Source organism: Malus domestica, chromosome 07 (assembly GCF_042453785.1).
Source record: "Malus domestica chromosome 07, GDT2T_hap1".
Taxonomy (NCBI): domain Eukaryota; kingdom Viridiplantae; phylum Streptophyta; class Magnoliopsida; order Rosales; family Rosaceae; genus Malus; species Malus domestica.
In genome coordinates this window covers 4286765-4358853 of record NC_091667.1, presented here as the reverse complement: position 1 = coordinate 4358853, position 72089 = coordinate 4286765, and the positions used below count along the sequence as shown (strand labels likewise).

Below are 72089 nucleotides of genomic sequence, written 5' to 3'. Positions count from 1 at the left end.
ATGACGATGTTACTCTTGAGGCAATGAAAAGTACTGGAGAGGAAAAAAAAATGGATGATTTGTATTTGGATGAGTTTAGGTTGAGGTCAATGAATGATGCCTCCATAAAATTTGTAGAGAATTGGGTGAGGAGTTGGGAACAAATTCTCTTGCTAATACAATCCATGGAGGGTGAATATGATATGTTCATAGTAGGAAGAAGACATGGAGAAATACAAGAGGTCACCACAACGGTACTGGATGATGATGACTCTAATGACATTGGAGTTCTTGGAGAGGCATTGGTATCTTCAACCTTCACAGCTAGTACATCGATTTTAATTGTGCAAAAAAGTGAATTTGCTCATGATTCATAATTGAGGGAGCGAATGGGACTATATCGTGGGAGCAGAGCCCTGTTGGAGTACAAAAACCCACGATACATAGCACAACTCCCCCTCTCTCTCTCCCCTTTGAATTGCTTTTTCTTTCTTTCGTTCCTCAGAAAACTAAAAATTATATATCTGTTTGTTACTTGGGTTGCGATATACGCCCAGTGAGCTTACATGATAAATTTGATTCAACAATTAAACTGTGAATAACGAATGCAAAATAAACAGACCCTACAACATACTATGAATGTAACTTCTCCATTTCTTGTTTTACGAAGTCGAAAATATAGAGAATTAGAAAGTGGCAGAAAGGAAATAGAGCATAGAAATAAGAGTCTCTGTTATGGCAAAATATTCGATGATTTGTTCTGATACAAAATATATTCACTCAGATAGTTGACTTTGTACAACATATAACAGGCAATTAATAACTATTAATTATTTACATAAAACATTATGGAGAGATTGGTGGGATCTAATAACTAATAATTATTTATATAAAACAATATGGAGGAAAGGGATCCTCTCTGGATCCCTTCCACCAAATTCACTAATCCAGACCCTTGAAATTTGATTCAAGGGCTAAAGTTATTATAACTTTTAAAGGGGCTCATGTTTTTAGTTATTGGATCAAATTTCAAGGGCCCGAATGAGTGGACTTGGTGTATTTGGTGGAAGGGATCCGGAGAGGATCCCTTCCCCAATATGGAGAGATTGTTGCGACCACGATCTGATAGTAGATCTAGTGGAGATATAAGAGAAAATTGGATAATCTTGTCATCAATGTTTTAAAAAAACTAGCATCGGGGCGCGCCTAGGCGCCCTTGGAGGCGGGGCTGCTAGGTTTTTGCCTTTGTTTTGTGGGGGTAGGCGTAAGGTGGCGTCGGGGTGTGCCTAGGTGACTGAGGCGCACCTAAGCGTTTAGTTGGGCATTTTCCCCTTCCAAATCTCTAGGTCTATTTCTGCTGTTCCTCTGTTTCTGTCATTCCTCTGTGTGCCGTTCTAGTTTCAGGGAAGAAGAAAGAGAAAGTTTCTCTCTCCAAATCATAGTGGCAAAGTCTAACTCTTTTTTATTTTTTTGTTTTTTGTTAATTATTGCCCATTCAGCTTCTGCCACCTAGCATTTTGATTAGCCAAGATTTATTTCTCTTGAAATTTCCTATAACTACTTCACTCAGGCATTATTTCCTTTAAATTCCCTATAATAATTGCCCCATTCAATCTTTATTTCAGTTTAAATTCCCTATAATAGCTCCACTTATCCTTTATTTCTTTTTTAATTGCCTATAATTGCCACATTCTGTCTTTATTTCTTTTCAAACTCCCTATAATTGTGGCCACTCAGCCTTATTTCACTTGAAGTTCACTATAATTGCTTACAATAAAATAAATAATTACAACATTTTAAGACTACATGACATAATTTTCAAGTACAACTAAACTTAGTAATGAAGAAAAAGATATTATCTTTGGCTTAGTTATAATTATATTTGTTTTACAAAGTATTTTACTACATAGATAATTATATATGTGATATACATTAAGTTATTTAGGTCCCGTTAGACTTCATCTCACACCTCACGCCTAAGCCGAGCTATCCATGAAACGCCTCGCCTACACCTCTGCCTTTTAATACATTGCTTGTCATCCCCCTCAAGTGAAATGGAACAAAATGTAGATTAAGCTTGGAAACAAAGAAAGAGAACTATAAGCGGGAAAGTCCTTTTGTGAAGACATTAGCGATTTGATTATGAGAAGAGATTTGTCGAGTTTGATGAGTACACACATGAAAAACAGGATTGGCTGTCATGTGAAGAGTAGAGACATTGCCTACGAAAATTCAAGGTGGTGTACGAAGTAGAATGCCCAGTTCACGAAAGAGATAACAAAACTACATAATTTAACAGTTGTGGTGGCAAGAGCATGATATTTAACTTTGGAATTAGAGCGGGACACAATGGATTGCTTTTTAGTGATTGGGACCAAGGAAAATGTAGGCACCACTTGAGTAATGATGATCATCAACGAAATCGGTCAAGCCAGCAACAGAGACCGTGTCCAACAATGCCTTTGATGTAGTGATAGATTCGCTTGATCGCCTGAAGATGAGTTGAGGTTATGCATGTACTAACAAACTTGATCAACAACAAAGGAAATGTCAGGGCGTGTTAGAGTCAGGTACTTAGGCCACCAACCAACCATACTTCAATAGGCTTCAAGATCCGAGATGGGATCACTATCATGAGAAGACAAGCATTGAGGATAGGAATGGTGTAGGGCTGGGCTTGTAGAGATCTATCTTAAATTTCTTCAAGGCATAATGGGTTTGAGAGAGAGGGAACTAACTGGCTCGTTGAGTAACTCCCATTCCAAGAAAAAAATTAAGGTTTCCTAACTTTGAGTCTGTGACTGGCAAAGGTGGTACATAATTGATCAATGAACCTGTGAATGTTTGAACATGTGAAATAAAGTCATTAAAATATACCAAAACATAGAGTATGTAGAGTGGTAAACAAACACATGCATTCGATTTGTTGTTTAAAAAGCCTTGACTACAGAGGAAGGAGGTTAAAGGTTGAAACCAGGTGCCGGGTGCTTGTTTGAGGCCATAAAGAGTCTTGACAAACATATTTAGAGCATTTGGGATCAACAAAACTAGGTGGTTGCTTCTAACTTCCTTGTTGCAATGGCCAATTTTGGGAAACCGCAAAGGCAAGAATGGTGCGAATAGTGATAGAAAACTTATGATTGTATTTCTTTTTTAATCAATAAGATTACAATAGATGGTTATATATACAACCAATAAACCTATGAAAAATGACAGCTCACCTAACTAATTTACAGCTCATGAAAACTAGCCATATCAGAAAAGTATCTTCTAAGTTTTATCTGTTACAATATTAGCCTTAATATCCCCCCTCAAACTAAACCGAGGGTGTCGAAGAGCAAGTTTGTGTCGGAGAAGATGAAACCGAGCCTTGGACAGAGGCTTTATGCAAATATCAGCAAGTTGATCCTGTGTGCAGATGAAATGGACTGAAAGCTCTTTAGATAAAACTTTCTCTCAGATATAGTGGTAATCAAGTTCAACATGCTTGGTCCGAGCATGAAAGACAGGATTCTTAGCAAGATGCATAACAGAAATATTATCACACCAGAGCTTAGGAGGAGAGGGAAGTTTTAGACCAACATCAATCAAAAGCTTGCAGATCCAGGTTAGTTTAGCAGCATAATTAGCTAGAGAACGAGACTCAACTTCAGTTGAAGATCGGGCCACAATAGGCTGTTTCTTAACACTCCAGCTAAGTAAAGAGTTACCTAGAAAGATACAGAAACCACCAGTTGATCGTCGATCCAAGCGATAGCTGGCCCAATCAGCATAAGAAAAGGCATTGATGCTAAGTGGTGTGGCAGTTTTAGAAAACCACAGACCAAGCTCAAGAGTACCCTTTAGGTACTTAAGAATTCTCTTGATAGTTTGAAGATGTGATTCCCTTTGTTGATGCATGAACTGACACACCAAGTTGACTGCAAAGGAAAGGTCAGGCTGAGACCAAGTGAGGTATTGCAACCCACCAACAAGAGATCGATATTCTGTGGGATCAGATAATAAGGGAGACTCATGATCTAGAGAAGAAGTGCTGAGGGGAGTTGCACAAGGTTTGGCACCATACATTTTGGATTTCTGAAGCAGATCTAAAATGTATTTTGTCTGAGAAATAAAAATACTAGAGGATGATCGTTTTACTTCAATGCCAAGAAAATAGTGAAGAGGGCCCAAATCCTTAATAGGAAACAAAGCACTGAGCTGAGAAATTGTAACTTGACAAGCTTGAGCATCAGGACCGGTAACAAGGATATCATCAACATATAGAAGAATGAATACCAAGGTAGGATCATTTTTAACAAAAAGAGAATGATCATTCTGCGAACCATGGAAACCAAGAGAGGAAAGAGCAGAATAAAGTTTCTCATACCATGCCCGAAGGGCTTGTTTGAGCCCATACAAGGATTTTTGCAGTCGACAAACATGAGTTGGCTTTGTATGATCTTCAAAACCTGATGGCTGAACCATAAACACAGATTCAGAGAGGTTCCCATGCAAAAAAGCATTGCTGACATCCAATTAATTGAGAAACCAATCGAATTGAGCTTCCATAGTAAGAAGTAACCGAATAGTGACAGGTTTTGCAAAACTAGTGAAGGTCTCTGTATAGTCCAGACTTTGTTGTTGATGAAACCCTTTTGCAACAAGCCGACCTTTGTACCGTGCAATAGTACCATCTGGGTTCCTCTTGATGCGGAAAACCCATTTGCAACCTACTAAGTTTTGAGAGGGCTGGGATGGAATAAGAGACCAAGTCCAGTGTTGAGCAAGGCACTGTACTCTTCCTGCATATCCTGTCGCCAATGAGAGTGTTTGGAGGCTTGTAAGTAGGTATGTGGAATATAGTCTAGGGATAAAGAAGAGGGAATGGGATGTTTGGTGGCTATGTAGGCTTTAGGCTTGTGAATCCCAGATTTAGAGCGGGTTTGCATAAGGTGATTATTAACCGGAGGTGAAGAATGGTGAGGAACTTGAGGTGGCAAAGAAGGGGAAGAGGGTGGGGAAGGATGGGGTGCATGATTAGGATTAGAAGAAGAGGAAGAAAGGGACTAAGACAGAGATGGGGGAATAGGATTGGTAAAGGTTAAAGATGTGGGAATGGGATTGGGACAGGTACTTAGACGGAGAGACAGAGAAGGAGAGTTGGGAATGTGATGAAAAGGAAAGTGGAGTTCATAAAAAAGCACATGACGGGAGACATAAATCCTTATAGTAACAACATCGAGACACTTGTAACCTTTATGTTGCAAACTGTACCCAAAAATTACACAAGGCTAACTTTTTGGATCAAGTTTCGAGTGAACATAAGGTTTTAACCAGGGAAAGCACTTGCAACCAAATATTTTGAGTGTATGATAATCTGGAGATTTAGGAAATAGAGATTCCTAGGGAGAACACTTTAAGGCAGTGGGAAGCTGATTAATCAAATATATAGCTGTAGCAAAGGTATCAATCCAAAATTCATGGGGAACTTTAGAGGCAGCAAGAAGGGTTCTTGCGGTCTCAACGATGTGCCTGTGCTTCCTTTTAGCACAACCATTCTGTTCTGGGGTGTGGGGACAGGTAAATTGATGTATGATACCATGTGTTTTCAAGAAACTGGAGAATTGAGTACTAGTAAATTCCCCACCAGAATCGGATCGCAGAGTCACAATCTTAATGCACAGAAGATTCTCAACCATAAATTTGAATTGAGTAAACACAATGAAAGCTTCATACTTGTATTTAAGTGGAAAGAACCAACAATATTTGGAGAAATCATCAACAAAAATGATATAGTATCGGAAACCTTGAACATAACTAACTGGTGATGGTCCCCATATATCAGTATGTAAAAGCTCCAAAGGCTTGCTTGATGAATAAGAAACAGAAGGAAATGGTAATTTTGAACATTTTCCTATCACACAACTGGAACACAAAGACTGATAGGAACTATCAGTGAAAGAAATACAAGAAGTTGAAGCAATCTTATTCATTATTCTAGATGAAGGATGGCCTAATCTTTGATGCCATATATCCTGAGATGCCTTGGATGTTGCTGCAAAAGCATGTTGAGTACCAGCAGAAGAAATTGTAGTAAGAAAGGGATAGAATCCATCGTGTACAGGTCCGTTAAAAAGCACATTCTCCGAAGAAAGGTCCTTCACAAGAAAGTGGAAAGGATACAGATGAACTGAGCATTGATTATCAAGAATGAATTTGTTGGCAGAAAGTAAATCCTGCTTTAATGCAAGAACATGTAAAACATTCTTAAGATCAAAGCAGTGAGTATTAGTAGAGACACGAGAAGAGCCAAGATGAAGATTAGGCAAACCTTTGCCATCGCCAATGTAGACCTGTTCAAGACCAGAGTAGGATTCAGGATTTTGCAGTTTTGCATAGGAGTTTGTCATGTGAGAAGAAGCTCCAGAGTCAAGCAACCAGGTGTGTTGAGATTGAGAGGTAGTAGCACAGAAAGCAGATTGGGATGGAGCACCAAAATTAGGGTTGAGGTGCTGAGAACACTCCATAGCTTCATGGTCAAATTGCTTGCAAATTTGACAAGTCAGTCTTCTGCCATAAGTAAAGGAATTTGAGTTGTTGTTGAATATGAAGCCACGATTCTGAGAATACTGCTGATTATTAGGCCTGGTGTAGTGATTACGTGGATTGTAACCCCTGAAATTTCCTCGATTCTGCGAATTTTGGAGATGCGAGCCACGACCTTGATTGGAAGAAAAATTGGAGGAACTCTGAGCAATGTAAGCCTGAGAATTAGGAGGATCAGTAGGTGTAGGCAAAATACCAGTATAAGTATTGAAGGCTTAGATTGGTGCAGAGGAAAATTTCTTCCGATTTTTTATCTGAATTTCTTTGCTCAACAAAAGACCGTGTAATTCATCAAGAGTTGTAGAACCGACTCGGAATTGAACAACATCAACAAATGAGTCAAATTCATGAGGTAAACCATGAAGTGTGATAGAGATTAACTCAGAATCATCAACCGAAGCACCAGCGCTGGCCAAAGCGTCAGCAATATCTTCAATCCGTTGAAGAAACAAGGTGGCGGAGGACTCGCCTTTGGTAATGGTGCGAAGTCGAGATCGGAGCTCATGAATGTGAGAGTGCGACACCGTCGCAAGTCTTGATTCAAGTGTTGGAAATGTGCCCTAAAGCCAATCATATGATGATACTTTACGGACATTTCACATGTTAAACTAATCTAGTTTTACATATAAAGGGCAAAGATTATTGTTTGAGCCGTCTCATATAAATGTTATATGCTTAAACGATAAAGTCCAAGGAATATGTGATTGGGAGAATGTAATCTAATGAAGTTAGATTCATGAGACCATTCTTTCGTAGACACATCCTAAATGTTCCTGATCATAGGATTGTCAATTGGGCATTGACAGTCCGTAAAGATCGGTACGTACTATGTCTTCTCTCAGGGAGAGTGATTAGTCTCGAGTCATTGGTATGTGTGACATCAAGACAAGTATGTAGGTGCTCAATAGAGAATGAGTACACTGAACGTGATCAACGAAGAGTTCTCATATTCCATGTCACATAAGAACTCATGGTTGGGATAATGCAAAGCAGTCCTTTGACCTGAGGCATCACAGTTGTCTTGTGGTTAAGTCATTGATCTTTGATTATGTCAAAGTCACCCCCTCGGGGTGTCCACGGCATCGTTGGGGTTAAGCCACTTAGCTATGGAGACAAGTGAATGCGCAACAAGGGATCTCTAACCTTCAAACAGTTGAGGGAGAATACTCTATGATATGATTTGGAATCTCTGGCCAGAGTATGAATGAGATTAGGGAATGCGTTCCAAATCACATTCAAGGAAATCATATAAGCAAACGATTCACATTGGATAGTAGACATGAGTAAATAAACTATCATACCAAACAATGTGGTCAAGAGTATTAGATTAGAGAAAGACCGTATTGCATTTGTAATCCCGAACTGAATAGGTTCTCTATCCTCTTCTGATTAGCTTGGGTAACCATGATATGCTGCTAGGTGTCACTCATGGTTTGTGGAAGCCCTAAACGTGTGTAATCACTAAAGGGAGAATTGAAAATAGTTTCAATTCACAATCGATGTAAAATGGTTTTAATCGCCCACTACCTCGCTAAAAGGAACCTAATGGATCGCACACCATAAAAGGTGGAGATTGAAGATTAAACGGAGATGAGTAAGAATGATTAAATGGTTTAATCATTTATTTATGGCAAGGATTAATTAATATGTTAATTAATCAAACGAATAAGTTCGTTAAAGACCTCGGGATAGTTTTGGACCTTAAGGCCCAATGGGCTTCGAACGTCAAGCCCATTGACTTAAGTTGTATGACAACTTAATGAATAAAGATTCACAAAGGCCCAAAAGCCCAAAAATCCCAAGGTAGGCCGGCCATGTATGATGAATTAGGGTTTTGGTTTTTTAGGTCACTTATTTGAAGGGACTATATAAAGGACTTTATAGCCAAATATTCATTATGTGATTAAGGGTTTATTTTGGGGGAAAATTGGTGAGAATTGTCTCTCCATTTTCTCTCTAAAGAGGCCAACACCTTGGAGGGTACATCTAGCAATCCTACTACTCCAAGGTCACTCATTTCTTCTACAATCAAACCTTGGTGAAGAGACTTAGAGGTTCCCTATTTTGGGAACTTGGAGAAACCTAATTTTCCATCCAAATCCATGGATCTAAGAAGCAAGGAATGAAGGCCCTATCTCTTTGGGTGATTAGCCTTTGCTTATGCAAAGAGGAATCTACAAAGGTAATAATTTCAACTTACTTTGTTTTGAGTTGATTATTGGTTCACCAATCTACTAGGCTTTGAATTTCATGGTAATGTTTTGTTTTTGAGTGCATACAAGCATGATTCCGCCTTTAATTGTTAATTGCATGCTATATGATGTTGCTCAAATGAACATGTTTTTCAAAATAAATCCTTCACATCAAGTTTAGACCAGAGCTCGCGAGAAGAATTGACATCAATAGTATAAGGAATCAATGAATCAGAAAGAGTCGAATTTATCTAGATTAGGATATTCTGATCATTTTCATACCAAGAAACAAAATCAGGATTCAAGGTAAAAGTACGATTTCCAGAGGAATTGCAGAGATACTTCGGCGGAGCCACCTGAGATCCATTGACAATGCCGGTGAGATTATAGCACCGGAAGATCGAAGCAAATAGCGCATTCCAGGTGAGATAGTTGGTGGTAGTGAGCTTAATCGGCACCATTGAACCAATATTCTGGATGGTAATGGAAGAAGGTGATGAAGAAACGGCTGGAGAAGGAGGAGAAAGAGAGACATTATCAGAGGAAGGAGATGCAAACGCTGCCATTGATGACGATTAGGGTTACAATTTGGGAAAGAAAGAGGCGGTGCGAAAGTAGTTTAGGGAAAAGATCGAGAGAGAGTCGTGAGACAGATGGTGAGAGATACCATGATAGAAAACTTATGATTGTATTTCTTTTTTAATCAATAAGATTACAATAGATGGTTATATATACAACCAATAAACTTATGAAAAATGACATCTCCCCTAACTAATCTACAGCTCATGAAAACTAGCCATATAAGAAAAGTATCTTCTAAGTTTTATCTTTTACAATATTAGCCTTAATAAATAGAACCCGGTTTAACAATGAGACTAAAGGTATCGTCATATTCAAGCTCAGCTTGTTGATTGAACTCCTTGGCGACAAGACAAGCCTTGTTGAGCTTACTGGAGCTGTCGGCCTAGCGTTTAACGAGAGTCCATAGTTGATTATGAAGAAGTGCATCATATTCCTCTTCCATCGCTTGCTGCCATTTGCATACTTGAGTGTACCTGGTGGGTTTTCAATGGACAGAGGATATTCAAGTGTAACTATTAATTCATGAGTAATTTCATAATAATCACGCGTTTTAATCAAGAGCATTATGCTAAGCTACTTTAATTTAGCTGATTTTTTTTTTTTAACATGGAGAATATTTGAAGGAGATTCATATCATGAAATCACATAGTGAAGTGTGTATAAAAGAGAGGTTGATTTGTGCCTTATAAATTACATAGTGGTATTCTGTGTTTGAAATTATTTTAAGGAGCTGTTATTAAATTTACAAAAAAAAAAAAAAAAAAATCATTTTGTACGTCTTGAAGTGATATATCTCGATCGCTTACTAATATGAATTTTCTGGCTGGAATGACAACAAGTACGAGTAATTGGGGTAAATATAAACCAGCTATAAATGCATTACATGTGATATAGTGTTGAGGAGTTGGTGTGCCATAAGACATGGCAGTGGTGATAATGAAAGTGCATTTTGTATTTGGAAATGCTTTTCGGACAGTAACTATGATGTTGTTAAGCTTGAATTTCAGTTCCTTATTGATTTCAATAGATTATCTTTCCACTTGTCTTACGTTCTATTAGGAGTGTTATTCGAGTTTTGACATTATTACATCATGTTGCTAATAGAGCTTGGTATTGTTCCATGAGCGGTTTTGAGGCACTACACACTCCCGCATTAGGCTTTGACCATGTCGCGCAAACGCTTATGACATTCTTGTTGCATGCTTGGCATGTCGCTCAAGGCACACTTCTCTGTCATGTGCTGCCTCCATTAACTATGACACTTCACATTGCATGTTAGGCCTCGCTGTCTTTGCCATGCCTTGCTTCGCACTCGTTAGCCCTCACTGGTTGTTGTTGACATAAACAATGTTGATGCACAAAATTAGTTGGGACTTTGGTACAACAGAAAATGTTAAGTTTGTGACCTTCGCTATATTGCTCCGGTCACTAGCGTGGATAAGTATGTAAATGGATAGAGACAGGGAAGCAAACACAAGATGTACGTGGTTCACCCAGATTGGCTACGTCCACGGAGTAGAGGAGTTCTCATTAATTGTGAAGGGTTTACACAAGTACATAGGTTCAAGCTCTCTTTTAGTGAGTACAAGTGAATGATTTAGTACAAATGATATTCGAAAATATTATGGGAGAATGATTTCCTTTTATAGAAGAGAGTTTCTAGCTTTGTTTTGACATTGACACGTGTCGTGTTGTGATTGGCTTCTGATGTTGACATGTGTCGCGCTATGATTGGCTTCTGATGTCGACACGTGTCGCGCTGTGATTGGCCTCCTGGTTAGAGGGAAACTCTTCTAGGTCCTTGACGGTATAACGTTGACCAGTGCTAAGTAGTTTCAGGATTGGTCAAGTATGGTACAAACAGTGCTTCCCTAGGTTCCTGAGTGAGGGAAGCTCATCAGTTGGAGACTTGCAAGATCCAAGCCACTGAGTAATTACGAAACTTCTTAGTACTAAAATGTGGTATCGTTTTCACTTGCCTTATCTGTCTTATAGGTAGATGTGGCATCTTCTATGGAAGTATTTTTCCTCTACCCAGTGGTGGTATCTTTAACCGGTAGAGATGCACAAGGTAATGTATCAATTTCACTTGAAGCTTACTTGTAGTTTCAGGCTTGGTCAAGCGCAATACAAACCATGTAGTAGGAGTCCCCCAAGTTGCCGAGCTAGGAGATCTGCCAAAAGAGGTGACATATAAGGTAAGCAATCAGAGCTCCCAGCAATTAGTCCCAGATCAGAAGTTTGATTTCGAGTTCTGGCTGATTGTTCTCATTCTCCCTATCTTGCAGGCAGCAGGAATGACAAAAAAAGAAAAAGGAGAAGAGATAATATGAGATACTTTTGTTTTTGAAGAAGTAACTTTCCACATGCTTATTCTTGAACTGGACTAGAGGGTTTTCTGATTTCCTCCAGAGTATAAAGCCGACTCAAGAATTTAAGGGTCAAAACAAATCCATCAAATCAAGAGTGCGCTCGACCTTGATGATATGGGATACTTTTGCTGTTGACAAAGTAATAGTTGAATCGACACGTGTTCTGTTGCGCTTGTCTCCACATGCTTCCTTGTATCCTTCTCACTTGCCCTATTTGTTCCTCAGGCAGATGTGGTATCTTTTCTGGAAGCATAAGATGTTGAAGATGAGTACTCGAGAGTAATGCCAGATAAGTAATCAGGCAAGAAGTTCCAGGTAGTCAGTTCCTGACTGGAAGCTTGATTCCAAGTGTTGACTAATTGCTTTTTTTCTCATTGTTTTGTAGGTAAGAACAAGGCCAAAGGAAAAGATAGGGGAAAAACATGATATGAGATACTCTTACTTTTAACCCTGATGATATAAGATACTCTTACTCTGGTATGGCTTGTTTGCAAAGGTATTATCGGGGGGGGGGGGGGGGAAAGAAGCTGAGTATTTCGAGAGAATCTGCTGAGAGTGCCCTCTCAGACGTGAAGAAAAGTTGAGCATTTTTTTTATTTGCAGGTTTGCCTGGTTGTTGAGGATGAAGGTCGATATATATAAGAATTGTCCCAACAGCGAGTGGTAACACTGTTCCTTTACCCTTCTCAATCATAGCAATGTAGTGGGAGCTGCAAGATTCACTTGTTTTAGCTTTGTCAGAGCACTTTGAAAAAGTGGTCTGTGGTATCTGGAAAACTGATGTTGCGTGTGAAGATTGCAGACAAGCTTTATCCAAGGAAATCTGGCTCTCAAAGTTCGGAGAGCGGTGCCTCTTCGGTTTTCGAACAAACAATACTGTTGGGGATCTAGCTCTCAAGATTCGGAGAGCATTGCCTCTTCGATTTTTGAAGAAGCAATCCTATTGGGGATCTGGCTCTTGAGGTTTAGAGAGTGGTGCCTCTTTGATTTTTGAGAAAGTGATCCTGGTAGGAGTCTGGCACTCGAGATTCGGATAACGGTGCCTCTTCGATTTTTGAGAAAGTAACCTTGGTGGGAGTCTGGCTCTCGAGATTTGGATAGCAATATGATGCGAATTTTTACTTAACACACAAATTAAACACTCTTGTATCAATTGTAGTAAATAATGTAAGTAGGAATCGTTCTGGACCGGTGATTAAGAGGGTTTGCTAATAACCTCTAAACTGACTTAAAAACATATAAACAAAGTTAAAAACACTAAACTAGACTCAAAGAATTCAAAACAAACTCAAAGAACTCAAAACAAGCTAAAAACACTCAAATCTGCTTAAAAACACAAACTGGGCAGATTTGGACTCTAAACACACTTTTGGACGAAATTTGGTTTCAACTTGGTTTGAAATACTTAAAAGCACAAACTAAATCAGTTTCTAACTAATATGACTCAACAAGGTAAATGGGGTTTTGGTTTTGATGAATTTGAAAACAAAACAAGTAAATTAAAGAACTAATAAAATCTGCACGAATTTGAGTAAATTGAATGGATGGAAGGCTAGCTAGGAGGTTCTTCTCCACACATGACACACTTGCAAACAAAACAATTTCCAGTTGCTTTTTAATAAACTACGAATTTTCAACGCCCCAGATTAATTGTGAATTGCACTAATTAACCCTCAGATTTTCCTAATTTCATTGAATTGGATGATTGCATACAACAACCCAAAGCATTCCCCACAGGTTCCCTACATGAATTGCATAATAGAGATATAAGCAAGAATCATTAAGTTCTATGAAAATCATAAGCATTGACGAAACACTTGTAACTATGAATTTCATGAAACTTATGCCAAGAATTTATTTAACACGGTTGTGACGAGCAACCTTCACTACTTGTGAATATAAGTTCATAACGATTAGGTGAAACTCCCTTATATTGTAGCATCAGATTTATGCATGAAAATTAAGTGTGCACTCTCAACCAACACACATAAATTAGTTTTAATTCAAATGGATAAGTAGATTGAATTCACAACTTATGAATCACAACTGAAAGTAATCAAATCATATTGCAAGCATGAATATGGTTTCGAATTCCCCCCTAGCTAAGGGGGGTTTAGTTCCTCATACTCACAAAGTAAAGATAAACAAATTTAGACATCGAAAAAAAAGAATGAAAACACCTAAAAACGCTCCAACAATCCAACTTGAATGGCAAACACGTCCAAGGGTTGTCCTTCTTCTCTTTGTTGTGGCACAAGGTATGGTTTGATGGATGCATATGGATATATGGAAGGGAATGGTTGAATGTGTTTAGGTTGGATGGAGGTCACGACAAGGAAAGGGAAATGAAGGTGCATGGAATTGTGTTTTTGTTGTGGGAATGTGTAGAATGGTTAAGAAGAAAAGACTCTGCCTTGCGGCAGAATGTGTCTTCCTCCCTTCTCCCTAAACTGTCCCCCCAAATATGTCTTTGGATGGATATATTTATAGGCTAGGGAGATGATGTAGTGGGTGGTGGTAATGAGTGGATGTAGTGGTAGGTGAATGTGTTGGGTGGTTGAAATGAGTGGATGTGTTGGGTGAAATGAGTGGATGTAGTGTTAGGTGAAATGAGTGGATGTGTTGAGTGAAATGAGTGGATGTAGTGGTAGGTGAATGTGTTGGGTGGTTGTAATGAGTAGTTGTGTTGGGTGAAATGAGTGGATGTAGTGGTAGGGAATGGATGTGTTGGGTGAAATGAGTGGATGTAGTGGTAGGTGAATGTGTTGGATGGTTGTAATGAGTGGATGTGTTGGGTGAAATGAGTGTGCTAAAATGGTTATTTATAGGGAGAGAATGATGCACAAACTTCAAATTTCGTCCATTCCTTTTGCTCCAAGCATATGTTATCCATTCCATGCCCAAAAATGCTCCAAAATGCACTTCTTTCCCACATTAACCCTTTGGACCTACAAACACACGAAAATAGCTTAAAATACTAAAATAACTACGAATTAACAACATAAATGCCAAGAAACAAGCTAACTAAGTCACATAAATATGCTCCTATCACGGTGCCTCTTCAATTTTTGAGAAAGCAATCTTGGTGAGAGTCTGGCTCTCGAGATTCAGGGTGTGGTGCCTTTTCGATTTTTGAGAAAGTAATCCTATTGGGAGTGTTTTCTCGATGTGAGTATAGGTTGGGCATTTTTTCCAATCTGCCTTGCCACGGAGCACGGAGGTTGACACACATAGGGACTTTCCAGTTATCAAGCAGTAGTGCTATTCATTTACCCTTGTGGGTAATAGTAGGGTAACTGGACCTTCAAAATTTATGTGTCTAAACTTTGTCAGAGATCTTTGGCAAAGTTATCCGTGGTACCCGATGAGCTGATGTTGCGTGTTGGGATTGTCGACATATTTTACTCAGGAAAATCTGCTTCTCGAAATCCGGAGAGTGGTGTCTCTTCGATTTTTGAACCAACAGCCTTGTTACCCTTTCTTTTATAGGGGCACCAATTATGCGTAAGAAGTACGTTTAGAGAGTTATTGTTTACAAGAATTTTCCCCTTATTTTTGTACTTCAGAGATTTATTGCACCTCATTTCTCCTTCATCATTTCTGAGAATGTCTGGCCCATCCGACCGTCGTTTTGACTTGAACTTTGGTGAAGAGGTAGACATGCTTTCTCAAGACAAGATATAACGCCCATCCTTCTTATCCCATATTGGTCTTCTTACCGTTGGAAACTCTATGACGAAGAATGATATGACCGCTACGATGGTGGCCAAGAACCTTTTCACTCCCAAAGATAATGGACTATTTTCCAAACGGTCTGATGAGTTGGCTGTTAAGGATTATCTGGCTCTCAGTGTTCAGTGTGTAGGTTCTGTGTCTAATATGGCGTAACGCCTATTTTCTCGAACCCGCCAAGTTGAATCATTGGCGGTTGAAGTGATAAGTCTCAAACAGGAGATCAGAGGGCTCAAGCATGAGAATAAACAGTTACACATGCTCGCATATGACTATGCTACAAACATGAAGAGGAAGCTCGACCAGCTGCAGGAATCTGATGGTCAGATTTTACTTGATCATCAGAGGTTTGTGGGTTTGTTCCAAAGGCATTTATTGCCTTCGTCTTCTAGGGCTGTACCGCGTAATGAAGCTCCAAATGATCAACTTTCGGTGCCTCTTCCTTCTGGGGTTCTGCCTAGTACTGAGGCTCCGAATAATCACCTTTCGGTGCCTCCTCTTTTTGGGGCTCTGCCGACTGCTGAGACTTCTCCTGAGCAACCTTTGTGAAAGCTCCCTTTTGTTTGTTTATTTTGACTCATGTATATGTACATATTTGTAACTTATCGAAGATATCAATAAATAAGCTTTGCTTCATTTCAACGTATTGTGTTAAATACACCAAGGCATTTTTCACTAAGTTCTTTGAATATTTTCTTTTGTTGAAGCTTGTATGTTGAAGCTTTATGAGTGAAGCATGTATGTTGAGGTAGTGCTCCCTTAATTTTCCGAGTGAGAAAAACTTCTCGGTTGGAGACTTGAAAAATCCAAGTCACTGAGTGGTCGTGAGACTTCCAAGTATCAAGGTGCAGTAGCATATGGTAGGAGTCCCCAAAGTCTCCGGTCGAGGGAGTTGACGAATGAGGCATTTCCTTTCTAAGTGGTAGCCTAAAACTCCTCATTAATATATATATGTTATGAAAGTTGTTATGCCCAAAGAAAAGGAGGCCTAGGCAATTTTTTTTTCTTTTTTCTTTTTTCTTTTTCGAATTTCCAAATATATATATATATATATATATATATTTAAGCTCTGTAGGTGAAACTTTGGTGTTGAAGCTTTATAGGTTAAGCTTTGTGGTTGAAGCTTTGTTGGGTACCATGAATTGAATTTGCTTCACACTATATTGATCAAGATAGTGTGAAGCTTTTGTAGGTGAAACTTTTGTGTTGAAGCTTTGTAGGTAAAGCTTTTGTAGGTAAAGCTTTTGTGGGTGAAGCTTTTGTGGTGGGTGAAGCTTTTGTTGGTTAAGCTTTTATGGGTGAAGCTTTTGTGGGTGAAGCTTTTGTTAGTGAAGCTTTTATGGGTAAAGCTTTTGTAGGTGAAGCTTTTGTGGTGGGTGAAGCTTTTGTGGGTGAAGCTTTTGTTGGTGAAGCTTTTATGGGTGAAGCTATTGTGGGTGAAGGTATTATGGGTGAAGCTTTTGTGTTGAAGCTTTGTAGGTGAAGCTTTGGAGTTGAAGCTTTGTAAGTGAAGCTTTTGTGTTGAAGCTTTGTATGTGAAGCTTTGGAGTTGAAGCTTTGTAGGTGAAGCGTTGGAGTTGAAGCTTTTGTTGGGTACCATGAATTGATCACACTATCTTGATCAAGATAGTGTGAAGCTTTTGAGAATTTGTAGTTGTCCTCCATTGATGATGCTTTTGTGGTGAAACTTTGTTGGATACCATGAATTGATTTTGCTTCACACTACTTGATCAAGATAGTCTGAAACTTTTGAGAATTTGTAGTTGTCCTCCATTGATGAAGCTTTGTTGAATTTCCTTTTTTTTTCTTTTTTTTGGAAAACTAGAAATTTGAAAATGTGGGAGAAACAATATATACAAATTTTACTTCCACATTGTTGAGCAAGAGATTGTGATGCAAGCCACACCTTGTAGTAGTTCAAGGTTTGGATGAACCATATAAATTGAATTTCCTTCGAACAGTCTTGATCAAGAGTGTGTGTAGCTTTCTATGAGTTGTAGTTGCCCTTTATTGATGAAGCTTTTGTTGACACCATAAATTAGTTTTGCTTCACACTGTCTTGATCAAGAGTGCGTGAAGCTTTTGAGAATTGTGGTTGCCATCCATTGATGAAGCTCTTGTTGGCACCATAAATTGGTTTTGCTTCACATTGTCTTGATCAAGAGTGTGTGAAGCTTTTGAGAATTTTGGTTGAACTTCTTTGATGAAGCTCTTGTTGGCACCATAAATTAGTTTTGCTTCACACTGTCTTGATCAAGAGTGTGTGAAGATTTCTACGAGTTCCAGTGTTTGCATTGTTACAGAGGAGAAATGTCTGAAGCAGATGCAAGATGGCTGAATAGCTTGATCTTTGTATGCCATGCACTGAAGTTGTTGTTGGCTTGCAATAAGACTTGATGGTGACTATAACTTTTGTTGGGCATAAGTGCTCCCCTAGTTGAGTTGTGAAGCTTGAAGGTTTTTTATTATTTATGAATGTTAGGAGTTCACGCTTTTGAGTTTTTCAACTTCTGCCTTCATTGCTTCGTATCCTTCAGGGTCATAAGATCTTCGCTTTTGTCTCACCGGCTTGGTCTTGGGGTCAATACTCAAGCGATGACATATGATATCGGGAGAGATGCCTGGCATGTCCTCGTATGACCAGGCGAAGACCTCAATGTTCTCTTGCAAAAAAGAGATTAATGCCAACCGAATGGGTGGTGACAAGATAGTGCCAATCTTCACCATGCGATATGGATAATCTTTTGATATAGAAACCTTCTCCAGCTCTTCAGTGGGTTGTACTTGATGGGTGAAAGAGTCATCTCGAGGATCGTCGGGTTGACTGTTGCCACTGTGAAGATCCAAGTTGGCTTCGTCCGGGCTGGTCTTTATGACTTGGTCATGTATAGAAAAGGTTTCCTTGGGCACAGACAGGTGTTGTTGCTTGACCAAAGTGTTGTAACATGATCATGCACTAAGTTGATCTCCTCTGATGTAACCATTGTCATAGGGGGTTGGAAATTTCATCAACAACATATGTGTAGATACCATGGCCTTGAGATCATTGATGCCTGTGCGTCCAAAGATGACATTATATGCCGTTGGGCAATCAACTACTAGGAAGTTAGTGGTAATGGTAGCTATGTAAGGGCCTGTACCAATGGTGAAAGGTAAGTGTATGCTTCTTATAGGTTGCACGATATCACCGAAGAAGCTTATTAGAGGAGAAATCGAGCGATCGAGCAAGTGTTCAGCTACATTAAGTGCCCTGAAAGCTTCAACAAACATGATATTGACTGAATCCTCTGTGTCTACCAGGATTCGTCTTACTTCAAAGTTGGCTATGTGAGCCTGTACGATCAGTGGGTCGTTGTGAGGGTAGATGATACATCTTTCTTCCTCATGGTAGAAACATATTGGATCCCAGTTAGGCTTTTGATACTTGCCCCTCTGATGTCTTCCACGTGAAACACTTAGTGGCCAGGCCTTAAAGCTCGTTCGCTGTTTTTCATGGCCATAATGGAAGATTCAGATATAGGTGTGCCGCCGCTTATGGAATATATCACATTCACTTGGTGTTGGTTACGGTTATCTCTTGAAGGGTGAATGAGGAATCGATCAATTTTTCGTTCAAGCGCCAAAGCTTCAATATGATCATGAAAGGTGATACACTTCTTGCCGTCATGGCCGTTATGTTCGTGGTAGCAGCAAAACGTGCCTGTGTTCTTCGTGGGCTTGTAACCCGACTGCCTTGGCATTGGCTTCGGTATCAGGTGTGCTATGCTGGGGTAAATGGCCATGCATGTGGCGTTCAAAGGCGTGTATGTCTCATACCTCGGGGTAGGGCCTGTCCTGACACGTTCTTGGCCCACTGTGTTGATTGTTTGGGGGCGGGCATTATCGTGGCGATACCCTTGGTTATCATGATAGTGTCCCTTACTCCTTTTACTAAAATGAGACTGGTGAGGATGGAAGTCTTTCCTTTTGCCCTGAGATTGATATGTCTGTTGACTTGGCGAAGTATTAAGTAAGGCGGGAGGAGGCATCGCTATCGTTTGGAAGGTCGATGTCTTCTCATTTGGTTGGATTTGTCTTTCATTCCCTACTTGCTGATAAGGGGTGGCTGTGGGGGTTTCCCTTGATATGTCCTTGCCTCAGTGGAGGCATGGTTGTAAGCTTGTGCCATCACCTCAGAGTAAGTCTTCCAAGTGTTGGCATTGATCATGTACTTGAAGAAATAGTCACGTAGGCCTGCCGTGATGGCTTTGAGGGCAGTTTTGTCGTCTGCCTTGGCACAACGGGAATACTCATGGCTGAAGCGGCCAACATACATACATAATGACTTGTCTGGCTTCTGTCGAATAATGTACAAGTCATCCGCAGAGTGCAAGCGATCGGTCTGGAAAATGTGTTGAGAAACAAACAGTTTCCTCAATTCCTCAAATGAGTCTACCGTCTCAGGTGGAAGACAACAATACCAGTTTAGAGCTCCGCCAGAGAGGGTGGAGGGGAAGAGAAGATATCGCTCTTTGTCGGTGTGCATTCGGTATGCCATGGTGGACTTAAAGAAGTTAAGGTGTTTAATCGGGTCTTCCTTTCCAGTATAGAGTTGCAAGCCAAGCTTGTGTTTTGTCTTTGCTTGGAGATGGGTGTCGAGGATCTTCCTTGTAAGAGGGCCAGGCCTAGGTTGGTTCCAATCAGGTATCTCAGCTTGTCGTTCGACCTTTAACTTGTTTACTTCCTTAAAGAGCTGTAGGACAAGAAGGTCCTGAGTGGAGTCATGTACCACTGGAGCTTTCTTTCGTAAATCTTCATCTCCTCTTGGAAGTAGGAAGGCTTGATCAAGAGCATGTGATTTTTCCCTGGACTCATCGCACTGACTTCCAAGGTATGTCTGTTGGAAGATTTCTGAGTCCCCTATACCTTCGTGTTTCTCTAGAACTTGTTGTCCCTTCCCCAAATTGGTAGCCGGTCTGGGACATGGGAGGGGACCGAGTCTTTCAGAGACCCTTGGGTCATTGATCTTCGATCTTACATGGATGAGATTGTCTCGACGTTGCTTTAGGAAGTCTCGACAGTCATGAAAGACGGCTTTCGATCCTTCCACTTCTTCTGTAAGGAGGTGCCTTCCTCCACTCCTCCTGTTTCGGGTTGAAGTAGTTGGGTTGAGAGAAGTCTTATATTGGTCGCCATTTCGATGACGAGCTCGCTCCTCAACAGGAATACCTAGGTCGAGGGCAAATGACCCTCCGTGTTGAGGGCACCCAATTAATGGTTGACTTCCACAGGGGTGATGAGCTCGTGTGTTTTAGTATATCTAGCCTCATGGAGCATCTCGAAGACCTTCTCATACTGCTCTTGGAGGATCTCATTCTTCATCGCTATCTTGTTGTTCTGAGCCTTCAGCTCATCGACTTTAACCTGAAGAGCAAACTTCTTTTGTTCCTTTTTTCGTTGCTTCGCACTAGGTGCAAAAAGGGTGTCATTCTGTGTGCTGTGGCTTCCTTCGCTCCTCATGTTGGAAAGGGACGTCTGGTCAAAAGAGAGTGTACGAATGGTGGAAACCAGCTTAACAAAGCTGAAAAGAGTGGGAATAAGTGTCGTTCCCACAGACGGCACCAAATGTTGATGCACAAAATCAATGAGGACTTTGGTACAACAGAAAATGTTAAGTTTGTGACCTTCGCTAGATTGCTCCGATCACTAGTGTGGATAAGTATGTAAATGGATAGAGACAGAGAAGCAAACACAAGATGTATGTGGTTCACCCAGATTGGCTACGTCCACGGAGTAGAGGAGTTCTTATTAATTGTGAAGGGTTTACACAAGTACATAGGTTCAAGCTCTCCTTTAGTGAGTACAAGTGAATGATTTAGTACAAATGACATTCGGAAATATTGTGGGAGAATGATCTCCTTTTATAGAAGAGAGTTTCTAGCTTTGTTTTGACATTGACACTTGTCGTGTTATGATTGGCTTCTGATGTTGACATGTGTCGTGTTATGATTGGCTTCTGAAGTCGACACGTGTCGTGCTGTGATTGGCCTCCTGGTTGGAGGGAAACTCTTATGGGTCCTTGATGGTATAACGTTGACCGGTGTTTAGTAGTTTCGGGATTGATCAAGTATGGTACAAACAAACAATATATCCCTCCGTGCCTTATCTTCCTCCCGATGTTTAGTATAAGTCAATCAGTTTGCCAGGGTTAGTCATGTAACGGTCCTTTGGCAGTTAACAATTAATATAAAATACAAATCAATCAATTATTAAAAATCTGTTTACCATTTTTTCAGTTGGATGCCTGTTATGTTTTTCATCTCTTAAATGGAAGTGTTCGTAGTATAATTGAAAAAATAGAACAATATATCAAACTGTTTATGGTTAGTTCGGTCACTTGGGTACGTATATGAAGCCGTTGTACTGAATAAGACTAACAAATATCTCGTTACACATAATTAATGAAAAAAAAAGAGAAATAAAACCGTATAGAAGAGAGGAGCGAGGATGACCAATGATGTTCAACTATACAAAAAACGACCCAATAAAAACAACTATACTAGAAATGACTACGTAAATAGCCCAACAATTTTACAGCGTGCATTACGTACACCATAAACCACTTTATCAACCTTTAGTTTTCTTTGGGAGCCTTCCCTTTCCTCCATCCCTAGCCATTGCGACTTGCAAGAAAGTTTGTATTGTATATATATCACGGTTTCTCTCTGAGATGGGGGCCTTAATTTCTCTTTAGGTAAAGGCCACAGGGATTAGAGAAGTAAATACTAAATGGCTTTTAAGTTGAATGGGACAATTGGTGGGGAAGATTTTGTAATAACCAGTAACACAAAAAATTTAATTGAGGTATGCTTCAATAAAACGATATCCCCAACAGGACTATGGCGAGCACAGAACCCCTTCATGTCAGCTCTTTCAGTTCTTGTTATAAGACTGAGCATCGCGGTCTTCAGCACTCGTATTTTTATGCTTGTCTTCAAACCCTTGCACCAACCACGGATTATTGCTGAGATTCTTGTAAGTAGTACATCCTTCCTGATTCCTCTCTTGTTATTTTTTCCTTCACCTCGGTTGTTATTATTAAATTAAAACTTGCAAGTAGTGCATCCTTTTTACACTTTTTTTTTTTTTTGGAAAAGGGACTTTGACATATAAGCCCTTTATAAAATTTAACTCTCAAAACTTGTAGTCAACTTATACTTGCAAAATCCCAAAAAAAAAAATGATGTATCAAAATAGTTTTAATATTAGGACTTGATTGAGTCAATCAACATTATATGAATTTAAGGACAGATGAATCAAGGGAAATATTAGCAAGTGGTATTGATGTTAGTTGGAGAGCAAAATTGTTTTTATTAACTTAGTTGAAGAGGATAATTGTTGTTACTGATTCTTGTAATAATATAGTTGGTTGGAAACTAAAAAAAAAAAAATATTCAACCAATTATATTATGATACTTAGTATACAGAGCAATTGTTCGTGGCTCCACACAGTGAGGTGTGTATAAAAGAGTGGTCGATTTGTGTTATAAGGTTTAGAAATAAAATTCATTTTGCACGTCAAGAAGTGCCATTTCTCGCCTATATATGTTTTTATTTGGAGGCTTGCATGATGACTTTATCATGGAGATCCAATAATACATGGGCTTCTTCTTTTTTATTGCAAAATAATTGTTATTAGCATTGTGCATTACAAATCGAAATTTTCAGGGTGGAATGTCGACGAGTACGAGTAATTGGGGTAAAGTTGTACCAGCCGTATTTCCTTATAGTACCGTGAAGATTATCGAGACCATGGGAAACTTGGCCCTCGTTTATCACATGTTCCTGGTGGGTTTAGAGCTTGATTTAAAACCAATATTACGAGCTGGGAAGAAGGCTATTAGCATTGCGCTCGCCGGCATTATCTTTTCCGTCCTTGTTGGCTGGGCCTTATGTCGATATGTACTCCTCAAAGATTTTGCCGAACAAACAAAAGGCAATGGAGGAAAACTTCCTACTAAGGATGGCCCGTGGTTTTGGGGCGTTGCTCTTGCCACCACTAACTTCCCAGACCTTGCCCGAATCCTCGCAGACCTCAAACTTCTCTACTCTGATGTCGGAGGACTTGCGTTATCTGCCTCTGTTATCTCCGACTTATGCTCCTGGTTTCTTCTTCTGCTTGTAATGGCCATAGTCAACAGCTTCCAGACAGTTGCGGTGGGACTTACCTTGCTTTTTATAGGACTATGCGTTTTTGTAGTACATCCTCTTCTGTCATGGATTGTTAACCGAGTTCGCGAAAGAGCACAAGAGGATGGCGACTACAGTCAATTTGAATGCTTTGTTCTAGCTGGGGTTGTGCTTTGTGGGTACATTACCGATGCATGTGGATCCCATTCCATCGTAGGGTCTTTTATGTTTGGAGCTATCATGCCTAGAGGAGAGGTTTCAAACAATCTTAAAAAGAAGGTGGGAAGTTTTGTGCCTGGGATTCTAATGCCTCTCTACTTCTGTATCAATGGGGGAAGACTCAACTACGTGGATATTCTCAGTTCCATTTATCCATCGGAGAAAAAAACTGGGACGGATATATATCGCGTAGGGGGGGTTGTCATATTAGCTTTTGCAGCTAAGACTGTGAGCACTTTGGTTGCCGGCTTACTCAACAAAATGTCATTTCGGGATAGTTTGGCTCTTGGAGTGCTCATGAACACCAAGGGCTTATTTACACTTATCATACTCAACACTGGTCGGGACGTAAAGGTAATATATGATTTTGGGTAATGCTAGGGAGACTAAATTTGTAGACAAAGTTTTGGAAACTAAAGGACATGGAAGTTGATGATTAGTTTATTACTTAAACGTTAATAAACGTCCTCATTTCTATTGGTGACATATCATTTAGTTTGCAAATTTTTTCTTCAAATTTAGTCTCTTAAGCATTACCTCATGTATGCATGTGTGACTAGCTACGTTATGCAGATAAAACTATTGATTCATCTGTCCACTTTATCTTTTTTTTTTTTTTTTTTTTTAAATTAACTATTAAATTTTAATTTTTTTTTAAATTAAGAAGTGAAGTAGCGCTAAATAAAACATAAATTGCTGCCTGTGAAATGTTAATAAGAAAAATTATTTTGGAGATGTAACTTAGGTATTGCCTACTTCAAATTATTCCCTAAATTATTCATACATGACATTGATTTTTAGTACAACACGCACGTACGTATTGTTTTTGAATAATTTATGAACGAATGACTATTTAATATGTGGTATTTGTATATATATGTACACGTCCAGGCGTTGAACAAACAAACCTTCGGAGTAATGGTGTGGGCAATTTTGGTAATGACATTTGCAGTTGGCCCGCTTTTAGTCTTCCTATACAAGTCCAATGCCAGGCCTTTTGTGCGATACAAACAGAGAAACGTAGCAAGCGTAGGATCAAACGACGAGCTTCGAATCCTTGCATGTGCTCACAACTCACGCAATGTGTCAGGCATTATCAATCTCCTTGAGGCTTCTAATGCAACCAAAAACTCCCCTCTTCATGTTCTTGCTGTCCACCTTGTGGAACTAACCGGGCATGCTTCGGCGATGTTGGTAGTGCACGGTGCTTGTAAGACCAATGATGTACACTTTCCCTACAACTCGTCGTCCCCCTCAAGTGGCTTTGAAACATATGCCAAACATAGAGAAAATGTCACTGTGCAAACACTCACGGCAGTGTCTCAATACTCCACGATGCACCGGGACATATGCAACCTGGCCGAGGAGAACCGTGTTGCCATAATCATCATCCCGTTCCACAAGAAATCCACCATATTGGTTGGAGGAGTGACACCAGATCCAAACAACTCACATCTAAGGAGGCTCAACAACAACTTGATCGCAAATGCGCAGTGCTCTGTGGGTGTTCTTGTGGATCGAGGCCTTGGTGCATTCAACTACTCTTACCCTCAATGCCGCTATTCCATGCTCTTCTTTGGAGGGGTAGATGACCGCGAGGCATTAGCGTATGTCGGTCGGATGGCTGGACATCCCAAGGTTAACCTAACAGTCATATCGTTTAATATTATGAGTGAAAATGAAGCAAAAGCGTGCTCTAATGATAATGATGATCGTACTGATGGGTTTCTGAAGGCACTGGCAAGCATTGGGAGGGAAAAAAAACTGGACGAGTTGTTCTTGGATGAGTTTAGGCTGAGGTCAATGAATGATGCCTCCATAAAATTTGTAGAGAATTGGGTGACGAGTTGGGAACAAATTCTCTCGCTAATACAATCCACGGAAGGTGAATATGATATGTTCATAGTGGGTAGAAGACATGGAGAAATGCAAGAGGCCATCAGCACAACGTTGCTGGATGACGATGACTCTAATGACATTGGAGTTCTTGGAGATGCATTGGTATCTTCAACCTTCACAGCTAGTACATCCATTCTAATTGTGCAACAAGGTAGCCATTTGGATTATAAATGAGGGAGAAAATGGAATATCTTGGAATAGTTTGTGTTGGAGAATTAGGAAATAAAAAGGGGTACTTTGATCCAGATAAAAAAAAATTCTACTTTTCAACTTTAATTAAATTTCTTAATTTATCAATTTTTACTCAAATTTTTAATTTGAATATTTAAATGAAAAATTCTAACCACTTTCATGGAAAATAGTTAAAAGGCACTTTCATGGAAAATAGTTAAAAGGAAATTTATATGTCATCATATATGATACATATACCATAGATTGATAAAATACATTTAACTTGTGATAAAGGTATCTACAAAATAAAAAGAAATTAATCTACCTATCATCCATGAAAATAGATCCAAGAAATTTCATCTTCCATACAATTATAATCAATATTAGTATATATGCTCATATATAGTACGTACAACAAACATTAGTTACCGCAGTTAACATGTGATGGAGGTGGACGAAAAATTGAGATACAAACTAGGAGTAGGAAAAAGGGGAACAATATTTAATCTTAAAATTGAGTAAAAGATGAACTATAAATAAGAGATGACATTTATCACAATGTAATAAAAAGATAAACAACAGTCACTCAGTACTAAGATTTAGTGGTATCTCTCCTCACTTATAAGTGAGAGGTCTTAGGTTCGATTCTCGTGAAAGATAAATTTAAACCACATTATTGCTAGCCCGTTTTGATGCTTAGCCCACTCCTCACCCCTTGAAGTAAAAAATAAGGATTGGTGTAGAAAAAAAGGGGGCAGCCGCGGTTGAACTCTAATTCTAGAAAAAAGTCGTGCCCCTTTTCCAAGTGATAATATCGTTTGTTAAAAAAAATAATTTAAAAAGATGACAACAAAAAAGCTAACATGAATAATCAGTGAATGGACCTAACCCAATTATCTAATTAGACTTGTATTTTGTTATGCATAGCTTCCACTTCTGTTGTACCTTGAGAACAATTAATTGTAAAGTAAAGTAATTAAATGTTTGATAAATTGTATTTTACAATTTACATGTATTGTCATACATGAACACACACACACACACACTTAGACCCTAAAATTTATGTTTAACATGCGAAATGTCGTAAAAGATTTCATTTAGTGTTCATATAAAAGATTTCATTTCCTTCTTCCTCGCATCATAGACTCATCGTTATTACCATCGAAGTACGGTCTATGAGGAATTGAGCCCACAATACAATTCATCTTAGTTGTCCCACATATCTCACTAATTACGTACTGTGACCTGGTGCCAATTGGAAGTTTTAGGATGAATATTAATTAATCTAAAGATGAGTGAATAGGCTATAACTTAAATGAATAAGCCAAATTAAAATTAACAATTAATTAAACATGGTTAAAATCCAACACATCACTAACAAACAGCAAATAAAAAAGTTCACACCAGATGTAGATTTGACGAGACAAAACGTCATCACTGAAGTAATCCTCGGACTACCAAATCAGAATATAAATTAAGAGAAATGAATACAAAATGAACTTACAAAACTTATCTTACTAAACTCACAACTAGGAGGCAGTTTAGAAGACCTGGATGGTAATATGAAGGAATTTCGAACCGTAGCCACAAAAGTCTTGAAGCGAAACACATCTGATTTTCATTTTATTGGGTATATTCATGAATAGCAGGAAAAATTATTGGTAAATAAAACATAATAGTGAAATCGCTAACGAAAGTAACAGGTGACATCCACATAGTATAATGAATTAGAGAAAATAGCAGAATATGAGTTCAGAAGTGGGACGACCATCGATCGTATGTTGGCGGTTGTCACCGTAGCTTTTGCAACTAAGATTGTTTTACTTTCGCCGTCGGGTTAATCAAGAAAGGTCACCTCGAGACAATCTGGCTCTTGGATTATTTGTTGAGAATGAATTCCGTGTTAATGGAAGGATGGATATTGCATAGACTTATAAGTAAGTTGGACTACTTATCATATTGCTTACTGGTTTTATGATGGAACCTCTCAACTTTTTTCATGGTATCAGAGTATGTTGCCCTATGTGAAGTCCAATTAACGAATATATGTGCTCTACGTCACTTGATTTATGTTGTCCCACTCACCTCACATGAGGGGGCGTGATCAGAATGAATCCCACTTTGTTGGAAGAAGAGACTTTGCATAGGTTTCTAAGTAAGTTGAGCTACTCCTTATATTGTCAATTGATTTTTTGGTGGAACCTCAATTTTCTTAACTATTCATGAACACCAAAAGCTTATTGGCACTCATTGTACGTACTCAGTTCTTTTCGAGCCCTAAAGGCTAAAGGTATGTATTTTGTGTTATGCATGCATCTTGTGAGGAAATATTTTATTTAATTTGAACTAGATATATAATTGAACACAATATTTTAGATAAATAATAAAAAACTCACCGCAGTCTCTGCCTATGCCACCATGCACGAGGACATATGCACCTTCGCGGAGAAGAATCAAGTCTCCCTGATGGAACCACAAAGTCCAACTCACTTAAGTTCTCTCTACAACAACTTGATCGCAAATGCTCAATGCTCTCTGTGGCGGGTGTCCTTGTGGATCATGAGCCCAGTAAATCCAACAATATCACCGAGTCCAATTAAGACATCGACAATAACAATGGCGATGGTAATCTTCGAGCAGCAATTATTAAGGGTAGTATTGTAAATCTCAGTTGATATTTTCTGTTAGTTTTCCTAACTGTAATTAGGAAGATTAGTTGTTATTTACTCAAATGATATTCTCTGGTATATATATCAGAATCACAATGTAAACTTATTCATTAAGAAACATAAAAATATATTTTCTCTATCATGGTTTTATCGTCATCTATGTAGCAACCTCCCGATCATAATCGCTTCTGCATCGCCTCTCTTCGGTGCCTATGCACTGTCTCTCTCCAATGTCTTTGTGTTCAAACCCTAACCCTCACCATCATCAATGGCAGCTTCTTCGTCTCCCTCTGCTGATGTCGCCTCCCCCGTCTCGTTTCTGTGCCCTAATGCTTCCAACTCTTCAACTTCCTCAATCACGATTCAGAATGTTTGTACCATATTTGACCAATCCCGAAACTACCGAGCACCGGTCAACGTTATACCGTTAAAGATCCAGAAGAGTTTCCCTCCAACCAGGAGGCCAATCACAGCGCGACACATGTTGACATCAGAAGCCAATCATAGCGCGAAACGTGTCAACATCAGAAGCCAATCACAACACGACATGTGTTAATGTCAAAACAAAGCTAGAAACTCTCTTATATAAAAGGAGATCATTTTCCCACAATATTTCCTAAAGTCATTTGTACTAAATCATTCACTAGTACTCACTAAAGGAGAGCTTGAACCTATGTACTTATGTAAACCCTTCACAATTAATGAGAACTCCTCTACTCCTTGGACGTAGCTAATCTGGGTGAACCACATACATCTTGTGTTTGCTTCCGTGTCTCTATCCATTTACATAATTATCCACACTAGTGACTGGAGCAATCTAGTGAAGGTCACAAACTTGACACTTTCTGTTGTACCAAAGTCCTCACTGATTTTGTGCATCAACACAGAACATTGGTTCTATGGTGCCAATCAAACTCACCACCACCAATTATCTTACATGGAGCGCTCTCTTTGCTCCGATCATCAGGGTATAATCTCACCGGAATAATCGATGACTCTCAGGCTACTCCGCCCAAGTATTTTTGTGTTACATCTGGAAATTCTTTTCTGAATCCGGCATTCATCGCTTGGTATAAGACAAATGAGAATATTCTCATCTAGATTAACTCTACTCTCTCTGATTCTGTGATTCCTTACATTGTTGGTGTGAATTATTCTCGAGAACTCTGGTCCAAACTTGAATCGAGACTTGCAATGGATTCACAGTCTCACATTCATGAACTCTGATCAAGACTTTGTTCTATAACTAAATGTGATTCATTTGCTGCTTCATATCTTCAAAGAATTGAAGAAATTGTTGATGCTTTGGCTAGTGCCAGTGCTCTGGTCGATGATTCTGAACTGATTTATGTAACTCTTCATGGTCTACCTCATGAGTTCGACTCCTTTGTTGATGCGATTCAATTTCGAATTGGATCCACTACTATTGATGAGCTCCATGGCCTCTTGCTAAACAAGGAAATCCAGATCGAAAATTGCAAGAAGACTACATTTGCACCAATTCAGGCATTCAATACATTTGCTAGAATTCTGCCTCTACCTTCTAATCCTCCAATCTCTCAGACCTACATTGCTTAGAGTTTCTCCAACTCCAATTCTCATCAAGGTCGTGGTTCTGATCGAAATTTCTCAAACCCTAGAAATTCTTCAAATCGAGGTAATTTCAGGAATAATACTCAGAGAAACAGTTTCAATCGATCTAACAATCAGAGGTATAATAACAATCATGGCTCCAGATTCAACAACTCTGGTAGAAGAATTACTTGTCAAATCTGCAAGCAATTTGATCATGAAGCTATTAAGTGCCCTCAGCGCCTGAATCCTAACTTTGACACTTCTTCTTAAGCTGCATTCTGTGTCAATACTTCTGCTCCTCAGCACACATGGTTGCTTGATTCTGGTGCATCATCACACATGACAAATTCCTATGCAAAATTGAACAATCCAGAATCATACACTGGACTTAAGCAAGTCTACATTGGAGATGGCAAAGGTTTGCCAATACTTCATCTTGGTTCTTCTAGTGTACCTACTATTACTCATAGTTTTGATCTTAAGCATGTTTTACATGTCCCTTTATTAAAGCAAGATTTGCTATCTGCAAATAAGTTTATTCTTGATAATCAATGCTCAGTACATCTATATCCTTCCCACTTTATTGTGGAGGATATTTCTTCGAAGAAAGTGCTTTTTAAAGGACCTGTACAAGATGGCTTTTATCCATTTCACACCACACCTTCCATTGCTGGACAACAACATGCTTTTGCAGCAGCTTCAAAAACATTTCAAGAGATATGGCATCAAAGACTTGGCCATCCCTTTTTCAAAATACTTATTAAAGTTGCATCTCATTCTTGTATTTCAATCTCTGGTGATATCCATAAGTCTCTGTGTTCTAGTTGTGCTATGGGTGAATGTTCAAAATTGCCATTTTTTGTAGTTTCTTGCTCTACAACAAAGCCATTAGAGCTTTTACATATAGATATATGGGGCCTTTCACCAACTGTTTATGTACAAGGTTTCATATATTATATCATCTTTGTTGATGATTTTACAAAGTATTGTTGGTTCTTTCCACTTAAATACAAATCTGAGGCTTTCTTTATTTTCATTCATTTCAAGTCTATGGTTGAGAACTTATTGTGCATTAAGATTGTTACATTAAGATCTGACTCTGGTGGAGAGTTTCTTAGCACTCAATTTTCAAATTTCTTAATGGATTATGGCATTATTCATCAACTCAGTTGCCCTCATACTCTAGAGCAAAATGGATGTGTTGGAAGAAAGCACAGACAATTGGTTGAAACAACAAGAACTTTACTTGCAGCTTCCAAGGTTCCATATGAGTTTTGGGTTGATGCCTTTGCCACATCTTTATATCTTATTAACAGGCTTTCTATTGCTAAAAAATGCTCTCATTGGGAATCTCTTTTTCACAAAATCCCATATTACAACTCTTTCAAGGTATTTGGCTACAAGTGTTTCCCATGGCTAAAGCCATATACAATCTCTAAGCTTGATCCCAAGAGTCAATCATGTGTTTTTCTGGGATACAATTTACAACACAAAGGTTACAAGTGTATGGATCTTGTAACTATGAAGGTATACATTTCCAGGCGTGTGCTGTTTGATGAAACTCAATTTCCTTTTCATCATATTGTCAATTCTCCAGTTTTGCCTCAATCCTCTAGTTCTACCTTTAATCATATCGCTGCCTCATTAACCTTCACTACATCTCCTATATCATCTCCATCCCTTCTCCCACCACTTCATCATCTCATATCTCTCATCCTTCCACAACTTCACTCATATCTTCATCAACTATAATTTCTTCCTCTCTTAATAGTCAACAAATTAGCATTACTTCCCTTACATCTCTCCAAACCCAATTACCCATCAACACTCACCCTATGCAGACCAGGTCCAAATATGGCATTGTCAAACCTAAAGCTCTTAATGCCACAAAACATCCTCTTCCTTCTCACCTTGCTCTAGACTATATCTCAACTACCTATCTTCAAGCTTCTAAGCACCCTCACTGGAGACAAGCAATGCTAGAAGAATTTAATGCATTACTTAGCATTGGTACCTAGTCACTTGTTCCACCAAATTCCTCTCGAAATTTGGTGGGATGTAAATGGGTTTTCCGAATCAAGAGAAAACCAGATGGCACAATCGACAGGTTTAAAGCCCAGATTATTGCCAAAGGGTTTCACCAGCAACAAGGTTTAGACTACATTGAGACATTTAGTCCAGTAGCTAAACCTGTCACCGTTCGATTGCTTCTTACATTGACAGCTCACTTCAACTGGTTTCTCAATCAATTGGGTGTGAGCAATGCCTTTCTATAGGAAACCTTATTTGAATCTGTCTTTATGGTTCAGCCTTCAGGATTTGAAGATCATACCAAGCTTAACTATGTTTGTCAACTGCACAATTCTCTATATGGACTCAAACAAGCCCCTAGGGCTTGGTATGAGAAGCTTCACATTGCTCTATTCTATATGGGATTCACTGGTTCTTAGAATGACCATTCTCTATTTGTCAAAAATGATCCAGCTTTAGTATTCATCTTAGTGTATGTTGATGATATACTAGTCATAGGTCCAAATCCTCAAACTTGCAAGGATATTATTTCTCAACTTAGCACCCTATTTCCTATCAAAGACTTGGGGCCTCTTCACTATTTTCTTCGCATTGAGGTCCAAAGGTCAGCATCAGGGATCTTTATTTCTCAAACCAAGTACATCATCGATTTGCTCGAGAATTCCAATATGCTTGGTGCAAAACCATGTGCCACCCCTCTTAGCACTTCTTCATTGGATCATCAGTCTTCATTATTATCAAATCCTTCATAGTATAGATCCTTGGTTGGAGGATTACAATACCTCACTTGGTTCAGGCCATACCTTTCATTTGCAGTTAATTTGGTATGTCAGTTTATGCATCAACAAAGGGAATCTCATCTTCAAGCTGTTAAAAGGATTTTGAGATACCTTAAAGGAACTTTGGATCTTGGTCTCTAGTTTCCTAAACATTCAAATTCCCTCAACATCAATGCTTTTTTAGATGCTAATTGGGCAGGCTGTCATATAGATAGAAGATCAACATGTGGTTTCTGCATATTTTTGGGTAACTCTCCTATCAGTTGGAGTGTTAAGAAGCAACCAACAGTGGCCAGATCTTTTACTGAAGCTGAATACAGATCCTTGGCAAACACTGCAACAGAACTTACATGGATTTGCAAATTATTGGTTGATGGTGGTTTACAACTGCTCTGTCCTCCCAAACTTTGGTGTGACAACATCTTAGCTATTTCACTAGCTAAGAATCCCATTTTTCACGCAAGAACAAAGCATGTCGAGATAGACTATCATTACATTCGGGAAAAAGTATTGTCCAAAGCTATTTCTGTTCATTTTATCTGCACTCAAGATCAAATTGCTGATATTTGTACCAAGACTCTCTTTAAGGCTCAATTTCAACTTCTCAAGGCCAAACTTTCACTTCAAGTTCCTCAGTTTAGTTTGAGGGGGGATATTAAGGGTAGTATTGTAAATCCAAGTTGATATTTTCTGTTAGTTTTCCTAACTGTAATTAGTTAGATTAGCTGTCATTTACTCAAAGGATATTCTTTGGTATATATATCAGAATCACAATGTAATCTTATTCATTAAGAAATACAGAAAGATATTTTCTCTATCAGCAACCACTACCATGCACTTTGCCATGGTCTTCATTGGAGGGACAGATGACTGCTAGGCATTAGCATATGCATGGAGGATGGCTGGACATCCTGACATTAGATTAACCATTATACGGATTAACCAACGCAAGAAGGAAGTGAAAACGTCCTCGGATGACAACGACGACAGCTATGACGAAGAAATTTTAAAGGCATTGGCAAACACTGGGATGGAAGAAAAACTCGACAGCTTACACTTGGATGACTTTAGGCTCAAGTCAATGAATGGTCCCTCTATTGAATTGGTAAAGAAGATGTTGACAAGCTGGGTAGAAACTCTCAAGCTAATAACACTATGGAAAATCAATATGATTTGTACATAGTTGGAAGAAGACATGGCAATATGTCATCATCGTCGAAGATATTCTATTTCAGCGACTCTGATGAACTGGGAATTGTCGGAGATGCAGTAGCATCTTCGAGCTTTATGGCGTGCACGTCCATTCTTGTAGTGCAACAGGGCCCCTTTAACTTGGACGAACAAGATGCCCAGGAGGAAATGGGGGATGTTGAGAACAGTTTGAACAGGACATGGCAGCATTCGTTAAAACAAAAAAACCCATTGATTTAGTCCTTAATTTGTAAAACAAGTCGATCCCTCACATTTTTGTAAGAATGTAATAAATTATTGGGGGCTGAACAAAATTAAGCCGGCTTTGACTTCAAGGCGGCCTGAACAAGAGTTTCACGGCCTCAACTTGCTAAAGAAAAGCCTAAATGCAAAGTCGTCCGAGAGCAAGTTGAGGTCTGAGGCAAAAAAAATGTCTCGGAACTCTAATTTTGTTTTAACAAAGTCTCTGTAAATAACTATATCAGTTGCACTTCATTTTTAGTTGAAAATGTTAAGTTTTGCTTAATTTTGTTTTAGTTGTTAAATTTCCAATTTTCCATCAAATTCATCAACCCATCTAACAAAGACAAAATTGCTTTCATTTCCGAAACAGAATCTCAACAAGATTGAAAGAAGGCTTGTGTTAATCCAATACTAATTGCAACTAATCCTCAGGGATTACAAGGACTGATTCTATATAATCAACTCGATATAATCCCAAAACTGCAGCATATCGAAAATCCAACGATCTTGCTCTTACCTTAACCTTTTACCTTCCTTCAAGCACCTGAGCTTCCCTAAAATCCATGCGTAACCCAGATATACATTTGAGACAGCAGAACCTTCTTATTTTCCATTTACGACCTGAGATTCGTGTGTATTACTATTTCTACGAGCCTACCGTTGAACCAGAATCTTCCTTTCTCTAAACATCAGTTGTATCTTAACGATTTAGTATCTTGAGTGCAGCTGAACTATTGTGTGTCCCAATTTGGAATGTTAGCAGTAGCTTCATTCACCATCTTTACAAGGGTGACCTGCACACAAAGAGCACGTAAGTCAGAGAGCGAGAAGGGGGTGGCGGGGACAGAAGATATTTAAAACAAATTTATTCACTAAATATGACAAACCATATGAAAACTTCGATTCTAAACAATCCGAATTTGGAAATGAATAGTAAACATATTTTGTTGGAGGTCACCACGACTATATGTATTTAGTCGGTTAGGCTAATCATCATCAACACAAGCCACGGCCTGACTGTCCTCAATGTGTCTGTGACAGACCCCAGCCCTCCCCTTCCCCCGTCTCCCGTTTACCTTACTGTGACTTTCTCACACAAATGTAGAAAAACTTGCGAATTCCAGTAATTAGACTCCAACAACTAGACAACTATGATCTGGGAACAACAATCAAATAAACAGAACGCTACGAACTTTCTTACACAAATGAAGTGAACTAGTACAGACGAAATACCATAAAAAACAGAACATGCAATTGCAATAATAACAGCAATTCTAAGACATACCACACTCTCAGGAACCCCAGGAGGAGGTAAGGGGAGGTTTCTTGGTGGAGGTCCACGTAGATATGCTCTCTTGTCAAATCTCCATTCCCCAATTTTTCCATATGTTAGCACACCCTAAACAGTCAGAAACCTCAGATAACTACGGAACTATAATGGGCAAAAGGGGGAGGAACATAACAGGATTACGCTTAGAGGCGAAGGGCCATACATACCTTTAAGTTGTAGTCACATCCGTAAGTATAATGAATGATAAACTTTTTACGAAGTTCCGTATCCCATGGCGGCTGAAAATTTAAAGACAATAGAACATTGTTAATCAGAAAATATATACATCCAGTGTAGTTTACTGAACCTAACAAAGAAATCAAAATGCAAATCAATTTTGATATGAATAGCTTCCCTAAGCAAGATTCCAAACCTGCACCATGAACTCCTTCCGAAGAATATGCGGCACACCATGCAAAGCAGATGCCACAGCATAAGCATACCTTATTTCATCCAAGAAAATAAGACACATAGATACATCAAAGCTGGCATCTCTAATTGCCAGAACTCAACTTAGTCGAAAACTAACGTCACTTTCAAACTTACATTTCTAGCACCCATCCGAAAGCTTTATCCGTCTCCGTGTCTTCTTTCATCCTCAAAGAAACATTCATCCATGTAGGAGCAATCTTTTCCAGCAAATCCTGAATAATTACATTTACTCATTAAAGTTCTAGGGGTCATAAATGACAATGCGAAATTATACAAGGAAACAATTACAGAAAACTAGAACACCAAAGGATTCAGAACCCCACAATAAATTGGACATCAACGTATTAAATAGGGTGCTGCTATTAGCACTCCAAAAAAGTCCTTATGCACTCCAAACATATAAACACGAGAAAATACACTCGGGGGAATGCACGATAAATTTTCTGGAGTGACCATCACCAATGCAAGACAAAGCGAAAGAAATGACAGTTTACCACAAGCTATTACCTTCTTGATAATTACAGGAGAATTTCCAATTGGACCAATCTTTGTGACCGGACCGTTCCCCTCAGGATAAAACTTTCTTATGATCTTCTCATGCTGAGAAGGTTTAATGTAGAAAAATGGGAAGGCTGCTGGATATCCTCCAAGTGCCAAATTAGGAAGAGGATTTATAAAAATGTGATCAGGCTCCGCCATCAAAATATATCTGCAACAACAGAATTCAAAGGATTTGATGTCAAGTAAAAGATAAAAAATCAGAAAACTCAAAGGTCATCAAATATGCAGAAGCTCACTCTTCCTCAATAGTAGCCTTTTCCAGCCATTGCACAAAAGCCCATGGTCTGTTTAAGACAATGTATCCCTGTATACAAAATTTGCAATCACGCTTAGAAAACAAAGATCGATAAAAAACATATAGTTTAAATTATCTGAAGGACAATAGTTACTCAAACTTCTTTATTGATTGTATAAAGGTTATCGAAAATCAATCTTCAACTATTGACTTGCAAGGGCTAAGCTTTACACATGAATCAACTTACAGTTAACCTCAAAAAGTGAAGAAAATATCCAAAACGTTAAAAAAAAATTGACTTTTTCTGCAAATCTTCATAAGACTATGCAAAGGATCTATTAATTAGACTTAAAACTTAAATTAATAACTTTCACATGTCAATTGTCATCCAATGAGTAGAAAATCATTGAGAATAGTGATACAGTGGATCGGCATGGACCCTGAAACTCAACAAATTTTATTCTTCCCCAAGATCCATTGCTTCCCTTCCACTCAAAACCATTCTTAGTCAGCACAAAAACATGGAATCGTCCTTTTCTTTTTCTTTACTTACTTTCTTTTTGTTTGTGACTCTTTTCCTTTATTCTCTTTTATTTTCAGTAAAATCTCATATAACTCCCAACACATTTCTAATATTGCCAAGACCCCTTATTTTGACTTTAGATTAGAAATAAAATGGTGCAAATAGAAACCATCACATCCAAGATGATACAAATATAATAACAAAGGAATGACAGTGCCAGAAGCCTAACCCGATCAAGTCCTCCAGGAAGAGGATCAACCACAGTAGTTGGAATCTCATCCATCAAGTTGTCAGGTTTTCCTGAATGCAAAATTCGAGTAAATCCTCCCATCTCTGATGCAGGCAAGTCCTTCTTCTTCTTATACCAATAGTACATAATGCGACACTGCCATTTGCTGTAAGGAGTATCAGTGGCTGTTAAGGCAACATGGAATGGTGCCTTGGTATTCTTAAACTTCTTCGCATTCTCCGGCATCTCAATTATCGGGTCAGACAGTAATCCACTATTCGTGTTGTCACCTACCCATTTCCCAACCAATCTATAATGAATTACCATAGTTGACAAATTATAAGTAGCAAAGAAAAACCCAAGAGCCAAAAGGACCAGAACTAACGGTGAAGCTCGTCCCATCTTCTTCCTCTCAATCATTGTTTATTACAAACGAAAACCAATGTCAGACTTCCCAAATGCAGAAATTCTCCTATTCCATCACAGCTTTCAAATTCCGGTGTCCAGAACATAATGTAATAACAACATTAGACCCTTCTGTGATCTTATCCAACTTCCACATAACTTTTTCGAGATACCTACAGTAAGCAATTCTACTTAAATTAGCAAAATAAGATGGAATTACCCTGTACTTTTCAATAAAACTAACCCAGACAATATTATGAACTGAAACAACTCATAATTTACAACCCCATCATAATTCACACTGCAAGGGGAGTTCTATTGACACCCACCCAAATGCTCTCTACACCCCCCCCCCCCCCCCCCAACTCAGCATTGGGGGGTTTAAATAGAATTTCCCCAAAATTCAACACATACAAAACTGCAATGGAGTGTCTGCAGACCAATGTGATTTGGATACCAAAAAATCAAGAAAAAAAAAAGCAACTTCAGAAAATATCACAGATCAGCACTCTCAAGCTCCAAACTTTACATGATTTCATGTTTCAAAAAACCTTAATCACACTGTAATGAGTAAAAACAGGAACATAGGAATTCAGACATTCAATGTACATACATAGGATTGACAAAACCAACTACAAAGTTTATACCTTTGACAACAAAACAGAAAACCAAGAACCCCAACAAAACAAAAAACCACAAATGAAAGATTGAATAAGTAAACAAACGTAAAAGTTGTCTCCAGTAATTAAAGTATAAAACTCCTACAATACAGATGTATAACATACGTTTAGATATATATATATATATAAAGAGAGAGAGAGAGAGAGAACTCCTACAATACAGATGTATAACATACATTTAGATATATATATATATATAGAGAGAGAGAGAGAGAGAGAGAGAGAGAGAGAGAGAGAGAGAGAGAGAGAGAGAGAACTCCTACAATACAGATGTATAACATACATTTAGATATATATATATATATATATATATATATAGAGAGAGAGAGAGAGAGAGAGAGAGAGAGAGAGAGAGACCTTGGCGTGGCGCAGGTGGAGGAGGGAGGAGAGTGATTGGAATTTTGGATCAAGGGGGTGAGAACAAAAAAAGTATGGGGATTTTATCGATATGACAAACTGGGTATTGAGGTTCCGACTCCTTGCTTTCTGTCTTTTTCCGTACAAGTGTGTGAGTGGCCTTTTATGTTGTCTTTTTCTGTGTGTTTTTGGTCGGATATCCAATGTAATTGATGCCAGATAATGAAATTCCACCATTTATCCACCTTTTAAAACCACCAACCTTTTTCACTGTTTTCCATTTTCATTTTGTCTTATTAGCATTTCCACGTCTTCTTTTTTCTTTTCTTTTATTTTTTTGTTTATTTTGATCTTCCTACAAATCAAATGTAGTTCAAACAAGTGGTTGCTTGTTGTACGTGGATTGAACGGTTATCTTCAACTCAATGCGTTTTAATTTTAAACATTTATTTACTAGCTTAGAGCAATAATATCGAGAGTATTAAAATCGATCTACTAAATCAGTTTTAAATTTAGCTAATGAGATTGGATTGCACCCCTAAATTTTTCAAAACTGAAAAGATTGGATTCCATGAATGATTTTCTTGTGTGTGAGGATTCAATTAAGGTGAGCAATTTAAATCATTTGATGGAATCATGTTTAATATACTATAAAACAAAATATTTTCTATAGCATTTTATTTTTTTACTTAACAAATTTCACTAGAAAAGTTCCAAGTTCCAACAATACAACTAAACACTGAACCGGAAAAAAAACACACCCAAACTAGAGAATCCACTCCATTAAAGGGTGCTTAGGTACATTGAATTGATAAGAAATTGATTAGATTGGAAATTGAAAAAAAATATCCGTATTCCGATATAGAACTAATACACTTATAGAGATCTTTAAAAAATGCAAGTGGTGGATTGCTTTGATCGATGGTACATTCATCTTCAACGTTCAAACTCTCCATCTTTCCTTAATGTAATTAAGTGTAAAATGTCGTTTGTACTCAAAATTCTTAAAAAATCATTCTCGGATTTCAAATGCATTATCATATCTTAGAACACAAAATTCTATTTTCTTTTTTCAAAGTAAATATTTCAAAAACCATATTGTAAAATTTACTAGACAGCCCATAGATTTACAGTTGTTACATGTTAAAGATATAGCATATCAAAATCGTTACATATGAACTCATCGGCATATCAAAATCGTTACTAGACGACCCCTAGATTTACAATCGTTAAATATTTCACAATCGTTACATATGATCTCGACTTATGTCTTCCGGGCACCCTCCAGGGCCTCCACTACCGACCTAGTATGTTCTTCTTAGATGAAGCATACCAAAGTTGACATCCATTTTGTTTATGATTAGGACATTCAAGGTCATGTCATGTCGCTGTCAGTCCCTTTCTCACGGTCTTAGGTTGATGTCTCACAAAATCTTCCTCAAAATATGTAAATGAATTACCTTAGATGGAGGGATATTAGCATCATGGGACCGTGAGAAAACAAGAGTAGAATAAAACTCCCAAGTATTCCGGAATTGGAGAGAAAATGTTATTCAGAAATATTCTAGATTGGAAATTGGAAACCTTATCGTCTGAAAATAAAAAAATGGTTTTTAGGATATTCCAAACACTTGTATTAATTTTGAATTAATGTCGAAAAATTGAGATGAAAATTTCATTCTAATCGTTGTGAAACTCTCACCCGTAATGTGCACTAAATTGAAGTTCTACATTGAAAATTTGTGAGGAAGAACGGCTTATCTATACAGATAATTTCAAACATATCTCTAATTAGGATTTTAAAATAAACCAATTTAATTTAAAAAAAAATCTAAACTATTTTTTATTTCTTTAATTTTTTGAAATAAAAATTTGTTTTAAACAACAACTAACAGAGAGCACGCACTTTGTGTGTATGTGAACAATTTCTCTTAATAAGTGCATATTTTTTTAATACTACATAATTACTGTTTTGTCCTCCTTATGTAAATATTGTGTATCAAAAGTGAGAGTAAAATTGAAAAAATATGATTGTCATTATCTAAAAAAAGGGTAAAATAGGAAAAATAGGGATGTGATTGTTATTTTGTCAAAATGTATAAAATTACTATTTTACCCTTCTCATGTCAACATAAAAAAGTAAAGGCAAAATTGGAAAAAAGAATAAAAATTATAAAGAGAAGGCTAAAAAGATGAAGCTATCAAAATGCCTAAAATGCCCCTCTATTTTTTAATTTGTAAACAAAATGCAATTTAATTAAAAAGAGAAAAAACTGTAAAAATACAAAACAAAACTACCTCAGTACAGGAGTAGTTATTGACATATCTACTTTTAATTTCATTTTTTTCTTTTACACATGTAAATTTAATTTTTTAAACAATAAACCAAAATACAAAAGAGTAAATTGCCACACGCGTAACCATATGTTAAGAGGATAATTTTTTCCTACTTCGGGTCATCACTGAAAGCCAAATTGAATATCTGACTGTAGTGATCTACAAAGTGAACATCAAGACCTTGTTTTATATTAGGGGCAAGCTTGTCGAAATCCCTCCTGTTTGATGCAGGGAGTATGATGGTCTTCACTTCGCTTCTCCTTGCTGCTATCGTTTTCTCCTTAACCTAAATTGTTTACAATAACAAAATTTAATAACACAAAACACTGCAAAAAGACAAGCATGTTGATTGAAAATTCATCATGCGGAAACCAAAGTACGCCACCCTGAAGCATACAGAAAATAGAAGAAAATCCCGAAACTTGAATCATAAGAAAGAGTCGATTTACATACCCCGCCAATTGGGAGGATCCTCCCAGTTAGCGTTACTTCTCCTGTCATTGCCAGATCCCTCCTGATAGGTTTCTTCATGGCAACGGAGAGCATGGACGTGATCATGGTGCAACCAGCACTAGGACCATCCTTCGGCGTGGCCCCTGCAGGAACATGGAGATGAAGCTTGGAATTCGCAAAGAAAGTGCTATCAGGCTCTTTGTCGAGCAATATAGCTCTGGCAACAGTATGTGCAATTTGGGTACTTTCTTTCATAACACCTCCAAGTTGACCAGTGACATGAAGGGATCCCTTCCCCTCTGCTTCCTCAATCTGAGTGGTCTCTATATACAACGTACAACCACCCATGGCAGTCCAAGCAAGACCCATAACAACTCCAACCGGAGTCTGATCATAGATTCGTTCAGCATGGAAGACAGGTTTGCCAACAAAATGGTCCAAGTTCGATGAGTCAACCAAAACTTTCTCAACTGTTTTTGTTGTTTCACCCTCCTGAATTCTCTCAGTTTCTTTTGCATCCTGTAAATACAGCAATAATTATAGATGACATGAAATTATTGAACTGAAAGTATCTCCAGAGGAAAGAGATGAGCACCAAAAGGCAGTTTAAAAAGATTTCGTATTATGTGGAACTTGCACATCATCGGTAGTCTCTACGTATTATTCTTAAAATTAAATCATATAATTATTTTCCAAACTCTCTCAGCTTCGTCATAGAGATTGCTAACTACCGCTAAAAAAATAGCTAACTGCACAATAAGTTTATATCAGAGAAACAAACAGGAATCATATTCAACTGCATTCAAAACATTTCTTGTGCAGAGCAAGTCATTACCCAGAATTTATAACTTGTTACATACCTTTGAATCCAGGGGTTCATCAGTATCTGCAACTGCAGGTTCATCTGGTAGATCCGTCTGAATCGCGACTCCTTCTCCAGAGGTTTCAGGACTATGCTCATGACTGTTACCCTCTACCATCTCAGCTGCAATCTGGTTCTTACTAGCAACCACGCTATGATCCAACTTATCAACAGCTTCTGCTTGGGTTTCATCAGTATCTGCAATCTGAACATCAACACCTGCAGGCCCGTCTGGGGGAGATTGGATCTGACCAGAAACGACTGGTTCATCTGATGCTGCTTGTCTGACAAGTTGGAGAGCTATCTGCCACATTATAAAAGATAGCTTAACAAGGTTTAAGTAATACCATTGGTCGAGGAATTATATGATGGCTCAACAACGTCATAAATTTGTTCTGTTCAGAATAAGCTCCATGAACCTAAGAGAACTATGGGGAAACATTTCAAACACGTAGATATTCATGGTTCATTGTATGATAAGATGCAGTTTGCAATGATGATCAAGATATAGATAGTTTACAAACCTTGCGATAGATCTTTTCTATGTGCTTTTCAAGGTTCCTAACACCTGCTTCTCGGCAATAATTTTCAATAAGGGCAAGAAGAGCTGTATCTGTCACTTCAACCTGAGCATAATAATTTTAACATACATAAACGATGATTCAGATAAAATCTACAAACACGTCGGAACACATATAGAGACCGATACAAGTACCTGTTCGGGTTGAATGCCACATGCGTCACGTGTGGTCTTCTCCAAATAGTCTCTAGCAATTTGCATTTTCTCATCAGTGATATATCCAGTTATGTAAATGACCTCCATTCTATCCAAGAGAGGATTTGGTATCATCTCTACAACATTGGCTGTACATACAAACAGAACCTACAGCAAAAACTTCAAAAAATATGATTTCCAAGTACTAAACATAATGCATAAACTCATCTAGCACTGAGTATAGACAGTAAAAGAATTGGAAACCTAAAGCATCCTACATACTGTGAGGTTAAGCTTATACCAATTTTAACAATCAAAACACAGACACCAAATGCTTGAAATCGGTAATTTTATTACTGGAAATTGGTATTTTTCTCTTAATTAATAAAAATATCTGTACTAACCTTTGATAGGTCGATTGGAACGTCAAGATAATGGTCTAGAAAATTAGCATTTTGCTCAGGATCAAGAAGCTCCAACAAAGCACTTGCCGGATCACCAACATGGTCCCTTCCCAACTGAAACAAAACAACGCAAATTCGAAGATTAAAACTTAAAAGTAGTATGAAACTCAGAATTAATAATAAATAAGAAATTTAAATAACTACTCACTCTGAACTACAAGGGGAAAGAGACCTAGAAATAGGATTTGTCTAAAATACGATATGAAGCAAGCTGACCAATCATTTATTACCTTGTCAATCTCATCTATCAAAACTAAAGGGTTAGCTGTTCCCACATTTTTAAGGCATTGTACCATCTTTCCTGGCATACCACCAACGTAGGTTCGACGATGCCCCTGGATGTACATGTCAAATTTTAATGTCATAAGATTAGTTGCATGACGCACATCTCTTTATCAATATTTCACACTGAGGAGCTCTTCCCAAATACCTTAATTTCAGCAACATCAGATAACCCTCCCACAGAAAACCGAAAGAAGTTGCGGTTCAGGGCACGTGCAATTGAACGACCAATGCTGGTTTTGCCCACTCCAGGTGGGCCAGAGAGACAGATGATTTTTCCTGCGATATATACGCAAAATATCAGTAATCCTCATGTAATGAGAACTAGTACTTTGCAGCATTGGTTAAAACCATAGAATAACATATGTAAAATAAGAGCCAAGATCAGTGTCTGAGAAACAGGGGAACTCCATGATGTGTGGCAATGCCAACAAATCAAGATAGACAATTACAAAACTTGAAAACTATACTAACCTTGAGAGGTTCCTCTGAGTTTTCCAACGGCAATAAATTCTAAAATCCTTTCCTTTACATCAGTTAGTCCATAATGATCTTCATCGAGAATTTTTTGTGCCCGAAGAACATCAAAGTTCTCATCACTGCACTAGGAATAGACGTAGGTGTTCAATATATTTGAATCCCAAATATTGCCCCAATAAGGTTTTAAGTAGTGCAAAACCTGTATTTTCCCCAGGGAATTGAAGTCAACCAATCTAGGTAATTACGTGCCAAATTAAATGCACTTGAACCGGCCTCCAACTGGTGCAGTTTTGTAAGTTCTTCCTCTATAACTTGCAAAACATGAGGTGGGCAGTTTTCCCTGTTTGGTTCAAGCATCTCCCTAAACTTATCTGCAATCAAAAGATCAGAAAAGTGATGCAACAATTACCTTTGCTTACATGAAAAATCAGTACTTAGTTAGAATACCTAAAGTTTCCACAGAAATGCTTAGCGTCATACTCAGATAAGAACTAATGAGCAGAAAACGCACAGGTCGTAGTCATGATGTGTACAGATTGAAAAGTTGAAAATAAAAGATAAGAAACCAACCGGTAAGTGTTGTTTTATCATCTGTCTCTAAACCCAGTTCCTGCATTATGTCAAACAAAATAAATTACATAAAGGCCCAGGGTTGGGATAAAGAAACTGATACAAGATCCACCACAAAGTGAAAACTTATCCATTAACTTATAGTCAGTGGAGAATCCGTACTGAAAGTGCACGAAAAACTTACAAAATGGTGGAGAAAAATATCTCATAATGGTGGAGAAAAATACCCTTTTGATGTCTTTAAGCTGCTCACTCAACAAGTTATTCTCTTTGATTGCTTTTTTGATGGCTTTAAGATGCTCATCCAACGAGTTGTTCTCTTCAATTGCTTCTTCAATAGACTCCTAAGAATAACCCCATAAATGAAGGTACAAAACCCAATCAAACTATGACGGATAATAGAGTTCGTAAAACAAGAAATGGAAAATCAGCATTCCATACCTGAATCTTGCTGTTTTCTATGTCTTTCTTCACCAGTTCTAAAGTGAGCTTTAAACGTTTATGCACCTGAGCGATAACAGAAGTGTTATATAGCCTTTCGGAATATAAGCAACTTGCACGAAAAGGCTGGACGTGAAGATTTACATTTTCCACAACACTTGATCGTTGAAATGAATTATTTTTAAAAATAAGCAACGTAAAGAATGAGCTCTCTAATTACTATCCACCATACCGTATTTAAATTAAGTGATACTCACATCTAGCTCTTCAAGCACTTCTTGACTTTGCAATTTGTTTGCACCAGATATTGCAGCTCCAAAATCTGCAAACCTTGGAATATTAAGATCACGTATATCCTGAAAAATTCCAATAAAAAAATTAACATGAACAAATTCTAAATCCAAATGATTGTAAGACATCAACACACATAGATATTTATGTAAACCACTTTTTCTCACTAAGTCAATCATTTCCATAAACGACAAATTAATTTCTTCATCAACTCATTTATGAATAAGGGGAAAACCAAGAAGAAGGTCCAACAAATTCTTCAGAAGTTGCAGAAAAAAAAACTGGTAACGAAGCAAATAAGCGCACAAGAAGAAAAACCTTCGACAAATCCAAACATTATAAAAACGAAAGAAACAAACCTGAGTGTATGTCTTAACATGATCTAACCAATCTGAACAAGTCATGACATGATCTATAAAACATGATGTAAGCTCAAACGATGTTGCATCTATGACATGATCATCTTTGTTATATCGTTTATCCTGAAATATATAGCTCAGTCAGAAAAAGAAAGAAGGAAAAAAGAAACAAAATCTATCATATATGTGGAACCTCCTACAATTAATATATGATACGTGATTAAATAAAATAAACATGCCTTCAGATGGTCAACTTTTACAGTCAGGGGTTCTTCATCAACCTGTACGGAAACCGTAACATTCCTTTTAACAATATTTATCTCAAAAATAAAATAAAATACGATACTACATTGGAATTATGTGTTATTGTACAAAAATTTTGAGGCATCCACTCACCATCTCTGTAATTCGAAGCCGGCTATGGCCAATAAGGACTACTTGATCTCCTTGGATGCTTGAAATCTGATGTACGAAGATACAAGCAACTACAACATCAAAAACTGAAAGGAAGTTCTAATCGATCAATATCTGTGCATCGGATACCTGTGCAAGCGTCCCGACTTCATGTAGTCGACTAAACAACTCCTTCCCTTTCAATTCATGTATGTTTTTATCTGTCTCGGAACCTGATACCAAACTGGGATCGGTCCCCGGCTCAAGCTTGAGAAGGAAAGCACCGGCATATGGAGCTCGCCGCTTTCGGTTTTCTTGTAATGCTGCTAACAATTTGGGATCCTACATTAAAAACAACACGTTGTTTACTAAAGTGTGGACCGAAATGAAATTTGATTTGCATAGTAATCAATAATCTCATGTACCTTCACATAAATTGGCAAGTTAAACCCCGGAAACAGCGGTCTATGCCGCAATGGCAAAGCTAGAACCTGCCTCACAAATTGATAAGAAAAACAAGTTCGAACATTTTCTCACACACTACAACATTTTCTCGGAATCCAAACAGAACAAGTAAAACGAAAGTCTCAGAGCCCACTAACCGTAAGATAATCTTTGGGCCGGGGATTCGTGGACACAATGGCAGAGGAGGACTTGGAGTCGGCCTCGTTCCCTGCCGCCTTGAACTCAACTTCCCTCACTTGGTCAGACGCGTCGCCGGAGTTCGAACAAAAAAAAGCTCGGCGAGCCGAGGCAGGGCAGTTCTGCCGAGTCAATCCGGCGAGCGAGCCGAGAACTTGGAGAACCGGCGACGCCAACTCGGAGGCCGGACCGGGGCGGAGGCTGTGGACTCGGCCCTGAAGGCATGGCGAGGAAGAGGACAAAAGCTTCAGCATTTGATTGGTGCAGCGATCGGAACATCTTTTAGGAAATAATTTTATTAATTATTGATGTTTAATTATCTGCAAATAAGTAGTGGAACTCCTATTCTTAGGAAGCAGTTTGGATTGCCTACAAATTAGGATTATCTCGTTTATTTTAGAGTCCGTTGATCGCTGCTACTTTGTATTTGTGTTTGGTTGCTCAGAAAATTTAGATTTTATTTTCTTAAATTTTGCTACTTAATTTTGCGGTTTACGATTATTTAGCTGCAAATACCTGAACGAGAAAATTTAGCTTTTGCAGATGGACGGATGGCCGTTTAATAAGGTAGGGAGTGAGCGGCACAGCTCCAGCTCCAGAAGTGGAGTTGGAGGAGGAGGGATGTTTGAGTATTTTGGGTGGGTGTATCATCTGAGTACGAATAAGATAGGGCATGAATATTGTCACCTCCAGTTTCTTTTTCTCCGGGGAAAGTACGTCGAGATGTATAAGCGGGATCCCCATGAGAACCCCGGCATTAGACCCGTTCGGAGGGTTGCTGTTGGGCCTACTCCGATGGTGGAGGAGCTGGGGCGTCGAAAGGTTAATCATGGGGGGGTAAGGGTGGGGATATCTATGTTCTAAGGTTTACAATGATTTGGATGAAGCCAAAAAGGGAGAACTTGCTTGTGCGACAGGCGGGAGAAGCACAATTATGGATGGAGGTATTTGACCAAGCCAAGCAACACGCTGAGTATAAGCCTTGAAGAGGGGCTAGCGCAAGAAACAAACTGAACACGGAAGAGGAGATAGATCTTGAAGGTCATCGACCTAGAGTATGCACTATGCACGTGGATTGAAAGGGCTTATAAAAATTGTGCAAGGCCCAGAGACGCTCTTGCGTCAATCCTCCTGATTGGGTGCGGATGTTAGCACAGAGGGGTACTTTCAAACAGGTTTTGAAGATGCAGTTGAGGCGTATGTATGGAAATGTCTGTGAACAGTCAATGGTGTTCGAATATTTCAAGATGTTGCTAACGCAGATGGGAAAAGGCGTTATTGTCAACTCTGTTGGCGTTATTGAAGCAAGTGCAGATACTGCTTTTGAAGTGATTTTAAACCTCGACCGACATCAGAGATATGAGTGGGATATGCTGACATCTAACTTAGAGCTGTTAGATTCTAATGATGGATACCATGATGTTGTCCATGCGACTTTTGATCCTATGTATCTTTCTCGGTGGCATTCCAAGAATGATTTTCTCTTCTCTAGGCGATTGTTCCCCTGACAAGATGGAACGTACACCATCTTGCAATTTCCGGCCGTCCATAAGAAAAAGCCTCAGAAATCTGGATATCATCATACAAAAATAAATCCATCTAGTTGGGAGATTAGAGATCTGAAAACATCCATGGGTTCAAATACTCCACGATGTCTTGTGACACAAACGGTGGAGATGCGTTCTGTGGGCTGGTGGAAATGGGAGAAAAATCACTTCTCGAAGTTCGAAAAGTGTACCTTATGCGTTGTTATGCAACTTCTGCAGGCTCTTCATCTTTTAATGAAGAGAGTGACAGTGATGAACTTGATAATAATGAAGCAAAGGTGAGACTGAGGAATGTTGCGTGGGCCATCACTAGCTTAGCTTTGAAGCGAGCTCAAGCTGCAGATGCTAATAAAAAATTGGATTCCGAAGTGGCTGCAATCATTATTGATCCAAGCTAGTTCCATGGTTCCTTGACCAAAGGGAAAGATGATGCCGTAACGAACTGTTGGACATCTCTCCAAGTGGTAAGGGAGTTATGATCAGAGGAAGAACTACCTCGAGGACAATTCTAAGGTAATGAGAGGAGATTCCCTTCGCAAGCTCGTAGTGTTGTGCTAGGATAGCACCAAACCAATTGGAACCAACTCAAGCTAACCCACAGGAAATATATTAAGATGAAATGCAAGAACAAAATATAAAAGACACCAAGATTTTAAAGAGGTTCCTCAACAGTCAGTGTAACTGAAGTACGTCCTTGGAGAAGTAGGAGCTCACCCAATAATCCACTATCAACCAAATGGGAGTTTACAAAGTGTTGGCAATCTCACAACCCAAAAACCCAATACATCAAATAGCTCTCTCACACCAAAGAAACAAATAGAGAGAAATATAATGAATAATTTCTTCTCTATACAAAGCTCAAAGCTATTACAACAAATAACACTTCGATGGAGTGAGAACTAGACAATGAGAGGGCACACTTTCTTCTTCTCTCCAAAATGGAGCTACTGAAAAAACCAATATGTGCTCTCTATTTTTCTGCTACTATGTAGCTGCCTTGCTCTCTCAAAGATGGGCTACTAAAACAAGTGGTGCTGTCCTCCTTCTCTCACATTCGGCTGCACACCTTCATTCATCATAAAGCACCCAAAAACAAAACCAATAATAAGGCTACTTGCTAGCCTTTACCTTTTTTTCTACAAACATAACCCTTTTTATCTTTTCAACAAACATAATAATGTTGTCTACCTCATTTTGTTTATTTTATTTAGCCGAAAGTTGTTTTGTCATTTGGCCATAATTCAACACATAGCCGTAGATTGGTTCGAAGTTAATAAAAGCATAGATAGATTCGCACTGTATCCCAGGTGCCTTGTCCGGCCACAAGGCGGAAAGAAGCTTCCATTTGTACTAGTCTTTAATCTCCAGGTTCCATCTAAACCAAATTATAGTTTGGTATTTTACTATGCCGCTGACAGACCACCGAATCCAAATTCTGTTTTTTTTTTTAAAGTTTGTGGATGGGAGTTTAAAGTTAATTCCAAGTATTGCTGAAGGATATTGGATGGTCAAGCTTGGAACAAAAGGTTGCTTACTGGGGAAGCTGTATCCTGCAAATATCTCAGGCAAGACAATTTCCTAGAGATTGATGTAGATATTGGATCATCATCCGTGGCGAGTTTCATTGGACTTGTCCTCGGATACGTCATGAGCATAGTGGTTAACCTTGCAATTTTGATAGAGGCAAAGGAGCAAGCAGAGTTGCCTGAGTACATTATAGGGAATGTTCGACTAAATCATTTGAAACGTGACTCTGCTGTTCTTTTCGAGCTTTAAGGTTGTGTCAACATTCGTTAATTAGTATTTCCACCTTTGTCGGAGCTATTGGTTCAACATGACTTTTGTTTTCCAGTTTACAGTATACTAAAATAAAATGTGTAACTGAGTAATCTGACATGCAATTGAAAGTAATAGAAAGATGGAAAGCCATTTGTTTTTCTTCCACTTGACTCTATATTCAAAATACCGTACCCTCACTGTATTGCATAACACATTAGTATCGAACCATGAATTGGTAGTTGTTTTGTTTGCTGAAAGGACCTGCAGCTATCTTTCTAGTGGAGTTGGTTTTAGCTTCCAAAGATTTCGTTCATCCTATTATAGTTAGAAGAGACGAAGCGTGTAGATAAATGAGGGAAGATTTGGCTTTAGGGAATACTAGCAAAGAAGCCCGCACTCCTCTAGGGTTTGAAACCGTAACCAAAATTTAACACACTCATTTCTAAATTATTCAAAAATAAATGAAAGCAACTGAATCACATGATATTTTATCATCCACAAAGGAATGAAAATGTTTTTGTCTGATTTTTCAAATTTTGAGATGTATCAGGTATCAATTGTTGTTTGTGTCTTTGTGCTTCTCATTGTGAGTTCTTTTTGCTTATTACTTTGAATTTTCGTAGTTCGAAATTTGCAATGATCAACAAAAATGGGATATGCCTATGTGATTTGGTATGAACTAATGAATGGTTTGCAATTAATTAATTTCATTCTGATGTATAATCATTTGTATTAGTTTCATAATTTGGAATCAGGAATAACAGTTAAACTGGGCCTTGAATTACATCATCAACCAATACTTTTTCCTTTTGCTTTCTGTGAATATTTTGGTTGCTTGTTGCAAATGAATGGATTTGGAACTTTGAACTAACAAATTAAGCAATTCAAGCAGATTATATACCCTTAAAAGGTTTAAGAGTAGATATAAAATTACTTAATATTAAATCAAAATAAATAGATGTAGCTATGTATATTTTCAGCAATTTCAGACCTTCACTCCCATCATAGGACTTAAATCACATTTAAAAATAAAAAGTACAAAAAGACAGTTGTACTTTTAGCTTCGTTTACAAAAAAACTCCGTATACAACTATGTATTTCACACAAATTTGTGTAAAAGGACTTGCCTCGGGGATGAAGTACTCCATCCTCTTACACACACCTATGCCAAAATCTCTCTCAGGTAACTTTTTCAACCTGTAGAAGCCAATATACGAAGGAAATCATTCAATGCAATTGTATTAACCTTATTTGAAGGATATGAAAATGATTTTTTTTTCACTAATAATACAATATGTACAATCATTACCCAATTCCAGAATCCATTTCAACTCCCAAAATTACACAAAGTTTACTAAAATTTCAAGCAAAGATAACGAACCAAGATTCACAATTCACTTCAATTCTCAAACATGCTCACAGATGAATGAAACAACAAAGAACCAGCGAAATTTTGTGTAACTTAGAGGAAAAATTCTCATCTTGACGACGAGCATTTGGCCTCTGAACATCAAAACAACACCCATTTGGTGGAGAATTCTGAAGGTGTCAGGAACGGGAGCCACGTGAGAGAACTGGATGCCCAGAGCAATTTTTATCCAGAGAACAGTTCAACATTTTTATCCGTTCGTTCTTTTGAGTTTTTGGCATCAATTTGTAGCAGAGCGAGAAGTGGTGGAGAGGAGGCAACGAAATGACGCGAAAAGAAGAGGTATGTGTGGATCAAAGGGTGTGGCAGCATCCAGACTTGGGAACTGTAAAGCATGTGGATGAAAGGGTGTAAAAAAAGGAGTAGGATTCTCACCCTTTTTTTTTCCTCCCCTTCCCTCCCCTCCTATTTGAACGGTCATGGTTAAACCATATCAATATCTTATATTAATTTTTTTTTATGGAAAGAGAAAGACAAAATAGAGAATATGAGAGGAGGGGATGGAAAGATGATGGAAAGAGAAGAGGAGAGAATCCTAGTCTGTAAAAAAAGCATCCCAACGTGTGGATGAAGAGACAGGGGTATTATCGGAATTTTACTATCTTGTCAAATTAAGTGGGCAATAAGAGCTACAAAAAGAAGGAGCATTTCCATCTTTACACTGTGCTTATGAACAATGTTTTTTTGCCATAGCGCTTTAGTATATATAATTTTAACAGATGGTAGATACCTAGTTTCTGTAGGGATGATTTAACAACTAATAATTCAATTGCACATTTATTTCTTGTTAGATGGACAAATATATAGGTTTTATAGTACTATGCCTCTGTTCTGGGTCAACACATGATGTCAGAAAGTACATGTTTCACTATTATGCCTCGCTTTTGAAACATACCAAAAACAGACCAACGGTTCAGTAGTATAGTAGTTTTTTTCATTTTATTTTATGACTGCATCTAACCCTTAAATTAGGTTAGACTGCTTCCGTATCCTACGACGAGATCAAGTCATTGAACTAGGCAAATGAATAGACAAATACCTAGTCAAGTTTGATGTAGCTATTTAGGGATTCAAACCACTACATATGAGAATTGTCTATTCATGATCGTCTATCGGATGGAAAGACTGAACGAGGGCCACGTCACAGCGTTGTGTAAATCGTTTTCCCGATGCTATTGTAACTTTGTGAAACTGTATGTAGTAAATAAAAATAGGTGAATGATTTTGTATATGCCGCCAGGCAGAGGGAATCCCGTCTCGCTTTTGGACGCTTTTGGATGCTGCCCTGTGTAGTGTCTTCTCTAATGGGAAGTCCAGCTTAAATTTCTGGGTTCCGAAATGAGGTAGAAGAAGATAGTCACCACTCAGTGGGTAATACTATGTTGGAAAATACTAGAGATTTTAATTTGTGGTGGATATACATTTTCAGTCAATCAACAACAACTGTGTATGGAAGTCTATGGCAACTGGATCTTGGACAAAGTGTATGGTTTGAGATATAAGGGCTTGATGGACTTGGGTTTAGTGTTCTTTCATGATCCCACTTTGCTTGAACTTGTATCCCTATTAATGCATCAACCTTTTATAGGAATTGGAAACGTAGGTTTAAGTGAGAAGTCAACTTCTGTGGATGGTGAGTTTTTTTTTTTTGACCTTACGCCGTGATTTCAAGGGTAACACTCATCTCGGCCATTGTCGTACAGGATCACTTGCATGTGGATGGTGAGTTTGATATTAATTTTTTATGAATGTTACCACAATGGATTGAAACTGCCATTATAAGCGGGATGAATGAAACCGCCATTTCAATTCATAAAAAATTAATATCAAACTCACCATCCACAGGCAAGTGATCCTGTACCACAATGGCCGAGATGAGTGTTACTCTTGAAACCACGGCGTGAGGTCAAAAAAAAAAAAAAAAAAAAAAACTCACCATCCACACAAGTTGACTTCTCACTTAGGAAACCCACGTTTCCAATTCCTATATAAGGTTGATGCATTAATAGGGATACAAGTTCATGCAAAGTGGGATCATGAAAGAACACTATAAACCCAAGTCCATCAAGCCCTTATATCTCAACCCATACACTTTGTCCAAGATCCAGTTGCCATAGACTTCCAGACACAGTTGTTGATGATTGACTGAAAATGTATATCCACCACAAATTAAAATCTCTAGTATTTTCCAACATAGTATTACCCACTGAGTGGTGGTGACTATCTTCTTCTACCTCATTTCGGAACCCAGAAATTTAAGCTGGACTTCCCATTAGAGAAGACACTACACAGGGCAGCATCCAAAAGCGAGACGGGATTCCCTCTGCCTGGCGGCATATACAAAATCACCATCCACTGGCTTTATTATAAGATGGATGGTGAGTTTGATATTAATTTTTTATGAATTGAATTGAGTGATTTAAAGGATTGAAATGGCGGTTTCATTTCTTGGGCTTTTGAGTTTGTTAACGGTGAGGTTCACCAGTGTGCAACAGCACATCCCGCTTATAATAAAGCCATACTTTCATTATAACCTTTTATGAAAACTTCTCCCTCATAAGACTAAAGAGCAAGTTCACCCATAGTTCTTTGCCATGGCTAGATCCCAAATCCAATCCAACATTCACCTACACCCGTTTCTTCAAGCCATGGCTCATGGAGTCTTGGCGGTAGCCATGCCGATTCTAGACCCAAGTCTTGATCCATGGAAGTTCCTATTCACGATGGATGGAGAGTAGCATAACGATAACAACCTAGCTATTCTAAATTAATCTCATCCGTTAAATAATTAGTGAATAATAATTGTCATAGCAGTTACTCTTAACAATGGGTGAAAAGTGTTGAAAGAAAAGCCAAAATAATTTATTATGTATGTAAATAGTAACTTCCACAAGTCCACTACTAGACTCAAATTCACCAAAAAAGTGAAAATGCTTTCGGAGATGGGGCAAACAGGTAAGACTTTGCCCCTTGCATAACTGCATTGTTTGCATTATTTTGAATCAGCAACAGGAAAGGAAGGGCCATGCTGTATAGGTGTAAGCTCCCGTGACAATGTGACATGTTCAATAGGAAAGTAGAAAAAGGAAGGCAGGCCTGCAATTCCTGCATAAGCTGTTGGTAATTTCATTTTCATTTTGTTTTTACCTTTGCACAGCTAATTAATGTCTTTTTTTAAGGAGAAATTCTCTCTTCCAACCAATACACAGCACTAATAGTGTCATCAGTCTAATGAATGTATACCACATGTTCAAAATTACACTAACAATTCAATAGATGTTCAACATGTGGGGCCATCGCGTCACTAGTAATATAAGGGTGCGTTTGTTGCACCGGACTATCTCGGACTGGACTAGCTTTAAGGACTAAGTTGGACTGGGTTAGACTAGACTAAGCTGGACTGTCTTAGTGAAACGTTTGATGCAGTGTCGGACTAAACAACAGGATAACAACAAATTCTAATATTATATTTTTTATTTATATTTTATTAATATTTTATATTATTTAATACATATTTAGTAATATTTTATTACTTCCACTGTCTATTTGCTTTTTCATTCTGAAACCACCCATCTTCATTTCTTCCTAATTTTGCTCCGACCCTCTCCCTCTCTTCGTCTTTTTCTTTTCCTTTCCACTCTCTCCTCCCTCAAAACAGCGTCATTCATCACACCCCCTTTTGTTCTCTTTTTTTTTTCCCTTTCCTTTTCTTTGCTGTTGTGATTCCTCTAAAGACCAAGGCGAACGCTAAGCCGAAGGAGGATGACGACGAGCCCGAAGAAGGAGAGATCGTCGGCAACCAAGACTCGGCGTCGTCGAAGCCTTCGAAGGGAATTGCGCCTCAGTCTCACGCCCTGGAGCACTCCTGGACCTTCTGGTTCAATAGCCCTGCCGCAAAGTCCGCCAAGTCCAAGCAGGAGGATTGGGGCAGCTCCATCGGCCCGATCTACACCTTCATTACCGTCGAGGAGTTCTGGAGGTTAATTTCTTTCATTTCATGTGGCTTTGGGTTTAATTTTGTTTGGTTGGTAGGAAAACTGAGAAAAGATTGAATTTTTGCATTTGTTATGTGCTTGCTGTAGTTTGTGATAGAACAAATTTGGCCATTTTTTGGTGGTGGAAGAACCCTCGCAGGGAGGAGGAAGAAGCCCAGAACTCACAGAAGGGCTCTCAGGGAGGAGGAAGAAGCTGGTCTTAGCAAGTCCCATGGTTTGGGGAGTGCCTCGCTAAGAACCTTTAAGGAGGCCTCTAGTCCACACGAGTCCCCTTTAGTCCCATTTAACTTAGTCCCATCACCTATCAAACATGGGACTGTAGTCCAGTCCAGTCCACTCCCTCCTAAGGAGGTGAAACTCACCCTATAAATAGAACTAACTAAACTATTCAGTGTGGCGTCAGTAATACATGTATTTTAGCGGTTAAATTTAGTTTTTTTATAATTGTTTAAATTTTTTTTTATTCAATCTCGGTTATTCATAAACTCTAAGAAAATAAATTCTCTCTGTTTGGTTTGATTTTTAGGTAATTCTCTCTGAAACCCTAAAAACTAAACCCCAAACGGATTTTTCTATGGACTTTTGTCCATCTTGTTTTGGCACTTGTGAGTCTAGTCAAATATCAATGAAACCTCAACAGCTCACCACTGAAAGGTGAAAACATTTAGGAGAGAAGAAACAGGAAAACAGAAGAATCAAACAAAACCAGGTAGGGTTTGAAATCATGGAAATGACAAAAACTCCCGTCGCAGACAAACACATGCCATAAAGGTTTCTGCTTTCCACAGTTCTTTTTCTATTTGCAACTTTTCTCGATTTTTATAATTTGAGTATCAGATCGATTTTTTTTAATTGATGAGAACCAACTATCTAGTACCAAACATATTAACAAAGAAAAAACATAATTAATATATATCTGTTGCAGTCCTATTAGATTAAAAATATGGTTGTGTAAATTCTAGTGTATCTATGAGTATTTTGTATATATTCCATTTAGTAGTTTAATTCCTATAGAGTTGTAATCATAATAGGATAAGTATTTAACCTTCCCTACTACTATAAATAAAGGCATAAGGTTGTGATACAACACACACCTCAGAATTACATCTCTCTCTTTTCTCTCTGTTGCCGCCGGCCTCTCTCCCTTTCTGTCCTTTTTACAGTTCAGTCAAATAGACCTACAACAAGTTATCAGCATGCTCTTGCTAGAAGCTAAGGAACTGAAAGATCGTGGAGGAGGCTTACTTCTACAACATCAAAGGCTTTTAATTATTTTCTACCAATCAGGTTCTTCTAAAATAAATTAAGATATTTAAAAAAACCTTGAAGCATGAAAACATTCCCCATGATGCATGAACCCCTTATATTTATATTTTCCTTCCAATTATATATATTGTATATGTTCATATATTTTGTCAATATATATACTTGTTCATGCGTTACGCATTTATGCTATGTGGAATTTGTGAGTCAAAGTATTGAAATTAATTTAGAAGCAATTAGGGTTTTTAACCCTAGAATTATAAAAAAAAAAAAAGAAAAAAAGAAGGGATTATGCAGCACCGCTGCCGCACCACCGTGGCACCATCGTGGCACCACTGCGTTGGCCTGCAGCCTAGCCACGTGGGGAACAATGTTGTTTTCGACACCCTGGACCAAGCACAACAATCCTTTGGGCTTGCTACCATTAACCCACAACTAGGCTTTAGCCTGGGTTGAATTGCATACGAGCCTGAAGCCCCAATCTATAACCAAGCCCAATCAAGAATAACCCGAAGCTATGCTGGGCTTGTCCTTAATCAGGCTTGAAGCCTCGGCCCACTCCAGTATGCCAGAAGCTTGTTGGGCTTTGCCTTTGCCACGGCTCACGACTCCATAAGCTAGCTCATACAGCTGGGCTTGTCCTTACGGCCCAATGACCTAAAACCCAACTTTGGCTAGGCTTCCTTGCACCACCCGCAAGCTAGCCTTGCCCCGTGAACTAGTCTCAGCCCACATCGCCAGCTTTGCTGCTGGGCTTCCCAGACACTTTGCCTGCAACCATGTTTGGGCTGCTCCACAGACACTTGAGGCCCATATGCCCTTTTAGGGCTTTGCCTTACTCACGACACCCATACCCATCGCAATTGGGCTATGGATTTTCAAATCTAATGCTATCTTTTGGCATTCTTTATAATTTAAACTCGAATGTTATAATTATTTTTGCTTCTACGATCGACACATAATGGTCCCGATCTATTAAATTAATTAAAGTGGCCAGTAGTCCACTAATCTAACAATTAATCCAAAATTATTGGCCTGAAGCTCACTTTTTGGCAATTAACGATTCAATAAATTATTTCATTTCTTTGAACGGTTGACTTTCTTTCGTAGTCCCGAAGTACTCACACTTAGGTTCCTGAAACAATCCACAAATCCACTACACTTTATTGTATATTGTATTTTGTGTTCTTGTAGGTACCCTTATATATGAACTGAATGTTCATAACTAAATCGAACCTGTAGTTTCAAATTTAGTGCCTTTGAAACCTGAAGTTTTCATTCAAAACTTACCATATAAAACCAATACATGTCTATAGAACCTGAATGTTATATGATGTATGTTTATGGCTTTCCATATGACTAACCATGTTTTGTTGTATCCTCTGTTTTAAGGACATGTCGAACTTGAACAAGCTTGATTTCATCGCTCTGGAAGTCTCTGGAAGAAACTACCTAAAGTGGGTTCACGATGTGCTCCATCTTACTGCAAAGAGTCTTAGAGCTACTATCGAGGAACCAATCGACAATGCACCCATCGACGAAGCTCAGAAAGCTAATGCTATGATTTTCATCTACAGACACATCCATGATGCACTGCAGACTGAGTACTTCACAGATGAGGATCCACGTACCCTCTAGCTCGCTCTGGCCGATCGCTTTGATCACTAGAAAGACATTTACTTGCCTGAAGTAAGACACGACTAGCAGCATCTACACTTGCAAGGCTTTAAGTCTATAAATGAATACAACTCTAAAATTTGTAGAATCTGAGCACTACTTAAGTCATGGAGAAGACCTACTTGACTTTCAATGCCACCAATATTGTCCTGCAACAACAATCTAGGGTACAGAAGTCACCAAATTTTCAGATTTGATAGCTATTTTACTTATCACTGAAAAGCAGAACCAACTTTTGATAAAGAATCATCAAGCTCGACCTACTGGTTCGAACGCTGCGTCTAAAACCCATGCGACCAATTCTAACAGCCACAATCGACGAAAATCTCGTCGTGGCAGTGGAAAATGGCGGCAAGGCCCACCATGGGCCCAAGGTCAACAAAAAAGAGGCCATCCAAGGGAGGAAATTTGACCCAGAAGTGCCAACCCTTTGCCCTTAAGGCCTCAAACTTCAAAAACAAGGGAAAGGCTACCATTCAATTGGCTTCCACTGAACTAGACATGTGTTATCGCTGTGGATCAAATGATCATTGGTCACACGTATGCCGAGCTAGCCCGAGACTATTGCCAAGTATCATTCCCGTCATAAGTTTAACTTTACGCTTGTAGAACTTCCTAAAGATATTACTACAACTCTGAAGGTTTCAGATTTTCAGGAGGCATTCGCTCCTATGGAAGAATAAAGTTTTATTTTTCTAAGACATGTTAGGGTGTTTTATACCCTTAGTGGCCGAACCCACTAGGAGTGGCCGAACCCCCCCCCCCCCTAAATTTTTAGGTTTATGGTTTAATTTTCGAACAATTTTTCTAAGTCCTTGGAATTATTTGTTTGGTTTTGGTTTGTTTTGAATTATGGATAATTATTTAATGGAAAATATTTCTTGAATTGATTAATTAAATGAATGGAATTATATTTATGCCTGTAACCGATTCAATTAATTTATTTCTAGGTATGACTAGTGGGGAATTTAGTTGTCTGGCTGATAGTGCCACCACGCTCACCATATTGTGAGAAACACTATTTTACTAACTTCGTACCTAAAAATGCACTTCTGACAACCCTATCAGACCCATCCAACCTGATAGAAGGATATGGGAAGGCTCATATAATGTTGTCCAATGGTACTAAATTAACCATTAAAGAGGCAATCTATTTTCCACATCCCGGAAGAACGTTACTAATTTTTAGAGATATTCGAGATAATCAATATCATGTTGGAACCATTGAATAGAATGGTTCTGAATTTCTTTGTATCACTTCTTACGAATATGGCCAGAAGCGTATTCACGAGAAGCTGGAACGTCTCCCGAGTGGATTGTACATAACAACCATTCGCGCTATTAAGACCCATTACGCGGCTGGCCCTATAGCCGAATTCCAGACCACTTTGCTGCTTTGGCATGATCGAATGGGACACCCCAGACGAGATATGATGCGCTGTATCCTCAAAGCATCATATGGGCATCACTTGAAATCTTAGCTCGACCATCTGCTTTGCAAAGCATGTTCCCTGAGGAAGTTGAACATTTAACCCTCACTTACAAAGATTATTCACAACCCCCTTAAGTTTCTTCAGAGGATTAAAGGGGATATTTGTGGACCTATCCAACTAACATGTGGACCATTTAGATACTTAATGGTGTTAGTTGATGCATCGACGCGATGGTCACATGTCAATTTATTGTCCATACGCAATGCTGCATTTGTGAAACTCCTAGGACAAATTATTAAGCTTAGGGATCACTATCCAGATTATCCGATCAAGTGAATTCGTCTGGATAATGCTGGAGAGTTTACATCACATACCTTTGACGATTATTGCATGTCTGGTAGGATTGAAGTTGAACATCCTATACCCCATGTTCACACCCAAAACGGCCTGGTAGAAGCTTTCATAAAGCGTTTTCAAACGATAGCTTGAACTTTGGTTATGCGAACCAATTTGCTGGTATCTTCCTGGGGTCGTGCAAAATTGTACGTAGCTATGTTGGTCCCCTAAGGCCCACAATTACCCAACCTTATGTACCATTACAGTTGGTTATTAGATATGAGCCTAACATCTCACATTTATATGTGTTTGGGTGTGCAGCCTATGTGCCAATAGCGTGCCATTACGTACCAAAATAGGTCCTTAGAGAAAAATGATAATCTATATGGGTTATGATTCACCATCCATTATTCGCTACTTAGAGCCCTTGACAAGAGATCTCTTTACCGCATGTTTTGCAGATTGTCACTTCGATGAGACAGTCTTCCTGTCGTTAGGGGGAGATAACATCACTAATGTTCATGTAGAACATCGTGAATTGTCATGGAATACTCCCACTATGTCTCATTTAGATCCCCACACCCTTCAGCTTAAAATTGAAGTGTGACATATTCTAGATCTTCAAAGCATTGCTTAAAGCAAGCTTGATGATTTTACTTAACGTATGCCGTAACACTATCGTGGAAGGCTGGACCATCTAGGGTAGGGCGACTGTACCTCCCACACCACAAGGTACACTAGCGACTAGTCAATCACCTGCTCCAACCCTGAAGCGTGGCAGGCCTCCTGGTTCAAAGGATTCACGACCCCAGAATAGGAAAACGACACAAACTAGTGACCCAGTCTGAATCCGACCAGTTCTTACTCATTTGTTCCAACACATGAGGTTATTTTAGATTACGGTGATATTTTACATGAGACATACCGCCCTTCTGAAAATCACGAGATTTCGTTCCATTACGCAGTATTGGATGAGGTTTAGAATCAGAATAAGATGATTGTCGATGATACATTCGCGTATACCATTGCTTCCGACATTATGCTTAGAGATGATATTGAACCACGTTTCGTTGATGAATGTCAACGTAGAATGGATTGGTCAAACTGGAAACAAGCAATCCAGGTCGAACTTGATTTGTTCGCCAAATGTAAAGTGTTTAGGCCTATAGCTCCTACTCCAACACATGTGAAGCCTATGGGCTTTCGTGAGGAAACGTAATGAGAAGAATGAAATAATGAGATACAAAGCATGCCTCGTAGTGCAATGTTTCTCTCAACACCCTGGGATTGATTACAATGAGACATATTCCTCAGTATGGACGCCATAACATTTCGCAACCTTATAAGTTTGGTAGTTTCCAAAAAACTGAATATGCAGCTTATGGAAGTGGTAACCGCGTATCTGAATCAGGATCTAGATATGGAAATGTACATGAAAGTTCCAAAAGGACTTCCATTGACTGGTTCAAATAGTTCTAGACCATAGAACACTCTCTCGATTAGATTGAGGAGATCGCTTTACGAATTGAAACAATCCCGGCGGACGAGGTATAATCGTCTGAGTGAATATTTGACAAGTCAGGGTTATGTGAACAACAAACTATGCCTATGCGTGTTCATTAAGAAGTCACATTTCAGATTTGCAATCGTTGCAATTTATGTCGATGACATGAACCTCATCAGAACTCCCGCAAAGCTTGAGGAAATTGCCGCTCACTTGAAATCAGAATTTGAGATGAAATATCTTGTGAAAACTCAATATCATCTCGGCCTGGAGATCGAGCATTGTTCAGATAGAATTCTAGTACATTAATCGAACTACACCCAAAATGTGTTGTGACGTTTTAATGAGGATAAAGCGAAGCCTTCGAGTACTGTTATAGTCATTCGGACTCTAGATGTTAAACGAGATCCCTTCCGTCCAAAGGAGGATGAGGAAGAGATTTTGGAGCTTGAAGTTCCATACCTAAGTGCAATTGGTGCTTTATTGTACTAGGCTCAATGCACTAGACCTAACATCTCCTTTGCTGTTAATCTTTTAGCTAGATACAGCAATGCGCCTACGTGCAGACATTGGAATGGTGTTAAAGACATTTTCCGTTACCTCAAGGTATGACATATTTGGGCTTGTTCTACACCTATGAATCCTCGAGAGGAGTCACCGTCCTCTTTGGTCCTTGGGTTGATTCTCACCTCGTTGGTTATGCATATGCTAGTTATATGTCTAAGCCACATAGGGCATGTTCTCAAGCAGGCTATTTCTTTACCGTTAGAGACACCGCTATATCTTGGAGGTTTACCAAGCAAACACTAGTTGCGACTTCTTCGAACCATGTTGAGATTCTCATTCTACATGAAGCATTGGGTGAGTGTTTTTGATTGAGAGCAGTCATGGAACATATTCGAAGAACTAGTGGTCTTTCTTCCGTCGTTGACCTTCCTACAACGATCTTTGAAGACAATGCAGCATGTATCGAGCAGTTAAAGAATGGATACATCAAGCGAAACAACACCAAGCACATTGCACTGAAGTTCTTTTATTCTCACCAGCAACAACAACATCAGAACATTGAAGTCAAGCAAATCCGTTCCCAAGACAACCTGGCTGATCTTTTCACCAAGTCATTGCCTAAGTCTACTTTTTAGAAGCTCGTCCAAAGAATCAATATGCGTGAATTATTTGAGTTGAATCGCTTGTAGTTATTTTATTTGGCAGTTATGTTTAACTCAGGAAGAGTATTCATAAGCATACTCACTTGATCTTAATGTACTATTTTTCTTACGATTAAGAGCATTTTTTTCTACTGAGTTTTTGCTACCTAATAAGGTTTTAACTAGGCACCCATCCTAGGATGATTATATTCCGTTGAGTTAACTACTTTCGCCCTATTTGACGTAGAGATGGGCAAATGGGTATAGGAACCGCGGGTAGGGATGGGTAATTCAGGTTCAGGGCAGGTACATGGTGGTTCCAATTTTTTGAGATTAGAAATGGGGCGGGGCGGGGCTGGTCGATAGTATTTAAGGGGTGGGCCAAGTCTTAGGATTTGGAATAACGGGGCCCCAGAAGGCCTGTTTCTTCGAAATCCCAATCCTTCATTTGCATCCAAAGCGTCGTCAAACAACCCACAATTTGCAAAGTGAAACCTTCTCATCGGAGGGCTAGGAATATACGGCGGATCAAAGATGAGTGAAATCACTAGGAATTTTTGCAAATCAATAACAGTACGAGCAAGGAATTGTTGTTTCTTCCTTTTTCGTTTTCCTTGTTGCACCGAGCTACAAATATTGGGTGCTTTGAGCAAACCTTCAATGCACAAATTAGGTCGGTGGAGGCTAGCGCTTAGTTGTCTTATTCCAAGACATATAAGCCACTCCACTTCAATTGGTCATCTTAAAATCAAATGGGCATCCTTGCTGAAATCACAACAAGCACCACCACTCTATAAATAACAACCGTCATCGTCGAGGTGAAAGTATTTCTTCTCAAGTGATAACGGAGAACACAAGTGGAGTCGGCAGTTGGTTGAGCATCACTACACCTCGTATCTTGGCATCCTTGCTGCTCGTTCCTCCTTATTTTCTGAAGTATCGGCTTAGGCGACCAAACGTTAAGAAAATTAGAAATTGTATGTCTATGGCTTCGGCCCGTGTGACTCATTCAACGGGTTGAAGTGTTGAGTTTGGGAAAAAATCACGCCGAGTGATCTCCTTGAATTCGTTCTTCACCAGGTCGAAAAGCTCCATATGGTGATGACGTGACGGGTGCGAATACGTGGAGACCTGGCGGAGTGACTCGCTGAACTATCACAGACTTGGTAGAGCCCAGACCTTCACTCGGTAAAACCAACTCAGCCAGCCACTGTGCTCAACCACCTTGACTCGCCTGGCCTTTTCTCTAATGAAAACTCATAGATATCCGTACTCAAGTCCTCGACCTCGCCTTGTCAGCATAAAATCCTATGGAAACGTCACAGTAGATCATCTTTCTCAACATATCATTCGCCATAGCGAGGTGCCAATGATTGTGGGATTCGGCCGAATGCAATCCATCTAAATGCTCAATGACCACCAATAATCAAGGACTGAAACAATAAGACTTGCTCATATGCGAGATTCGGTTGAGCTATATGGCCAAGGACAATAAAATCGAAAAATCACTGCAGATATTAACCACCAAATGCCATTCACCCCATGGAAATATTAAAGCCACAAGGCCTACCATCTCATAAGGGTGGCCTTTTCTATTTGATTCCATCTACTGGAGTATATCGCTTGTTACCCCCTATTTTCTTAAGTATCAGCTTAAAAGCCGAATGGTTAAGAAAATATTTTATTCATCTATTTTTTTTAACAAAAGAAAATAAAAACGGCTGAATCATAATCATGAAGAGACAAACGATGCTTTATTCCAAACCGAGATTTTTTTACATCAAAGTTTTCACTTTGAGTTTTTCCAAAGTCGAATAAAAGTTCATCTTCAGATATGTTTAGCTTGACGAAAGATTTTTTACCATCGGCCGCCGAATGTGTTGGAAAATATTATGCCCCCTAGGCATAATTGCTTCGTTAATTTTGGCTTTTAACTCAAATAACTTCGCCGAACGAGATTGCTCCATAACGGCTTTATCGCCGATAACCATATCGACTATCATGGTTTCAGCGTCCAAGACCATATCTTCGCCCTGCTTGTAATTGGAGTACTCCTCTCACGAATCATATTCTGAGTCGATTTTTTGCTCAGAAACCAAAACTTTTTCTTTTAGGCCTACCACACTTTCTATCTCAACTTAAAAAAACAAGTGGCCCAGGTTTTTCTTCGACCGTCTCGACAATTTTCTTAGGCCGAATTTTGATTGTGGCGGAGCGAAGAATTGCTCCCAGGCCTTTTGCCTTTCTTTTTCAAGAATTCTATTCATATCACAAAATGTTCTATATAATTTCTCATAGAGTTTTTATTGCTTCTCGGCATTTTCCTTTAATAGGCGCCAAATCTCACCCTCACTGAGATATTGATATATCATGTGAACTTTGTAGTTTTAGCACTGGGTCCTACCGGGCGTGCCAAAATGTTAACCCTAAAAACTACCAAGCCTACGTGGCGCGCATGCCGATTAACTAATAAGCTAACTACATCTTTCGGTTATGTGCGGGGCGTGCCAACTAGACGGCCGAGCTCGGCCGGTGAGTAAAATGTGTGGATGCGACGTTGGGTGCGTTGCTGACTTCTTGATCTTGCGACTGCGGCCGAGGAAGGAACACGTCTCGACCTTCAGGTTCTCAAGCCTGAAGACAAGGCTGTTCGTTCTGCGAAGTTCACAAATCGTCGGCACCAGATTCGGTCATGGTGATTATATTTGTAAGAGTATAAGCATTCTGAATCGACACCAGACTATATGGACACAAGTATTCAAAGCAGATGTACATCTTAATCGTAAATGTGGTTCGGCCGTCAGAATGCCGAACTCTAAATCCAACTTGTAAGTATCCAATCATAAAATAACTTGGCGTTTAATGCGTCGAATCTAGTGATTCGTAACACCTCACTTCGCCGAGAAGGCTCGTGAGATGACCTCTGCTAATAAGGATTTGAAAATCCTTCTCGACCGAGACTTGGATAGATAACTAGTCAGCCTTGTCACAGTGCTGTTTATCCAAACTGAAGGTGCTTCGCAGTCGGCTGATTCTACCGCAACAGTGCTGTGAAGATGTTTGCCGGTTGCCTTCATAGTGCTATTTATCCAAACTGAAAATGTGTCGGCGAAAAAGAAAACAGAAACCTCAAGGTTGTTGAGAGGTTTCGCGTAGATCGAGGGTTTGCGCAGGGCAGTTTGTGTGTTGAATTGGAAGGGTTTTTAAGTTGTCTGCTGCTTGGTATTTATAGAAATCTGCATGCCTAAGTCACAGAAACCAATCCTAATTGCAATGTGACTCTGAATCTTTATTTGTTTCTATCCTCACGTCTTATCGCATCAATCAAAACTTCTTGTTACCCTGCAACCTGATGCAATCTTGAAGAGCTAGATTATTGGCATCCTGCCAAGGATATTCAGTGATACTTTTATTCCACCATCAGAACCTTTATCTATGCATGTACAATAACGTTCCGCCAAAGACTGCATGCATGCATGATGATTCCTTCATCAACTTAAACTCTAAAAGGTAATTCATATAATCACCATACCCCTAGATAAAGCCTACGTGCACCAATCCCATCCATGAATTAATTAGAAGGTCACACACGGCAATTTACTTCCCAAAATAATCCCATCTGCAAGTTACCAATGCATGCATGAAGACCATGTATCCCTACAATTCTGATCAGATTGTGTTGCCACCTTATCATCATTTTTACTTCACCCTTATCGTATACATGCATATCTGTCCAAAAACCAATCCAAACCACACATCCACACGCCAAACATCCAACTCAGCTCGAATCGTGCTGCCATGTTTCCAGTTGGAGATATATTTTCATCTTTCATATGAAAATGTCAAGATAAATCACTATTAAAATATAATTATGATAAAAACCATAATATTATCCTTTAATAATAACACAATTATCTTCATTTTTTATTCAACGGTTGGGAGCTATGTCCATTCAACGACCTTGATTATACAGGCCGATGAAGTAATTTTGGGTCCAAACACTTATTTATAGTTTGAGAGAGAGAGAGAGAGAGAGAGAGAGAGAGAGAGAGAGAGGAGTTGATGCTTTCTGGATCAATTACAGTCCAAAAGAAAAATGGCATCCCATGTTAAAAAGTCTAAGTTTGAAATGATAATATGGTCGTGCAAATTAATTTTCTTATCTTTATGACCTTTGTCACCAGTATTAACTTTATTTAGCACTACATAGCTCAAAGGTGAGGGATCTTGATATGGTTTACTTTGGTCATTACAGTAATCACTCATTACGAAAATAGAGTGTCTCAGTCCACACTCAGCACTCAGCAAAGTAATCAGTCAACACTCGGGACTAGATTCCTAGTGGAAACCTTAATATTATTATTGAGAAGGACCCTCCGATTTGTACCGATGTTATTATATACACATGTGATAGCGATCTTGATTCACAATACTTAGCTAGTTCGTTGTGCACCACAAAACGTGCAAACATCACCAGTATTTGCTATTTGTTCAATTAGCAACTACAATTATATATATATTATTCAAATTCAATCACAGTGCACGCGGTTACTTTGGCTCGAGCGAATCGAATCAAGTTAGGAAATACTTTTAACTGGTTATGCTACAAACCCCTTAAATTATATTTTCTTATTAATCACCAGTTCAAGAACATAGAAACCCAAAAACTAATCTTAGTACTGATTTGATACTGAGATGCTTTTATAAAAAATGACTATAAAAAAAAAAGCTAAGCTCAAAAAGGTATTTGGTAAACACTTAAAAACTGCTTATTTTCACAGTTTTGGGTGAAAAAAAATCAGAAAACGTGAAACAATAAAAATGAGCTTATTCTTACAGCACAGCAGAAATAATTTTTTTTCAAAACACAGCAATACCAAATCAGCCTTAAAAATTTGCCCTTTCTGAGAAGCATATTATATTGTGTGCCAGTATGTAAAGGGAATGTCCAGATTTGCGTGCTCATTCTTCAAACCATGGAACCACGTGATGTCGTATGAGACAACATGTAATGCTATTATTCATGACAAACTTGTACTGGCAAACATTATACAATGAGAAGAAAATTTCCTAAAATTACAGACTAATTCTTTTTTACTATGTCGGTGTATGGTTTTTTCCTTTCTACTGCTTAATAAAGCATGTCCCAAATTATAATGTTAATTATTCTCTAACAAAAGTTGTATGCATACACATATATTGTATACATTTATAATTTTATAGCAGTGCGTTTCTCTTACAGTTGAAGGGTCTCTCAAACACCCCCATTTGATCTGTTTCTTGCTGTTACCATTCATCAGAATTGGTCAACTTTACAAATCTTAATTCAAGAATTATAAATGACCTGGAATTTGATACATCTTTTAAAATTGTGAAGAAAAAATTATTAAAGAAAATAAACACTAGTAAATTTTGGGTTGTCTTTTAATAGTTTGGAACTATTAAGTAGTCCGAAAAATAAACCGCGAAGATTGAAGAAAACTTTTTAATGTCAATCTTCACCGTTCATTTTTTTAAAATACTCAACAATATAACTGAACTATTGAAGAAAGTTTTTAAAAGTTTAACATTTCAAATTCTTTTATAATAACGGAAGAGTATGCCTGTACAATTTATCGAAAAGAAAAATACACCTTTAGCGGAAGCATGAAGACAAGTCTAGTCAAATATCCAGGAAACCTTAACAGCTCATGACTGGAAGGTGAAAACATCTAGGAGAGAAAAAACAGGAAAACGGAAGTATGAAACAAAACCAGGTAGGGTTTGAAATCATGGAATTTAACCCGAACGGGGAAGATGAAATCATGGAAATGACAAAAACTCCTGTCACAGACAAACATGCCATAAAGCTTTCTGCTTTCCACATTTCCCCTTCTATCTGCAACTTTTCTCTATTTTTAAAATTTGAGTATCAGATCGATTTTATTTTAATTGACAATAAACCATCTAGTAGCCGACATAAGTAACATCTTCTTTTTAGTAACTGTGAGGGATTCAAATTCAAATCATGTGTCAACAATACGTTGGACAAAATATCACTAGGTTAAGTATTATTACTTTGTTGTTTACGTAACACATTTCATATAGTGTAAGTGGTAGAGATTTTGATCACTACATATAAATTTTATGTCGGCCGTGTGCAAATCTCCCTCTGCGTAGATATATATTCATATACCCACTGGCGGAACTACACTACGATTTCCATGAACTATAGCCCAGGTAGCCTTTTTGAAAAGTAATTAACTTCTACATATGTCTATTCACCCCAAATATCATATTAGCCTCCCTAAATTTAACTCAGTAATTCATTCTCCAATAAAATTTATAGCCAGTATGCATCCTAGATTAATTTTTACTCAATTAATAAACGCAATCCCTTGGTAAACAGTCATGTTTTTAACTCTTAACCTAAACTCTCCATATTCTCATTTTTAAGCAGTATTCTCTCTCCTCCAAATTCTCCTTCCCTCCAATCCTTTTCTATTTTCTATTTGAACATTCACAATTAAATTACATCAACATTTTTACATTTATTTGTAAAGAAAAAAAGACAAAAGGGAAAAGTGAGAGGAGATGAGGAGAATTTAAAAGGAAGATAATCCTACTTTTCTCATTTTTGGTTGATTTGTCTTCAAGATTCTTGTTAGTGGCCATCGTATCACCCTACAAAAAGTAGCCAGCGCACCTTTTACAAAATTTCTAGTTCCGCCATTGGATATACCATTAAACAATTAAACAACTTTGGTGTATTGCTTATTATAGTTTGAGAGACTGCACAGAGAGAGAGAGAGAGAGAGAGAGAGAGAGAGAGAGAGGTTGATGCTTTCTGGACCAATTGCAGTCCAAAAGAAAAATTGCATCCCATGTTAAAAAATCTAGGTTTGAAATGATAAGATGGTCGTGCGAACTAATTTATCTTATCTTAATTGACCTTTGTCACCAGTAATAACTTTTTAGCATTACATGGCTCAAAGCTGAGTGATCATGATATGGTTTAATTTGGTCATTACAGTAATCATTCATTATGAAAATAGGTATGTTAGTCGGCAATCAGCGTAGTCAGTCGACACACAGGACCAGATTCATAAAAGAAGTTATTATTGAGAAGGACCCTCTGATCTGCACCAATATTATACGCATGCATGGTAGCGACCTTGATTCAGAATATCTAGCTAGTTCGTTGTGCACCACAAAACGTGCAAACATCACAAGGATTCGCTATTTGTTTCCACAAAGCCTTATGGTCAATTAGCAACTATAACTATATAAGTACATATATTACTCAAATTCAATCACAGTGCCCGTGATTACTTTGTTTGAGCGAATCGAATCAAGTTACTTTTAACCGGTTATGCTACAAACCCGTTAAATTATACTTTCTAATAGAAACCCAAAAACTAATCTTAATTTGCCCTTTTTGAGAAGGATATTATATTGTGGATGTAAATTTCTTTTTTTTTTGGTCAATTGGATGTAAATTTCTTCCTCCTTATTATTGGACAAAATTGCACCTATAAAACAAATAACACCTTAGGTCAAGGTCAAGAGCCCACGATGAATTGGGGGGGGGACTTTGGCCGAAGAACCTCCGATGCCAAAGTTATAATTTTGAGGGGAAAGTGTTTAGAGAATTTAGAATTTTTTGCAAGAATGTAGAACTTAGGTTTTGGAGAAAATGAGGGTGTTTATATAGGGGTGTGGCCTGCCCCTTTGGGAGGAGATGGACTTGCCACTTGGATGGTTTTTTTGGGTGAGATTCATAATTTGTTAGCTAATTAATAAATTAATTAGGTAATAAATCAATTAATTAGGTAATTAATATAATTAGAAGGGAATAATTTAGGGGTTACCTTGTGGAGAAGATTTGATGAGGATGGATGAAATAGGTTTTGAATAAATACCTATTTTGGGCACTTTTGACTTGATTGATGAATGAGTGTCCACTGCGTTCCGGTGTTCCGGTATTCTTCGAGGGTAATTTTGTCCTTTTAACCCTAGAATTCATGTGTCACCTTCACATTGTTCCTGATTATTTTTGGCTCCACAATATTGTGTGCCATGCCAGAATGTAAAGAGAATGTCCACATTTGCGTGCTCATTCTTAAAACTACGGAACCACGTGATGTTGTTGTATGAGACAACATGTAATGCTGTTAAACATGACAAATTTGTTCTCACAAGTCCCAAACATTATACTATGAGGAATTTTTTTCCATTAAACTAATTCTTTTTTTTATTATGTCGGTGTTTGGTATTTTTCTTTCTACTTCTTAATGGCAAATAAAGCATGTCCCAAATCATAATGTTAAGGGTTTTCAGCTAAAATAGTCACTAAGATAGGTATAACTTTTTATTTTGGTCCTTGAGATTTGAAATCGATAAAAATGATCTCTGAGTTTGTTCACCATCAACCATTTTGTTCATTCTCTGAAAAATTTCTATTAAATAAGGATAAAATGATGAAAATGCACTCAATTTTGTCAAATCTTTTTTGTCAATTGTTTACTAAATTGAGGGTATTTTGTCATTTTGGTCATTATTTAATA

At 38.4% G+C, this 72089-nt stretch overlaps 4 protein-coding genes, 1 long non-coding RNA gene and 1 pseudogene across 7 annotated transcripts in view; 4 read left to right on the top strand and 2 right to left on the bottom strand.

Moving 5' to 3' along the window:
• The window catches only part of LOC114825751 (cation/H(+) antiporter 15-like), a 2314-nt gene extending 1958 nt beyond the window's left edge, over nucleotides 1-356 (top strand). Inside the window, exon 2 of the mRNA XM_029104780.1 lies at nucleotides 1-356. This exon is cut by the window's left edge and continues 859 nt beyond it. Coding sequence (XP_028960613.1) covers nucleotides 1-356 — 356 coding nt within the window.
• A 9906-nt stretch (nucleotides 357-10262) lies between these two features.
• LOC108171683 (cation/H(+) antiporter 15-like) lies at nucleotides 10263-25922 on the top strand. The gene is made up of 5 exons (XM_017328143.3): nucleotides 10263-10316; nucleotides 11337-11412; nucleotides 11454-11539; nucleotides 23153-24187; nucleotides 24725-25922. Exons 1-5 carry the CDS (start codon nucleotides 10263-10265, stop codon nucleotides 25904-25906), a joined length of 2433 nt encoding a protein of 810 aa, XP_017183632.3. The 3' UTR covers nucleotides 25907-25922.
• An 8804-nt stretch (nucleotides 25923-34726) lies between these two features.
• LOC103420519 (hydroxyproline O-arabinosyltransferase RDN2-like) lies at nucleotides 34727-39283 on the bottom strand. 3 transcript variants are annotated; one of them, XM_008358578.4, is made up of 9 exons: nucleotides 39144-39283; nucleotides 37702-38279; nucleotides 36951-37018; nucleotides 36661-36862; nucleotides 36268-36365; nucleotides 36095-36164; nucleotides 35889-35960; nucleotides 35677-35790; nucleotides 34727-35185 (listed from the first exon to the last, which is right to left on the bottom strand). In XM_008358578.4, exons 2-9 carry the CDS (start codon nucleotides 38119-38121, stop codon nucleotides 35123-35125), a joined length of 1107 nt encoding a protein of 368 aa, XP_008356800.3. In that variant the 5' UTR covers nucleotides 38122-38279; nucleotides 39144-39283; the 3' UTR covers nucleotides 34727-35122. The 3 variants fall into 3 exon arrangements, with proteins under 3 accessions (XP_008356800.3, XP_070680547.1, XP_070680548.1); XM_070824446.1 differs by lacking the exon at nucleotides 39144-39283 and adding an exon at nucleotides 38754-38865; XM_070824447.1 differs by lacking the exon at nucleotides 39144-39283 and having other exon boundaries at nucleotides 37702-37991; nucleotides 38087-38221.
• Nucleotides 39284-41425: 2142 nt separating this feature from the next.
• On the bottom strand, nucleotides 41426-48403 carry LOC103420548 (lon protease homolog 1, mitochondrial-like). Its single transcript, XM_017328131.3, has 21 exons — nucleotides 47949-48403; nucleotides 47393-47647; nucleotides 47216-47281; nucleotides 46941-47132; nucleotides 46794-46859; nucleotides 46637-46678; nucleotides 46398-46520; nucleotides 46005-46103; nucleotides 45748-45813; nucleotides 45534-45650; nucleotides 45307-45346; nucleotides 44936-45107; nucleotides 44731-44855; nucleotides 44405-44535; nucleotides 44205-44309; nucleotides 43915-44028; nucleotides 43511-43678; nucleotides 43320-43421; nucleotides 42794-43099; nucleotides 41934-42452; nucleotides 41426-41766 (listed from the first exon to the last, which is right to left on the bottom strand). Exons 1-21 carry the CDS (start codon nucleotides 48261-48263, stop codon nucleotides 41590-41592), a joined length of 3300 nt encoding a protein of 1099 aa, XP_017183620.2. The 5' UTR covers nucleotides 48264-48403; the 3' UTR covers nucleotides 41426-41589.
• Nucleotides 48404-49083: 680 nt separating this feature from the next.
• On the top strand, nucleotides 49084-50824 carry LOC103420547 (protein ENHANCED DISEASE RESISTANCE 2-like; annotated as a pseudogene).
• A 4907-nt stretch (nucleotides 50825-55731) lies between these two features.
• Nucleotides 55732-59264, top strand: LOC108173659 (uncharacterized). The gene is made up of 3 exons (XR_001790407.3): nucleotides 55732-56166; nucleotides 56270-57469; nucleotides 58838-59264. It is a non-coding gene; the product is annotated as an uncharacterized lncRNA (long non-coding RNA).
• The last annotated feature ends 12825 nt before the right edge of the window (nucleotides 59265-72089 follow it).

Coding starts and splice junctions, on each gene's coding strand:
- LOC108171683 (XM_017328143.3), top strand. CDS start 10,263: ATGGCAGTGGTGATAATGAAAGTGCATTTTGTATTTGGAAATGCTTTT. Junction 10,317..11,336: donor TTGGAAATGCTTTTCGGACA/GTAACTATGATG, acceptor TCTGTCTTATAG/GTAGATGTGGCATCTTCTAT. Junction 11,413..11,453: donor AACCGGTAGAGATGCACAAG/GTAATGTATCAA, acceptor TTGTAGTTTCAG/GCTTGGTCAAGCGCAATACA.
- LOC103420519 (XM_008358578.4), bottom strand. CDS start 38,121: ATGATTGAGAGGAAGAAGATGGGACGAGCTTCACCGTTAGTTCTGGTC. Junction 36,165..36,267: donor TTCGGATGGGTGCTAGAAAT/GTAAGTTTGAAA, acceptor GGATGAAATAAG/GTATGCTTATGCTGTGGCAT. Junction 35,791..35,888: donor GATGTGACTACAACTTAAAG/GTATGTATGGCC, acceptor CTGACTGTTTAG/GGTGTGCTAACATATGGAAA.
- LOC103420548 (XM_017328131.3), bottom strand. CDS start 48,263: ATGATTAACCTTTCGACGCCCCAGCTCCTCCACCATCGGAGTAGGCCC. Junction 47,648..47,948: donor AGCTAAATTTTCTCGTTCAG/GTATTTGCAGCT, acceptor CCATGCCTTCAG/GGCCGAGTCCACAGCCTCCG. Junction 47,282..47,392: donor GGCCCAAAGATTATCTTACG/GTTAGTGGGCTC, acceptor TTTGTGAGGCAG/GTTCTAGCTTTGCCATTGCG.